Raw genomic sequence first — 72089 nt, forward strand, 5'->3', positions numbered from 1 at the left:
TCTTGGAAATGAGTCAGCAGAGGGTCAGTTGTCCTGCAATGTGGCAGGAAAGTCAGGAGAGAAGAAAAATCACGGAAAGAGTGGGTGCCCGACAGAGAGACCAACAGATTGAGACTGCATGGGCATGCAGCAGTTTGGGGGTGACAAGGAAGTTGGCAACATTGAGGGAAGTGTGCCAGGAAGGTGGAGGGGGAAACTCAGGAATGGAGTGCAGGGGCGGAAGGAAGCTCAGGAAAGGAGGCTTTAGGAGGTACAGGAATCACATCGGAGAGTCAGGAGGCAGACTTGTGGGGGAGGGGTAAACAGTTCAAGTAGAACTTCTTGTCAGAAGACATGATTACTGACATTTACATGTGGCCCCGGGTGAACTGCTGTAGAGTTGGCTCTGACTTTCAGCAACTCCAAAGGGCAGGGTTGAATCCCCAGCCAAGTCTGGAAAAAAAAAATCCCCATTTCCTTCCTATGAAGGCTGGTGGTCTCGAACTGCAAGCCTTGTGGTTGAAGTTTGACACTTTATAAATCCAACCCAGCTGGCAGCGATCCTCGGCTTTTACTCAAGTGGTAAAAGGTGAAGTCCAAAACGAAAGATATGTACTGGAAAAGATTCACGCTCCAGAGACAGGAGGCTTTTGTCTCCAGCCTGCTTACTGCAAAGGTGGGGTTCAGAGGTGTTATCCAAATGACAGCACCACAAATGTGAGGTTTCTGGGGTGGTTCACCTCAGTTCTTGCTTCCCACTGCTGAAATAATTCACGAGGCAGAAACGCTTTTGTAAATTCAAGTAACTTTTATGAGTGAAAAGGAAGTTTCAGGTATAACAGTCTCAAAAAGTACACGCTAGCCCTGGAGAGTGCACAGGATCATGAGAGGACTCCCCAAGAGTTCGAATAACTACGTGAAAAGAACACCGGGACAGAGGGCAAAACTACATGCGAAGAACCCCAAACAGGAAATCTCCAAGGCCCAGAGAATGCAGGCCCGGAGATGGCCGGCACATGCAGCAGAGATCCCCACCCTCCGCTTGTAGTGCACATAGCACACCTGAAAGAGAGGGTGGCCTGCAGGTAGCCTGTATTATTTATCCCCTCTAATCCCACCTGGCTGGTGGGATGGGGTTCAGTGTATTTTTGATTTTATCGATTAAGTTTAGGTGCACCTCTGTGATGTCATGTCGCTGGTGCCTACTCGGCGAGCCCAGCGGGACCTCCCACCTGGCCAAGGTGACTTGGGTCTGAGCATACTCAGTTCTGGATTTTTCCCATAGGTGTCTAATCCCATAGGTGCCCTTTCTTTCCAATCTCTTTATTTCTTTCCATTCCCACAGGTGCCCTTTCTTTCCAATCCCTTTATTGTGGCATGGACAGCTAATTTTCATTTAGCATAGGCATTCAGTAGAGACAACCCCCTTTGTCCTTAATCTGGCTACCTTTCGGAAGTATAGTTTTGAGTAGAAGATGTTGAACTCAATCTGGAATAGGTTCAATTTGATATGATAACGGTGCTCCTTATAGAATTGCATACTTTGCAGTTGAAAATAAAAATGTGAATCATTGAAAATAGTGGATCTAGAGGGTTCCACTTATTACAGCAGCAGTTGATAAAGGAATATTGATTAATTCATTCAAGGAACGTACTAAGGATGTTGTAAGTCAATGCAAGTGCCTATTTTCATCAGAGCAGATAGTTGTCTGTAGTGGTATGGTAGATAGTCCTGAAGTGCATCTGCTTAGATTTAAACTTGTTTAACTTTTATATCTTGTATAATCTTAGACAAATTGCTTCATCTCTCTATGTCTCAGAGAACTCACATATAGGGAGTTCATACTAATAGGATTTATTCCATAGGGTGTGTGATAGATATATAATTTCATGTCAACTTGAAGGTAAAAAAGTATAGCGGTGGAGTCTAGCCTGTCATCAAGTCACAGCCTGATGGTGCCTTCTTGCAGACATAAACTTCTAAGGAGGGTCCTGGAAACACCCCTCCCCCCCCCACCCCACTCTGTCTCTGACTTCACTTTCCTGTTGCTGCTTGAAGCTGAGAGCTGTGAGAGCCCTGTGATTTTTCAACTGCCATTGGATCCACATGACTTTGCACCCTGCAGCCTGTGATCTTCCTGCATTCTGCCTCATTGCATGTAGCTGTATGAGTCTGGAGAGGGATTTATGGATTAGTATCAGACTTATGGGCTAGTATTGGATGGACTTGATCTGGACTGGGCAGGGATGTTTACCGAATATACAATTACTTCTTGATAATAAGCTCTTTCTTATACATACATGAATGTCTCTAGATTTGTTTCTCTAGCCAATTCAGTCTAACACAGGGTTATTTTGAAATATTAATATGTGTAAATACTTAGAACATGGTCTGTCAGAGAGTAAACAGGTAATAAATGGTAGCAGCTGCAATGAAATTATACAAATTTCAGGAACCAGAATGCTCCTTAAAGGCCAGGATGACTAGATTTCATCTCACCTACTTTGGACATGCCAGCAGATGAAACAGGAAGGTGAAGCAGGAAGCTAAGCAACCCCAGGCTGGGTGGGTACATTCTAGTGGATCCAAGGTCTACAAGAACCTGACAGGGAACATACAGCTGCCAGAGTGAGCATGCCAGCCCCAGACATGAGAAACAATATAAAGTCAAGCAGGAAGGAGAGGGGCAAGAGAGCAGTTCTCCATAGCATATCTTATAAAAAGTCTAAACCCCTAAGTAGACGTCATTATGCATGGTCTGATTGAAAGTTTAGAGGCTGCCAAACCCTTCACTCAGGTGCATCAAGGTGACATAAAAATCTAACCATCACATCAAGGTGATTCAAAATCCCCCAAATCAGATGTTAGACATTGAAACATGATGTTGTTGTTAGGTGTTGTCAAGTCAGAGCCCACGAGTAGTGATGCTATGAACAACACAAGGAAGCATTGCCCGGTCTCGAGCCATCTGCACACTGCTATTGTGAGCCACAAAGTCACCCTCTTTTTCACTACCTTTCCACTATTCCACACATGGTGCTCTTTTCCAGGGACTTGTATCTCATGATAATGTGTCCAAACTACATGAGACAAAGTCTTGCTATCTTCGCTTCTAAAGAGCATTCTGGCTGTAAGTTTTGAAAGACAGATTTATTTGGTCTGTCGTCAGTCCACACTATTTCCAACATTCCCTGCGAGAAGGATATTTCTTCCTTATTCAATGTCCTATTTTCACACACATATGAGGCAATTGAAAATAGCATAGCTTGGGTGAGACTCATCTTAATCCTCAGATTGACATACTTGCTCTTCAACAATTTAAAGAGGTCTTGTACAGTAGAGTTGCTTAACACCATGCATGGTTTCATTTATTGACTGCTACTTCCAGGAGCATTGATTGTGGATATATGCAAGATGTAACTCTTGACAACTTCAATCATTTCTCCATTTATCATGATGTTATCCATTGACCCAGTTGTGAGGATTTTGGTTTTCTTTACATTGAATTGTAATCCACCTTGCAATTTCAGTGTTGCATCTTCATCAAGTGCATTCTCATTTTCACAAGCAAGAGTACGACATTTGAATACTGAATGTTGTCAATAGTCTTCCTCAATTCCTGATGCCAAATTCTTCTTCATAGAATCTAACCTCTTGGATTATTTGCTCAGCATACGGGTTGAATAAGTATGGTGAGGGGATACAACCCTGACACACACCTGCCCTGATTGTAAACCAGGCAGCATTCCTTTAGTTTGTTCCAATGACTGCCTCTTCATCCATGTACAGACTCCAGAGGAGTACAACAGGCTGTTTTGAAATTGCTTTTCTTCTCAATACCCTCCATAGTTGGTTATAATCCATGCATTGGACGAATGCTTTTCTATAGTCAATAAAACACAAGTAAACATCGTCTGGTATTCGGTGTTGTCAGCCCCACTCCATCTGACATCAGCAATGATATCACCTCTTCTAAATCCATCTTGACCTTCTGCCAGCTTCTTGTCAATGCATTACTGCAACCATTGTTGGATGATCTTCAGCAAAATTGTCCTGGCATGTGATTTGAACCACATTCTTCAATAATTAGCATTCTGTTAGGTCTTCTTTCTTTGGATTGGGTACAAATATGTATCTCTTGCAGTTATTTGGCCCGAGTAGTTGTCCTCTGAATTTCTTTACATAGACAAGCGAGTGTTTCCAGTGCATTCTCAGTTTATTGAACGTTCCACTTGGTACCCTTGGATTTCCTGGAGCCTTGTTTTTGCTGATGCCTTCAGTGCAACCTAGACTTTTTCCTTCAATACCGCTGGTTCTTGTTCATATAGTTCCTCTTGAAATAGGTGATGCCCCCTTGTCTATTTGCTACAGTGATTCTGTGCATTCCTTCAATCTTCTTTTGATACTTCCTGGATGGTTCAATATTTTACCAATAGACTCTTTAAATATTGCAGCACAAGGCTTGACTTTTTTACCTTTAGTTATTTCATTTTAGATTTGCTGAGTGCATTCCTCCTTTTTGGTTCTCTAACTCTAACTCATTGGACATTTCATTATAATACTTTACTTGATTTTTTTCGAGCTGCCTTTTGAAATGCTCTGTTAAGAAAATTTTGACTGAATCTTTTCTTCTATTTTCCTTTGCTACCTTATGATTAAGTGCAAGTTCAGAATCCCTTCTGACATCCACTTTGCTATTTCATGTCATTTTTAATAATATATTGATTTTTTTGAAATCAATAATGGCATCATACGTACAAATGTGCTTGACACGGTGAATGTATGTATGAATTGTGGTAAGAGCTGCACAAGCCCTCAATAAAATTATTTTTAAAAGAAAAAAAATATTGATTTTTAAAATATGATATCCTTGATCTCATCTCACAGCTCATCAACCTTCTATCATACTTCGTTTGCCTTCTAACCCCAGGAGCTCATCTCCAAGCCTTACATTTGATCATGTTCGGATGCTAGACAAGAGATTTTTAGTGTCTGATTATGTTCACTGCTATTTACAGGGTATTAAGTGTCTATTTCTTCAGAAATGGAGCGTCTACTCCTTTGTAGTCTATTTTTAGTCTGGTAGCCCTTCAGAAACATGTTCTACATGGATAACACTGTTGGTACTTTAAATATTGGTGACATAGCTCCTCAGATCACAGTAACATGCAACCTATCACAGTATGACAAATTGTTAGGCAAGCCATGGTGAAGCATGGTATATAGTATATATGATAGAGCTCAGTTTGATGAAAATATGGAATATTAACTTGAATCATACAAAAATATTTTTCATTGTTATTGATAATCTATAACACAATTCATTCAAGAATATTTATTCTTGATCCACAGTTCACACCCATTATTTTTATAAGACTTAATAGTGCTTATAAATACAAAAAAAGCAAAGGGTGGGTTTTTGAGAAAATCCAACTTCTGTCCTATGAACCTACTTAAAAAAGGCTTACTAGGCTGCACATTCTCTGTTAAGTGTTAACTGAAGTACCAAAGATAAATTTTCCCTTATGTCAATCAAAGAATATATCTTCCTTCTATTCTATGGCCTTTCATACCTCAATCTAAATAGCTTATAATTCACCCTTTTAAAAATTGAATGCAAGCAGCCATCTAGCTCAGAAGCAACAAAGCCCACACGGAAGAAGCACACCAGCTTGTGTGATCACAAGGTGTCGAAGGTATCAGGTATCAGGCATTAAAGAACAAAAAATCATATCATTGTAAATGAGGGTGAGTGTGCAGAGTGGAGACCCAAAGCCCATCTGTAGGAAATTGTACACCCCCTTATGAAGGGTGGCAGGGAGAAGACAAGCCAGTCAGGGTGCAGGGTAGCAATGATGAAACATACAACTTTCTTCTAGTTCTTTAATGCTTCCTGCCCCTCCCCACAATCATGATCCCAATTCTACCTTACAAATCTGGCTAGACCAGAGAAAGTAGACTGGTACAGATAGGAACTACAAACACAGGGAATCCAGGACAGATGACCCCTTCAGGACCAGTGCTGAGAGTAGCAATACCTGGAGGGTGATGGGAAGGTGGTGTGTAAAGGGGGAACTGATTACTAGGATCTACCTATAACCTCCTCCCTGGGGCTTGAACAACAGAAAAGTGGGTGAAGGGAGATGTTGGACAGTGCAAGATATGACAAAATAATAATAATTTATAAATTCTCAAGGGTTCATGAGGGAGGAGGGAGCAGGGAGGGAGGGGGGAAATGTGGAGCTGATATGAAGGGCTAAGTACAAAGCAAATGTTTTGTGAATGATGATGGCAACAAATGTACAAATGTGCTTGACACAGTGGGTGTATGTATGGATTGTGATAAGAATTGTACAAGGCCCCAATAAAATGTTTTTGTTTTTTTAATTTGAATGTTCTGCACCACAGTGCAGCAAATTATTTAATATGTCTCTTATAGCCACAGTCTTTGAAACTCCCCACAAATGACTTCTTGGGATCATGCAAATAAGGTGTTTGGGATTCTATTAATGTCATTGATCTATTTTGTTATTCTTTTAGGTTAAAAATGAGCCATTTCAGAAGGAAGGGAGCAAGCTCCCTGCCATCAAGAAAGAAGATTCGAGTAAAATTAGTCCCTAGGACCCTGTGTTCTGAAATACCTTATTTCCAGGAGATAGAGAACTATGATAGAGGACTATGAATCAGAGATGTGGTGGGCAACGCAGCAAGAACACAAAGCTAAGTGCTTAGCTTCCTGGCACAGGGAGCGAGTCAAACTGAATTCTTTTCATGCAAATGGTTCACTTGTGGTATGGGGTGCCTACAGGCTCTAAGTCATATGGGCTACATTTTCTGACCCACAGAGTTGGAGCTAGCACCTTTGGCTTGCCACCTATTAAAGAGTGGTGTTCACTCTGAGTATCGATCCAGAGTGCTAACAAGATTTTATAATACTTGATGGAGTAGGAAAGAGCCAAAAATCCATGTAGCTGAGAGACTAGAGACCAGTGAGAGCCATGACATGAGGATTTTCTCTGATACACCTAGTATCAACACTAGCTAATAGCATCACTAACTTGTCACATCATTGCCTCATAACATCATTAATTACTATTCTTTTACTGAACCTACAACTTTGAAAAGAGACCGAAGAACACACTTAGGTTCTTCTAATGTATGTTTGCTGATTTGGATCTCCCTTGAAACAAGGGAGTATAGATAGGTGCTCCTGATGGGAATAACTATATCCTGAGCAGATATCTGATCTTGAATTGTAACTTGTTCACATCCTTAATAATCAATGTAATTGTAAGTAGGCTCTGTGTGTTCCCTGTGGACATTGCAATGAATTATCAAACCTAACAGAGAAACAGAGTGCTGTGGGAGGGACAATTGATATCTGGATTTTTATAAAAGTGAAGGGTGGCGGCATGTCTGACCTCCACATCAGAGGAATGGGCATTGGGCTGATGAGTTTGCTTTTTATTACCTCTGTGCTATCAAAGGAGATCAGTTGCTGACTCCATGCTATTTTTAAACACACACACACAGACAACATTCAGTCTTTATTGAAGTTACTAAGTAATCAAAGGGATATTGTCTATGATATCTATTATATTTTGGTATATATATTTTAAGGACAATGCACTGAAGAATCACTCATAGTAATAAAGATATAAGCATCCTTTTAGGAATAAGAGAAATAAACATCAATTATCACAGAACATAAAAGAATCAGTTGCTGGATTTTTTTCCATATGAAAAATAAATGCATACTGATCATAAAAATTTTTAAATATAAAGAGGCACAGATAAAAGAAGTGCTCCAAACCACCAAAAATAAGGGTAGATATTAAATACATATTTCAAGATAATTTTAATGCTTGTGTGTCATGTTTTTGTTTGCTTTTTTTACAAATATTGCAGAAATGAACATGCTTTTATCTAACTAAATTAGTTCTCTATTCCTATATACCAAATTACCAAAATCTAACAGCTTAAAATAGCTTAATATTGTCAATCTCATAGATCTGTCAATCAGAAATGCAGGCCCAGAATGAGAGTCTTCTACTTAGGGTCTCACTAGGGTGACACCAAGGATTCAGGCTGCAATCTTACCAGAAGCTCAGAGTCACTAGGAAACTCATTGACGGAATCAATTTCCTTAACTATCACATTGAACTTCCGGCTTTCCTGTTGGTTATTGACCAGGGACCATTCTCAGCTCCTGAGGATCACCTACAGTTATTTGCCACAAGGTCTACTGAACAAGGTTTCACAAATTGGTCATTGGGAGCAAGAGTGAAAGGAAAATGATGGACATGTATTCCTGGGTGATCTTCCTGCTAGGTAGCCATGGGTTATCTGTGTCCTTCACCAGAGCTCCAGCTCCTGTTATGTAGTCCTCTTACCCATTGTTACAATTATTTTGTGTGCTCCCGCACCCCTGCTTATTTTCCTCTTTTCTGTTCCTGACCCCATGAAACAGGTCTATGTATATGTATGGATTGTGATAAGAGTTGTATGAGCCCCTAATAAAATGTTAAAAAAAAAAAAGAAACAGGTCTAATCTCATTCATTTCCTAGACCCTCCCCTTACCTTTATAAATAGTTCTTAAATTAAATTTGCTTAAATCTGTGACTCCTGCTGATCCCTAATCAATGCAATAACCTTTGGTTTTCTGTTGTGTGTACCTTCTCATTGATTTATAGGAATTATTTTCATATTCTAGATATCAATCCTTTTCCAGTTAAATATATAAAAAATAGTCAATGCATACAAATGCAACTTGCTTTGAGCTTTATTTATGGTATCTTCAGTGGCATATCATTTTTTCAATTATCACATTTAAAAGATCCTTTTTCTTTGGCATTTGTTTAAAAATTGTCTTCTACTCTAAATTTATCAAAATAATTTCCTACAACGATTTTCGAAATAATCTTGCTTTTCTACATCTTTATTATTGAATTTGGTAAAATTTGAATATTTTAGCTTTCTTTTGTTTTTCCTTTCAGCTACTGGATTAATCAAATGTCTGAGCATCACTAATTGAATAAAACAGCTATTTTCTGTCATCTCTGAGGCCCAGCTAAGCTCCTGCCCTTCATCTTAGATATCGCTTCACTTTTTAACCTTAATTAGACGGAACAGTATTTCTGTTTATTGTGATAAAAATCATCGTGACTCACATTGACTGTACAATATGCTATGGAAAGATCAGGAGGTAAAGTCAGAGATTCTCACCAATTAGTAATTATAAATAAGGTGGTCATATCCTTAGAAATGTACTTGAGACCAAAGAATTAGTTAAGCAAGGATAAAAAATTTGAGAATGGTAACTGTTAAAACGTGAATAAAGGAAAGCAGACCCAGAGCGTGGGTTTTAATGAAAAGGTTTTATTGGTGCTAACGACCTGCCTGGGTGTTTAGAATGGAATGAGAGTAAAGGGGCAGGGCGAGGGGAGACTGGAAAACAGTAGAGAGCAGCCGAGAGGAAGAAAGGGAGAGCCAGAGAGGAAGACAGAGGGACGGACTTGCAGCCGCAAGAGAAGGTGAAGAAGGTCAGAGGGAGCGAACAAAGGAATCCCATGTTAATAAAGTTTTGGGACAGGTTTAAATTACATCTAAAAGGAAACGCACTTCGCTCTGATTGGCTGTGGACCTGCAGAGTGGTGAAGAACTGGGGAGGTTCGGTGAGAAGTCTTGAGAAGCCCAGGAGCCACGTTACACTCGGTGGTGATGGAGAAGGGGTTAGCCACACTTGCCATGGCTGAGAACCATAGCGTCACTGCTGGGCCCTTTATCTCTGCGCTGTAATAAAATGGAATATGGGCAAAGATCTTTTTCTTCTGGTGCCATGGACAATGAACCACCTAAAATTGCCCTGTTCCAGCAGGGTCCAGCAAGCATCTTATGGGATTGGTATACTTTGCTGCAAGAAAAACTTTGAAAACAGATTAAAATGAGAAAGAAAACATATTAAAATGAGAGGTTCTAGGAAGGGCAGGGCCCATGGATTAACACGTCTTGTTTAACGTCTTGGGCATTATCTGGCATTATTAGCTGCTTTCCCATCTGCGATTTATTTACACTGCATTCATAGTCCCTGTCGGCTTAAAAAAACACAGAAAACAAACTAAGAACACTGTCTCTAGAGGAGTTTAAGCAAAATATGGTCAAGGCATGTACACAGTGTACAATGAGACAATGTGGTCCTGGGTGTAGTCTTTTCTATTATGATATTTCCAACAGCAAATCCAGAAGGCATCTTTACATAGGAAACTACATGCCGTATTTCATTCTTTTGGAAGAAGTATATAAAATCAGATTATTGATAGCAACAAAACTTACATTTTCACATGTTGTAAAACCATCTAGCAGAGGCAGGTTGGAAATATAAGCCAAATAAGCATGATTCGCCATTTGAGAGTAGTAACCTTGGCAAGTTTACAGCTATAAATGCAATTATGTGAGCTGCGGCATTGGTGTGTTCTTGTGAGAGTGGGTGGATCTCTACAGGCCTTCCCGGAGGTGTGGGGGTTAGGCTACAGGTTTAAGGCTTTGTAAGTATGAGAGGGCGATATGGTAATGGGGCACATTAGGACATTTCAAAAGATCTTTTAACCTGATGTTAATAAACTGATGATGCAAAGCGGCCAAAGGTGGAGTGACATCCACACACGGTGGGGTGGGGGAGTTGCAGTGAAAGAGGGCAGTTGGTAGGGAGATGGCAGGACATTAGAGCTATGTGGGGAGGAAGTGGAGGCAAGGACAGTGTCTGGTGCTGGTTAAAGAGAAGTAATAGGTTTGAAGCCTGAGAGGAATCTGTTAATTGCATAGATGTTTCTGTTTTGAGTTTAGTAAGACTATAAGGGGATGAGACAATATGGAATGATTAGCAGCCGGTGTGAGAAATGTACAGAATACAGGCCAGATGAAAGTGTTTCTGTAATGAGTGGCTGTGGTATTGCATCTGTGCCTCCTGGAATAGCGGTGGGTGTTCAAGGAGTTTGTTGTAGGTGTCTAAATAATCTAGACTATGTGGAAAGGCAAGAAATGGGCTTACCTGAGATGGCAGTGGCTACCCTGGGCATGAGTTGGGTGGTCTCTGTGGGCCTCAGACCCTGGACAGCACTGCCAGTTCTTATGCTGAGTGTAGGAGTCCTGACAGCTGGGTGCTATGAGCAGGTTGCTCCGGAGACATTACGGAAGACATCGGTCTTCCCACTTTCTGGCAGCACAGGCAATCCACTTCTTAAGTCCCCATTGGATTGCATTCTGGGCCCAGCTCTGGCAGAAAGCAGGGTCCAAGTGGTACAACCACTTATGCCCAGCGTTAACTGGCTCAGATATACCCATTAGGCTTTGAAGGGTACAGACTGCACACTTTTAAACTCGTTATTCATGTTGGGGGCGGTGAGACAAGGTGCCGATGAGGCAATTTAGGCAACCTACAGTGGAGAACTAACCGTGATAAATTCATGGAAAGTCTTCAAACAGCTATATAAATACTGTGCTACATTGTCCTTGGGGTTCAGGCATGAACTCTATTGCGTCTCTGGAATGCCACTGCTCAGGCGCTCTTCCTGCCTTTGGGAGACTGAGTACTTATAAGAATAATATAAATATTTTGCCAGGTGAGATTGTAAGACTGAGTGAGATTTTTAAACTTTTGGTATAAGTGTTTAAGTCAGAGACCAAAAGTTTCCAGATGTCATCCTGGAACAGATAAATAATAAAATAAGAAAGGAGTATACATTTTAACAGCCCCTCTGCACCCACAATTTCTGTGCCCATAACTTCATGGAGGGAAGAGAGGCACAGGATCTGAGAATTAGTCTTCCATTCAAAGCTTCTCCTATGCAGGGAAGAATTGGGCACAAATTGGTGAGAGGTGGAGATGGTGCCAGCAGCCGGGGAAAGGTCAGATTGCAGGCAGAGGGATCTGTGACATAGAAGGAGGAGTAAGGGGAGACATTGATGGTGTGGGGGAAGAGAAGTTACTTTAGAAGTTGTATGAGATAACAGGGAAGGGGGCATCGGACTGCAGCTTGAAGGTGGTTGGAGGAGATGCAGACAAGGCAGGAATGAGAGGAGTTTGGAACAAAGGATGAAGAAGTTTGTAAGGAGGAGGGAGGAGTGGGGGGAAAGGTGCTGAAGGAATTTGGGCAGAGCCCATGGGCATCTTGGCTTAGCATGGTCTGAAAGACAAAAGGAATTTTATTATTCAGAGGGAAATTTTGCCCTGGCTGGCAGGCATTGAGAAGAGATGAGGTAGCCTCCATGGAGATGAGGATGTGAGTGAGTAGAGACATTTCAGGGATACGTTTTGTTGGGACTTAGAATACAACCCAGGAAAAAAGATATGAGTGAGTATTTAAATTGATAAAGGGTATGCGTATTTAAGTTACCAAGAGGCTAACTTACTTCAGAGAGCATCCCCTGTACAGCATCCCTTGCTGAATGCTCCCCAAGCCTAAAGGCTAGAGAGCCCTTCTAGGTTTTCTGAGATGAGGGCAATTTAAGGCAGAGAAGCGCAAACAATGACCCTGAGACAAAGAATTTAAATATTCACACTCACCCAGCTTTTTTGCAGCAGTTTAATTTGTCGTCTGGCCAGATTTTCTATGATCAATTAGATCCCCAGCGGTGCCAGGTTGCAATCAGGGTATATCCCATGATCAAGGCTGAGGGAGTGAAAATTTAAGCTCCGAATAGGAACCCGTGGGGCTGGGAAGGGTGTCCAACTGCAGACAACCCTGGAGAGGGGAGCTTTGGATTTTACACATAGCCTCCTTTAGAATTGGAAGGTCTCTAACCACAGATGTAGGTGTTTAGGATGGAATGAGAGTAAAAGGGGCAGGTGAGGGGAGATTGGAAGAGAGAGTAGATTGAGAACAGCCAAAAGCAAGAAAGAGAGAGCTAGAGAGAGGGAGAGACAGGGACGGGCGTGTGGCCACACGAGAAGGTAAAGAAAGTCAGAGAGAGCAGAGGAATCCCGAAATAAAGTTTGGGGGCAATAAATTATTATGTCTAAAGTTTGGGGACAATAAATTATTATGTCTAAACGGAGCCTGTGCTTCCCCCCTGGTTGTCTGTGGCACCAGGAGAGTGGTAAAGAGAAGCAGGAAGGGTTTTGTGAGAAGTCTTGAGCAGGCGAGGTGCCACGTTATGTTAGGTGGGGGTGGAGAAAGGGTTAGAAAGGCAGGCGGTGGATGAGAACCACAGTGGCCCTCACTGCAGGAAGTAACCAAAGAGGAAGCTATGCTACTTAGTTTAGAAAAACCATCATTGTAAAAGGTAATAGAATTCAATGTGTGATCATGAGGTTGAATTGTTGAAAAAGGCAACCAAAGGGGGGAGGAGGGGGACCTGTAAGGATAAAATCCACATCCTGATATTATTGGAAATACTGGGAATCAAAAAGGCCTGGTGACTCTGAGGTGTTATAATATTGTGTTAGGCAGGATTCTCTAGAGAAACAAAACAAGGACACATGATTATAGATAGATAGATAGATAGATAGATAGATAGATAGATAGATAGATAGATAGATTTAGATAGCAGGAAGGAATATAACCACTAATTAGTCCACACAGCAGTACAGAGGGCTCAGTTCAACTCACTTTTGTGGAACAGTTAATACACAGAAGATTCTTCAACTTACGTGGGCTGCCACCAAGGTCAAGGAAGCAGACAACGGAGTCTGCCCTCACATAGACAGGCAAAGTCGGTGCAGGCAGCAGACAGCAGGATAGGTCAGCAACAGTCAGTAGCTCAGGATCTCAGGAGATTAGCAAAGCAGGCCCTGATGGGTCTCAAGAGGTACACATAGTAAAGTGATGTATGTATGTATGGTGACATAGGTCTCCAGGGAACCTCAGTGATGCACAGCAAGGTGACAAGATCCACAGGTTGGCTCAGCAGAGTGCTGGTCTGGTCACCAGGGAGAAGGAGAGGCCTGGAAAGTCATTTATCTCATTGTTCTCCAATAAAGATGAGACCTGAATTAAACTCCACTCAGATATTTCTAGAGAGGCCTAGTTGGCACAATAAGCCTATCACAGATACTAACCACAAGGCTGGCCGTTCAAACAGCTTTTGAGATCCCTTATTGGATTGCTATGGGTCAGAATCAAGTTGATGGCTGTGGTTTAATAAAATGTTAAAAATTGAAAGTCTTTTAAAAAATCTTGCTATCCTATCATCTAAGAAGAGACATGCCAGTTTCAAATTAATAAAGAGACTTAAAAACCCCCACATTTTTCTAACTGCTGACCCTTCAGTTTGCAGTCCTAAGTACTACCACTCTAATAAATCCACTAGGGATCTTGAAACTTATGTCAGCTTTTTAAAAAATCAGACAGTTAATGTTGTGAGCTTCTATGGAGCTACCCTCTGACTCGTGACAACCCCACAGACAATGGAACAAAACATTACTTGGGCCCATATTATCCCCTTGAAGAGTTATAGATATTACCATTAAAATAGACAGTTTTCATTGTCTGATTTTTCAAAAGAAGTTTGACAGGCCTTTCTTTGTAGTCTCTGTTAGTCTGGAAGCTCCAGTGAAGCCTGATCAGCATCATAGCAATACAAAAAGTCTTGATTGACAGATGATGATGTCAATAATTCTACTAGTGCGTCACCACTGTCTCCATGAGAAGATGAATATTAACCAAATGTTTTAAAATCTAAGCAATATATACTAAATATGAATGAAGAATACAATTAGAATGCAAAAATAAATAGCCACTCATTGCTAACAAGTTGATTTCAACTTACAGTGAGGCTATGCAACTGAGTTAGACCTGCTCCAGAGAGTTTCTGAGACCGTGCAACTTACAGAAGCAGATTGCCTCATCTTTTTCCCATGTAACCGTTGGAATCTGCTGGACATTTCAGTTAGCGGCCAAAAGTTTAATGCAATACACCAAATGGAGCCAGAGAACTCCTGAAAGGCAATGATGACAATACTTCCTCTCACGTTCTTTGGGCATCAGGAGAGACCAGTTCCTAGAGAAGAGAATCATCCTTGGTAAAGCGGAGGAGCAGCAATGAGGAGGAAGACCCTCTCGGCGATGGGTGAAGTGCCTGTCTTCCACAGTGGGTTCCAGCACAGGAACGAGGAGAGCACAGGCTGAGCCGTGCTTCATTCGATTGTGTAGATGGTCAGTGTGAGTCACAGCCGACACCACAGCGCCTGCTAACAACACTTACTGAGTGCATCGCTGCTTGTTTTACTGCACACTCTATTTTTGTTATTTCATTTAATATTGAGGCCTGAAAAGGGAAGAATTAAATACAGAGCCGACTGAGCCCCAAAACATATCTCTTAAACACTTTCCTTAAATACTTAAATTACTTTCATCTGTAATAAAAATGTCACAGAATATGGTAAATAAAATGTTTTGCTTAGTAAAAATTTCAGTAATTAAAACACATTTTCATAGTGCCTAGAACATGCACTGTTTAGTTCCACATCAAAACAATCTCTATCATTACCAAACTTATTTACAATGCTTTTTTTCATAGTACACCTCTATTGAACTTTTTTCTAATTAATTAAAAATCTCATCAGAAGATAACCTTTACTTTGACACAGCATCTTTCAAAATATGCTTTTGAAGCTCCATTTGTTATACATTCTAATATCAAATAAGCAAAGCTTAGAATAGAAATAAAGGGATTTCATTAATTAGCCAACAATGATTAATTAGACATGTAGTCCAAGTGAGATTTTGGTTCTCTTCACTCGTTTGGCTAGATGCCATGTTCTGTTTGCCTAATGAGAACTATGTCTTCTGTGAATTTTATGAAAATTTTAAAATCCTGGTATGTAGATACATACATTTTCTCTGATAACAGATGAAAATTTCAGTAACCATTTAGATTCTGCATAATATGGATAGTTATTCAAATTACAGCAAAAATAATGATATTGTAAATATAAATTGTGGTAATAAAAAGGTTCATTTAACTTTTAAAACACTACTTAATCCTTTTCTAAACTACATCTTAAGGTTACAGTGTATCTAGCCTAAATTAGCCACTTAGATATCGTTATAAATAATTAAATTTGATAAGCTTAAATGGGTAAATTTTACAGCATTTTCTTTTTCTTTTCAGAGCATCTTCTATTAGTCAGCCAAACAGTGCATAAAAACATCTTAAAGGAATATAATGGTATTCTCTTGATTTGATTTACAATAATTATTGCATACATGGTGAAATCATTAACTATACAAGCAATAATTGTTTAAATAACAGGAAGACTTTTTGCATAAAGATTGCTATAGATGTTGTTGGCAATTTAATCTAATAGTATTTAACATCATTTGTTTAATACCTTCCATGTCCTTCTTAAGCATTTAAGTTTCCCAAATGAATTTCCCTTTACATATTTAGGTTTCAGAAGAATTTTCTCTAGGTAGATGAAATGATTTTTTTTTCGAATGATATTTTAATCCACTTTTGCTTATTATCTATATTTTTTCACTATACTCACACGTTTTGTCTATTCTCTAAGGTGTTGGCAGATCACATTAAATCACAAACAGCCCCATAGAGTTCCCAAGGGCATACATTTTTAAGAAGTAAGCTCATCTCTTTCTCCTATGGAGTTGCTGAACAGTTTGGACTACGAACCTTTCATTTATCAGCTGAAGGCTCAATCTCTTCTCTACCAGGGCTCTCTCACAAACTTTAAGCACAACTACTTCCATTTAGCCCATTCCGACTCGCAACAGTTCTATAGGGCAGATTAGAACTACTCCTTAGGATTGCTAAAACTACAAATTGTCATAGGAGCAGGCAGTCTCGTTTTTACTGCATGGAGCAAAGGAAGAATTGAAACCACCAATCCTTCTAACTGCTCGATACTAAACCCACGGCACCGTCAGGACTCCCTCTCATATCTTTAGTTGGTAAACATATACTGTTCTCGCACTCCAGTTTTCCCTTTCATTTTCAAATATGTACAAATCTAAAATCTAGAGCCATTCATTAAGGTTGTAAAAAATATAAGCCCCAACAGTCATGCATTTGTGCTCACCCAGAAATGCTTGCCCCCTTTCACCTCTTCTGATGTGACTTTCCCTCCAGTGTCCCTCCATTCCTCTGATAGGGCTCTCTAGCTGGGGGAAGGGAGGGGGGCGTGCGGTACTTCATCAAAGCTTTTCTTGCACCAACTCCGTAGATAACACTCCCTCCTCCTCCCTTAACACTGTGATTCCAGCTGATGTGAGGAGCCCTCGAGATACCTACCTCGAGAGGATGGTGCGTGGTTCATTGGCACCAGTCAGGCTCTCTGCCAGGCTGTCTGACCACCTGGACCAGCAGACTGAATGCCCCGCAAGCCTTAGCTTGTTCCTGTCCTGTTGCTTGTTCCTACAGCAGTGGACTCACACAGCATTTGCCTTTTTGTGCTTGACTGACTTCACTCAGCATAATGTCTTACAGCTCTCTCCATGTAATAAGGTGTTTCTTGGTCCCATTGCTGGTTTTAAAGGATGTGTAGTGTCCCATTGTGTGTGTATATCAGAGTTGTTTTATCCAATCTTCTCTTGATGGGAGTTTCTGCCATTTCCAGCTTCTTGCTGTTGTGAACTATGCTGCAGTGAACATAGGGAAGCAAACGTCTGTTCGTGGTCTGTTTCTTATTTCTCGTAAAATATGTGCAGTAATGCTCCTGCTGGGTCCTATGGTATTTCGATTGCCATCTGTTTTAGGAATTGCCACACTGCTTTCCACAGGGGCTGTATGTGTTTGCAAGACCTCCAGCAGTGAATAATAGTTCCAATCTGACCACCCCTATCTTCAATATTTGTTGTTTTCAAATTTTAAATATGTGCTACTGTTATGGGTGTTAGATGGTGTCTCAAGGATGTTTTGATCTTATGCTTCAAAGGGGTTGCTCAATAAAAATCTTGTTTTGTTTTGTTTGTTAAATCACTTTATTAGGGGCTCATACAACTTTTCTCACAATCCATACATACATCCATTGTGTCATGTTTGTACATTTGTTGCCATCAACATTCTCAGAACATTTGCTTTCTACTTGAGCTCTTGTTATCAGCTCCTTATTTTGTCCCCTCCCCCCTTCCTGGGCCCTTGATAATTTAGGTTATTATTATTTTGCCAGATCTTACACTGTCCCTTCATGCACTTTTTTGTTGTCCGTGCCCCAGGGAGGGGGTTATACGTATCCTCCTGATCAGTCCCCCCCTTCTATTCCACCTTCCCCTTACCCTCCTGCTATCGCTACTCTCATTATTGATCCTGAGGGATTTAGCTGTCCTGGAATACCTGTGTTTCCAGTTCTTATCTGTACTAGTTCTTATCTGGTCTGGCTGGATTTGTAAGGTAGAATTGGGATCAGGATAGTGGGGGAGAGAGGGGGAAGAGGAAGCATTAAAGAACTAGAGGAAAGTTGTATGTTTCATCATGACTACACTGCACCCTGACTGGCTAATATCCTCCCCACAACTCTTCTGTAAGGGGATGTCCAGTTGCCTACAGTTGGGTTTGGGTCTCTACTCCACACTCTCTCTCATTCACAATGATATGGTTTTTTGTTCTTTGATGCCTGATACCTGATGGCATCGACACCTCATGATCACACAGGCTGTTCTGCTTCTTCCATGTGGGCTTTGTTGCTTCTGAACTAGATGGCCCCTTGTTTATCTTCAAGACTTTAAGATGCCAGATGGGATATATTTTGATAGCTGGGCACCATCAGCTTTCTTCACCACATTTGCTTATATACCCTCTTTGTCTTCAGCGATTTTGCCAAGCATCATGGAATGCCAGTTTAACAGAACAAAGTGTTCTTGCATTGAGGGAGTACTTAAGTAGAGGCCCAATATCCATCTGCTACCTTACTACTAAACCTATAAATATATGCACATAGATCTATTTCCCCATCATCATATATAAATATATTTACATATGTACATGCCTATATTTAGACCTCTATAAATGTCTTTTGCCTCCTAGTTCTTTCCTCTATTTCCTTTTAATTCCCTCTTGTTCCACAATCATGCTCAGCCCTCATTTGGGTTTCAGTAATTCCTCTAGGTTACATTACCCTTGATCAAGCCCTACCAGGCTTCCTACACCCTCCTCTCCATTGATTTTGGATCACTGTTTCTTTGTCCATGGGTTTGTTAATACCCACTTCCTTCCCCCCAACCTCCCACTGGAACCATTGGTCTTGTTGTGTTCTCCTCCCGATTATTTATCCCGCTTAGCTTATCTAGATAGACCTGCAAAGATAATAATATGCACAAAAAACAAGACAGAGTAAAACAAAGCAACAAAAGAAAACAAAACAATAAGCAAAAACCCAATGACAAAAAAAAAAAAAACCTCTCAATAGTTCAAGGTCTGTTTGTTGACTTTTAGGAGTGTTTCAGATCGAGTCTGATGGGGTTCCACATGTTGACCCCAAAGCCTATTTGTGGTATTCCCTCCAGACTTCCTTGCTCTTCTGTTGCACGCCCTTAATGTTTTGCCTTGGTGTGGTGGGGTCAAATGGGGCGCAATTTCCACACTGTGTCTCCAATGTTGTCCCCCATAGGACTATGGGTCAGTGAGGGATTTCTTGTCTCTAAGTGAGGCCCTATGGTCCTCTCTGTGCATTGGCTGCCTGAGCAGCGCTATCTTCCTCAAGGCTTGATGAGCCAGGATGTGCTCCTCTCTCTTTACTTCCCTCTTTATTTGCTCCTGTGTGCTGTGATCAGACATGTCTCTCTCCCTGAGCTATAGCTTCAGTGTTATCCTCTGAAGTAAATTCTTCTGTGGGGAGATGGGGTTGTCCACGTAGTTGGGATTGGTGCCAGCCCCTCAGACTTCTCTATTGGAACCCTGTTTCCTGCTGGTGTGTTACATTCACATTTTAGAGCACCGGGTCAAAATCTGGTCCCTCGTTCTCTGTAGAGATATAAACAATACCCTCCCCTTGGATGGGTTAGTACCCTCTTCCCCTGCTACCCATGTCTCTCCCCCGCCCCTCCTTTTTAGTTGATGACCACTTGGATACCTGGATTTTGTCTGGCCCCTGCTATACAACCTGGGCCTCACCTCAGGAATTTTTGTATACAGTAGCTTTATCCCTACATCCCTTTGCATTTTTTAAGCTTTCTGCAGCAGACACATTGTACTTGTCCTTTTGTGCTTGGCTAACTTCACTTAGCATAATTTCCTCCAGTTCTTCCCATAAAGCGATGTGCTTCATGCATTCATCACTGCTTTTAGGAATGCATAGTAATCCACTATATGTATGTACCACATTTTTTAATCCATTTGCCTATCAATGCAAATTTGGTTTATTTCCAACTCTTGCAATTGTGAACTGTGCTGCGATGAACAGTGGAGCACGGATGTCTGACTGTATTTTATTTCTTGCCTCATCTGGCTGTATACCCACTAGAGGGATTGCTAGGTCATATGGTAGTTCAATTTCCGTCTGTTTTAGATATTGCCAAATTGATTTTCCTAGTGGCTGTTTATACCTACAGTCCCACCAGCAGTGGATGAGAGTTCCTATCTCACCACAACCCCTCCAACACTTGTTGCTTTCTGATTTTTGAATTAGGCTATCTTTCAGGGTGCTAGCTGTTCTAATTTGCATTTCTTTTATGGCTAATGGTCAGGAACATTTTCTCATATGTTTGTTGGCCATTCAGATTTCGGCCGTTGTAAAACTTCTGTTCAGGTTCTTTGCTCCCCTCCTCAGTGGGCAATTCGTTTGTTTGTTTTTTTCCTTTTGGAAACTACCAGAGTATTATAGATCTTAGTAATAAGGCTTTTGTCTGATATGTCATTGCTAAAGATGTTTTCCTAGTCAATGGACAATCTTATTACTCTCTTAGTGATTTCTTTCGATGTACACATGTGTTTTATCTTCAGTATATTCCACTTGTCAATTTGTGATTCGTCTGACTTTGTGTCCTTCCCTATTTCTGATAGCCTATGTATTCCCTGTGCCAAAGTGCTCAGGTTTGTCCCAATTCCCTAGTAATGGCACTAATGGTTTGGGGTCTTACCTTGAGGTCTGTGATCCACTTTGAGTTTATTCTTGTGCATGGAGTGAGATAAGGGTCTTGCTTCATTTTTCTGCAGGTAGATACCCATTTTTATCAGCACCACTTGTTGAAGAGGTCATCTACTTCCCATTTGATATTTTGGGGGGGCCTTATCAAAGATCAGTTGTCTGTATGCTGATGATTCTACTTCTGGATTTTCAGTTCTTTTTCATTAGTTTGAGTCTCTGTTATTGTACCAACACCATGCAGTTTTGACAGCTGTGGCTATATAATTAACGTGCTAACGTCAGGTAAAGCAAGCCCTCCCAATGTGTCCTTCTTCTTGAGGAGTTCTCTGCTAATTCTGGGCTTCTTCCATCTCCAGATGAAGTTGGCAATCTGTTTTTCCATTTCTTTGAAGAAAGATGAGGGTAAATGTATCAAGAGTGCATTAACTTATATAGTGTCTTGGGCAGAACTGGCATCGTGACTATATTGAGTATTCCAACCCATGAGCATAGGATATTCTTCCATTTGTTGAGGTCGCTCTTCATTTCTTGTAATAATGTTCTGTAATTTTCCTCATATATACCTTTTGTTCTTTAGTCAGGTTTATCCCTACATATTTCAATTAGTGCTTGGCTATTTTGAAGGGCACCACCTTTTTGATCTCCTCTTCCCTGGTACTATCCAATGTATACAGCAGTCTGATAGACTTCTGTTTGTTGATCTTGTATCCTGCCGGTCTGCCATATTCCTCTATTGCTTCCAGTAGCCCCTTGTGGAGCTTTTGGGATTTTCCATATATAAATTCATATTATCTCCAAATAATGATAGTTTCACTTCTTCTTTCCCCAGCTGAATATCTTTGATGTATGTTCTTTGCCATATGCTGTTAGCTAAAACCTCCAGTATGATGTTAATTAAGAGTGGGGACAAGGGTCATCCTTGTCTGGTGCCCTTTTTCAGTGGGATTGTGTTCATCTTTTTTCCATTGACTATCACCTTGGCTGTTGGTTTTTCATATATAGCCTGTATTATCTTGAGGAATTTTCCTTCCATCCTCATCTTCTTCAGTGTGTTAAACAAGAATTGGTGTTGGATGTTGTCGAATGCTTTTTAATGCCTCTATCGATATTATCATGTGGTTTTTATAGTTTTTCATGTCAATGTGACAAATAATACTAGTGGTCTTTCGTATGTTGAACCATCCCTACATTCCTGGTATGAATCCCACTTGGTCATGGTTAATTATTTGTTTTATTCACTTTGAATTCTATTGGCCAGTATTTTGTTAAGGATTTTTGCATCGATGTTCATTAGGAATATTAGTCTGTAGTTCTCAATTTTTGTGGGACCCCTGCCCAATTTCAGTACCACAGTTATACTAGCTTTATAGAAGGAGTTCAGGAGTTTTCTGTCTTGTTCTACATACTGGAAGAGTATGTGTGGGATTGGTGCCTGTTATTCCCTCAATGCTTGGTAGAATTCTCCTGTGAAGCCATCTGGTCCAGGAGATATTTTGTTGGAAATGCCTTGATAACCTTGCCTATTTTTTTCTATTATTATGATAATGTTGAGATTATTGACTTCCATTGGGAATAGTCTAGGGAGGGATCATTTTTCCAAGAGTTTGTTCATGTCTTCCAAGTTGTTGAATTCATTGGAATACAGTCCTTTGTAGTACTGAGTAATTATCCTTTCGATTTCATTAGGGTCTCACTTAATGCTCCCGTTTCATCCCTAATCCTTGCTATTGAAATTTGTTCCCTTCTTTCTTTGCTTAATTTTGCCAGCGGTCTGTCGATTCTGTTTGTCCTTTCAAAAAACCAACTTTTAGCAGTATTATTTTTTTCCATAGTTTTCTTATCTTCTCTCTCCTGAATCTCAACCCTGGTTTTTATCATTTCTTTTTTTGAAATATTAGTAGGATTGTCCTGTTGACTCTGTTCTAGTTGCTGTAAAATTTGTGCCAGCATATCAACATAAGTCTCTCTTCCTTTTTCAGGTGTGCATGTATTGCTATGAAACTTCCTCTGATAACTGCCTTTGCTGTGTCCCATAAATTTTGGTAGGTCATGTTCTCATTCTGGTTGATTTTTAGAAATTTCCTAATTTCATTTCTGATCTGGACCAATACACAGTCTTTTTGCAATAGAGTTGTTTATCCTCCAATTGTTTACTCTTGTTTTCTTCATCTTCCTTTCATTGATTTCCAGCCTTTGGCACAGTGGTCAGAGAAAGAGGTCTGTATGATATCAATGTGCTTACATTTATGCAGATTCCCCTCATGCCCCACTATGTGGTCTGTCTCTGAATATGTGCCTTGTGGGATTGAAAAGAATATGAATTTTTCTTGTATTTGGATGAAGATCTCTGTAAATATCTATCAGGTCAAATTGTCTAATTGTGGTGTTTAGATCTTGAGCCTCCTTGTTGAGTTTATTTTCCTGGGATCTATCTTTCTCAACTATAATTGTTGAGCCTTTAGTTTATTTTTTCATCTTTTGGAGCATTTTGTTGACTTATTCTGTGTGTCTCTCATTTGACTTATGTTTAAAATGCTTGGTGGTCCTTTGTCTACTGTTTCCTGAGCATTATATGGTGTCCCTCCTTATTTCTTTTTATATTTTGCACATTTAGGTCAATTTTATTCGTGATTAAGATTGCAAACCCAGATTGTTATGAATTGTTGTTTGCTTGGTATGTTTTTCTCCAGCCTTTGATTCTCAGCCTATTTTTGTCTGTAGTTTTGAGATGTGTCTCCTGAAGACAGCAGATATATGGGTTGTGTTTTCTAAGCCAATCTGCTAGCCTCTGCCTTTTAATGCCTGAGATCAGTCCATTAATATTCAGGATTATTACCTCCATCTGTGGACTCTGTGATGCCATCTTTTACCTTTTGTGTTGGGTGTTTTCCATCCTCCCTTTCTTATCAGTGTGTGTGTTTCATTCTTGACTTCTATCCACCCTTAAGCCAATGTTATGTTGGGGCTGTTTTCTCTTTTTTTGCCCTTTGGGTGGGGTTGTTCTAAGTGGTCATCTCTAATTTGTCCTCGGTGAGCGCTGTTCTTCTGCCCATACTTGGTTGGCAAGGATCTTTTGTAGGGCTGGATTTCTCTTAACATATTCTTTGAGTATTTTCTATTACTTCTCCATCTATCTTGATAGATAATTTGGCTGGATAGAGTATTCCTGGGTTTGCATTATTTTCCTTCAGTTTTGGGAATATGTTACTCCACTCCTCTTCTTCATAGTGTCTGCTGAAAGGTCAGAACATATTATTATTTGGGAACCTTTATATGTGATTGTTTTTTTTTCCATAGCTGCTTTCATGTTTTTCTCCTTTTCCTCATAGTTGGTAGTTTAACTATTATGTGCCTTGAGGACTTCTTGGGATTCAGTCTAGGTGGTGCTCTTTCAGCCTCCTGAATGGTTGCCTGGTTTTCATTCATTAAGCTGGGGAAGTTTTCTCCAAGAATTATTTCACTTATTGTAGCAGATGACTTCTTTGTTGTGTCTTCCTCTGGTAATCTAATTATTCTGATGTTGTTCCTGTTCATAGACTCAGACACAGCTCTTAGGTTTTCTTAAGCTACTCTGATGATCATATTAGATTTCTGTTCATGTTTGTTAAGGTCTGTTTGGCTGTCCTCTTGGTCACTGATGCAGTTCTCTGCCTTCTCCAGTCAATTGGCGAAATTTGTGGGTCTGCTACTGTTTTTTGTTATCTCTTCCCTAAGCTTTTATATTTCCTTTGGTGTATGGACTTTATCTGCTCTGTTATTCCATCCTTTTTTTCTGTATCGTTTCCCTCATATCCTGTATGACTCCAAGCAGCATTCTGAAAATTTCTTTTTGTGACAGATCAATGTCTGCTTCTTCTATGCATGTCATTAGCTTCAGGACATCTTCTCCCATTGCATTTTGTTTCTCCTGTTTTTTTCGTTGAGGTCATTGGGGCTGATTGCTGTTTGTGTTTCATTGTTTTAGAGTAGCCAGTGCCTACTTCCAGGGAGCTGAAGATTACTACCTCTGTCTTGGAGACTTGAAGGGATTCTTCGAATTGCCTGCAACTAATTGTACTATGGAATTGGTCTACCACTTTATCCTCCTGTGGCTTCACTTTTTCCCTAGACAATCAATACTCTTTTTTGTGGAGGGCAAGTTAGATGACCCTCTCAGGGGATCCTGGTTGGTTGGTTGTGGGCCTGCAAGGATGTTACTGTAACTGGGTGATCTCACAAGAAGGCATGATGGTGTGGCAGCTTGGGGCAACATAGAGGGGTTGTGGAGTCCCTACTGCAAGGGGAGTGCCACAGAAGTCTGGTGGTTTGCCTGCTTTGTTGTAGAGCACATTGAATGGTGGATGGAATTTCCCTGGTTAGGTGGATCTCTGGAGAGGTTGAGCAGAGGTTCCTGAAGCTCAATGGAGCATTGACAAGTGTTTGGCGAGTAGCCTTAGTCCATGTGAGGCATTATGGAAGAAAGGAGGAAGTTCCCTCAGTCACGTGGAACCACAGAGGATGGATAGGAGCTCCCCAAGCCACACAGGCTGGATTTCCCCTGAAAGAGTTGGGTGGGATTTCCCCAGCCATGTGATAAGTGCTCAGAAGGCAGGCAGGTAGAATTTCTCCCTTAAGAAGTTGGGCGGGATATCCCTGTGGAGTGTGCTGAGCTTTCTCCCTCCTTGCGTTATTCTCCAGAGAGTGGATCTCTCCCAGATGGATGGAGGGCAGCCATCTCCCAGATGGATGGATCTCTCCCAGATGGATGCCCTAGGCTAAGTGGAGTGATCTGGAGGTTGGCAGTGGCCTGTGAGAGAAAAGGGAAGATAAAAAGAAGAGGAAAAAAAAAAAACCTAACCCCACTGAGACTCTGTGGGGATAGAGAGAGGAGAAGGAAACAAAAGTAACAATATAACTTACCCTCATATTGTTCCTGGAGGGGTGTAAACCCTGCCCAACTTGGTGGGAAGCTGTGGCTGTGTTGAGGTAAAGCCCCTGCACCAGCTCCAAATGATCCCAGTTCTGGCCACAGTGGTGGGGCTAAGGTCAAATGCTATCCGGCCTCCCCTGTAGTAAGCCAGAAGCCCCCAGCTCCTTAAAACCTAGTGGATCAGTGCCTACTTATATTTATGATGCTCGTACTGCAACCCAGCAGTGTGGAATTTCTGTCTTAGGAATTCTTTTGCCCTGATTTCTGTAGAGTCCCTCTGGTATGTCTTACTCAGTTGCCATCTTTCCAGAAGTCCCTCTCAGTAAGACTCTGTAGCAAATTAACAATGAGAGCTTGAAAGGGAACCAAGGCAGATTATAAAAAGCAAACCACCATAGGGTTTGGGGCTCACACTAAATCCTAGCTCCAATTTAAGAACAATTAGTTCTTACAACATAGCCCTGCTAGATACTCACACTCAGGAAGGGAACACAGAAGTTAATGGTGCTATAGCAAAATGTGGTGAAGAAATTAGATAAGCCTGGCTATCAGGTAAAATAACATCTGGGGTCTTAAAGGCTTGTCTCCAAACAAGCAGCCATCTAAATGAGATATAAATCAACTCCAGATGGAAGAAGCGCACCATCATCAGTCCCTGAAGGATGGTAAATTATATAATCCTAAATCAAAGGAGGGAATAATATCAGAGCCTAAATTGTAAGAACCTAGTTTACTGAAGCTATGGATGACAGTGTGAGCCAAAGATTCGTTTATGGCATCTACATAGGAAATAAGCTCCTGGTGATTTCCCTCTATGAATAATAAAAGGATGGGAGGAAAGTGGTTATGAAATAGATTGCCTTGAAGAGATGACTACAGAAGAACAAAATGATAAATCTGACTAGAATGGCTAAAATATTGCACATTAGGTCTGACTTAGTTTTCAACATTTTCTGTATTTTTGCTTTTGTTTGTTCATATTGGGGTTTATCTCACATGTGTGATGTCATTGGTGGTCACCCATTGAAGTTTTGTTTTTGTTGATCTGTTTTTCAGTATATGAAACCCAGGATTGATTAAACTAAAGGGACAACAAGTAAAATAAGGGTTGCTGGAGGTACAGTGATGGGATGGTGGCAAATGGGAAGTGATGTCAAGGAGTTCAGGAAGGATAAGAACGTGTTGGAACCAGCTGTGGTAGCAATTGATCAATACTACTTGATGTGATTGAACTATGGAATGATATGATATCTGTATTAACTCTTAAAAACTGTTTTGAAATATATATAATAAAACTTAAAAGATCATTATTTACACTATCTCCTAGAGTCAGTGTAAGGGTTATATGAGTTCATACCTATAAAGTGTTTATAACAATAATTGACACAGAACAAGCAACTATTGGGTGTTCAAATTTATGAGAGATGCTAATTACTCTAAGGATTTTTTTGGTTGAAATACACATTACCAAATTTCCTTAATAGTTGCTTTTATTTCTTTTCAGACCTCTTTAATGGGTCTTACAGCATTGCTTGCTAAAACTTGCATTTGAACACAACTAAATAACCTAGAAAAGTAAATTCAGAGAGGTTTTATTAAATTAAAGTCCTTTATTACCTAGCAGAACTAATTCAATATATTACTTAGCAAAACAATTAGTTTAAAGCTAATAAACATAGAAGTAGTAGTATGAGTTTGTGACTCTTAAGGTGAATTCATTTTCAAGAACTGGAATATACACTCAAAAGCAGATTAGGTACAGCTATACAGTAAAATGAAAGAGCATAGTGCTTTTGGCTCTCTGAATTCTAATAATCTTGGCTTCTGTAAAAAGATAATTGAATTTTTATCTAAATATTAAATATTCCTCACCAACTAACTGAAAGTAAAAACTCTTTTCTGGTTAAAACTTTAAATTATCAGGTATAGTCGAGAGTTAATGACTCAAAGGGCCACCATCAATTATATATTAAAATAACTTAAAGAGAATCTTGGTTACTTTAAAAAGTGTGTGTGTCAGAAATCTACATTTCAAAATCAAGAAATAATTGAAAAGTTGGTTCTAAATTAGAAATTATTAATTTCCAAAATCTCATGGAGATTTTCCAAAATATACTGTCTGTCAAGAGATTTATTCAGCTTTTGGTAATTCATATCATGAAAGACTGATTTTAAAATCTTAGAGGAGCTTAACTGGATTTAAAACTTTGAATATCCCACATATTTATATTTATAGATATATGCACATTCCATTATAAAATTCTTTGTACTATAATTTCTTATGTTAATTTCTATTCTTTAATTTATGAAAATACTGCAATGTTTTATTTTCCATTTCACCTATAAATTAAAATATAAAATATGAATGGGTTTTCTCTTAAAGTTTATCACAAAATTGAATTTTAAGTAGAAATACTTAGTATTCAAATGAAAAAGTGCTAATTATTAATAAAAAGTGAATTATTGGTTCATAAATTTATCGTCCAAAATAGGACACCAAAGTATGAGACTACATTAACTTCATAGAATAAGTTAGCCAATCTTTATATCACAATCATCTCTGTTTCCATCTTTACACTTAGGACATAATTCTTCATACTTAACTCACACTCCAGAATAATGACTCTCAGAAGATAACTGACCCAGGGGTGGGTAGACAGAAGAATACTGGACTTTCAACCCTCTCCAGCTATTGCAACTATCTATTTTCAAAATAAAAACATCTTTTAAAGATTTTAAAATCCTACTGATTTAGTCTTCCAGCATATACTTCTCAAAGATATTTTAATATATTCATATATGCAACTCTGCCAATGATTAATAAAATATAAGAGGGTTTTGAAAAGCTCATGAAATTAAAAGACAAAGGAACTGTTCTATATACTTTTTGAAGACTCCTTGTCTTTGGAACATATGAGTTGAGTAGTTAAAAGATATTTTTATTAGAATAAATAACTTAATTTTTGTAATATAAGCTAAAGACTATTGGGAAACAAAATGGTTCTTTTGTTTAGGCCTAGTTTTTCAAGTACTGTGTCAATCCATCATGTTGAGGATTGTCTTCTTTTTGACTACTGCTCTTCTGTACCAAGCATCGTGCCCTCTTCTAGGGACTGTTCTCTCCTGACAACATGTTCAAAGTATGTGAGATGAAGTCTTGCTATCCTTACTCCTAAAGAGCCTTAGGGTTATACTTCTTCCAAGAGTGATTTGCTTGTTCTTCTGGCAGTCCATGGTCCATTCTTTACTAGCATCACAATTCAAAGGAATCAACTCAACTTTTCTTTTATCTACCTTTTCTTACATGTGCATACAAAATCATTAAAAACACTATAGTTCAGATAAGGCCCAAAGTAACATCCTTCCTTTTCAACCCTTTAAAGAGATTTTGTACAACATATTTATCCAGTGCAATGCATTGTTTGATTTCTTGATTATTGTTCCCATAAACATTCTTCATGGGTCCAAGCAACACAAAATCTTTGGCAACTTCAACCTTTCTCACTTGATCAAGTTGCTATTTATTGGAATAGCGATTGGAAGAGGTCTTTTTAACATTGAGTTGTAATCTATACTGAAGGTTGCATTCATGAATCTTCATTAGCAAGTGCTTCCAATCCTCCTCCCTTTCAATAGTACAAATATAGTTACATTAAAATTTAATGCCCTATCCTTTTTCCTCCCTTTTGACCAATTTTAAATTTATTCTAGTTTTTATTATTTTCTACTTTATTTTCCATTGAGGTTTTTCTCTGTTTAATTTTGGGTTTTGCTTGTATTGTTGTTGTTGTGTATTTTCTTTATATGAACTCTAGCTTAGGCAAATCTAAAGAATCCTGAACTGGATTAAAAATTTTGTATGGTTTTGGTTTACGAGGTTGTGGGAAGTGAGCACTAGTAACAGTGAGCAGAAGAATGACAACAATTTTTCTAAAATTGATTGTGCTGATGGTTGCACGCCTCATTTTAATGTTACAATTCTAATAAAAGAGGAGATGGAGAAAGTATATAGAGTCACTATACTAAAAAGAATGGTCGACATTCAACCATTTTAAGAAGTAGTATAAGATCAAACTCAATGATATTGAAGGAAGAAATTAAAATTTCACTTAAGGCATTGGCCAAACATTCAAATAAGACTCCAGGAGCTGAAGGGATACCAACTGAAATGCATTCATAAACTGATATGCTTGAGGTGTTCTCTTGTCAATGTGAAAAAAAAATGGAACTTGCTGCCATTGAATTGATTCCAACTCACACCGGCCCTGTAGGTTTTCTGAGACTGTAAATCTTTATAGGAGTGGGAAAAGTACCATATTTCTCCTGTGGAGTGATTACTGTGTTTGCACTGCTTACCATGCATTTCAGAACCACCAGTCACTTAACCCACTGTATAATTGCTGACCCTGACTGAAAGCAAAGAATACCAGAAAAAAATGTTCACTGTGTAGAGACACTCAATTGTGTGGATAATAATAAATTATGGATAACATGATGAAGAGTAAATATCCCAGAACACTTTATTTGTGCAATAGATCATGTATATGCACCAAGAAGCAAACTTGGAACAGAGCAAGGCGATACATGTTTTAAAGTCAAGGATTGTGTGTGATCAGAGTGGAATCCTTTAAACATGCTTATTTAATCGAGTTGCTAAGCAAATAATTTGAGAGCGTGAACTAGAAGAAGAATACAGTGTCAGAATTGGAGGAAGACTCCTTAGAAATCTAAAATCTGAAGATGATATAGTCTTACTTGAAAGTGAAACACAGTAATGAAGATCAAAGACTGTAGGCTTCAGTATGGAATACATACAACTTAATGTGAAAAATACATAAAAATCCTCAAACAAATGTAGTAGATAATATCATGATAACCAGAGAAAAAAGCTTATGTATGAAAAGTTATTGAATTGAAATAAAATATGTTTGAGATTCTATTACCGAATATAGATTCTTTGACTATTTTCTAATGGTGGTTGTAAATCCCAAATGTAAACAACTCATTTTTTTTCAAAGCAAGTGTATAAAGAAATTACAAACTAATGGCTATCTAAATCTATTCTGACTATAGTGACCCTACTATATAAGCTTTCTGAGACTGCAAATATTATGTGAACAAACAGCTTTATATTTTTCTCTTTAGTTTGAACCACTGAATGTACAGTTAGTAGTCCTACTCTAAACCCCCAGTACTACCATGATGACCATAGAAATCAGAAGATTCTATATATATTTTAAAAAATACGTGGCAAAGAAAATGCCTTATAGTCACCAAATTATCTCATTTTCGTAAGCATATCATTCAGTTTTATTGTCCATTTCTCTCCTTAGCCTATCCCACCCTCTTGCAACTAGGGTTAGTCTTTTGGAGAATCATCATCAATACATTGTGAGACAAGATATGTCATTTTTTTAAGAGTGGCTGTGCCATCTCTGTGGTCTTGGTTTCAATCCAGGATTTTCGATATCCTCTCCAAGATAACAGAGATGCAAGAAAGGAGAGTCCTAAGTCGGAGCCCTGTGTCCTTGAGATACTATGGTTGCTCTCTGGCAGAGAGCTGTGCAGGACAGCGTCCTGCAATAAATGGTAACATTGACAGGCAGTAAACACTTGTTGTTTTAAGACTTTCATTTTCCTTTCTTGTAAGCATAGTTTAGACTGGCATAAAATGTAAATATCCCAAAATTAAATTAAATAACATTTGCAATATATTAACACAACTATGACTTTCAGCATACATTCCTTTATGTTTCAGTCACATTTGAAAATTACTATCTATAGTCTAATGTTATAATGTGTTCCAAATTGTTTATTTTATAAGCTATGCAATTATATGTTATCTTTTTAATTGAAAATAAAAACAGAGAACAAAATTGTAACAAAGTAATAATTACTGAAAAGTCTCTATGAGGATATGGTTTTCTAATCAGAAAAATATCATATTGGGTGATATTACTCTCATCACCCTTCCTTCACTGCCTTTTCAGTATCATCATAAATAATGACAGAATTTCCTAAGCAATCTCCATCTTCAACTGCAGTTCCCTCCTATTATGTAGGCTGATTCTCCCCACCGCGATTTACTTTTAACAAATGCTCCAGAAAAGTGAATTCTCCAGCAGGGATAACACCTAATCTAAATCTGAATCAAATATTCCAAAATCTAAAGTTAAATAAAAAATAGTGTAGATGTGAGATTGTCATAAATCAGAATCAACTAGAGAGTTCTAAAATTGTTTAAGGTTAACTGGTAGTCTATATTTATTTGTATGAAAAAATATTGGTGATTGTGTACAGAATTTTAATTTTTTCAATAATGTGACTTTTCAAATAAATTTTAAATACCTGAAACTTTTTTAAGTGTAGAAAATAAACAGTGCTTCAGTTTCAGTTGTATTTTTAAAAAAGTTTTATTTGGGCTCATACAACTCTTATCGCAATCCATATATATATATAAATTGTGTAAAGCACATCTGTACATTCATTGCCCTCATCATTTTCAAAGAATTTGCTCTCCACTTAAGCCTCTGCATCAGGTCCTCTTTTTTCCCCTCCTTCCCCACTCCCCCCTCCTTCATGAGCCCTTGATAACTTATAAATTATTATTTTGTCATATCTTGCCCTGTCCGACGTCTCCCTTCACCCCCTTTTCTGTTGTCCGTCCCCCAGGGAGGAGGTCACATATAGATCCTTATAATCAGTTCCCTCTTTCCACCCCACTCTCCCTCTACGCTCCCAGTATCACCCCTCACAGACCTGGTCCTGAACGCATCATCCGCCCGGATTCCCTTTGCCTCCAGCTCCTATCTGCACCAGTGTACATCCTCTGCTCTATCCAGATAGTGGGTGGGTGGCGGAGTAGGGGCGGGTGGGAAGAGGAAGCACTTAGGAACTAGCGGAAAGCTGTATTCTTCACTGGTGCTACATCACACCTTGACTGACTCATCTAGTTGTAGTATGTTTCTTATGAGGCTTGATCTCGTTCCATTTAAGTTAATTAATATGGTAATTATATAATATTAATTTGGAAGAGTATTTTTTCAGAAGAACTTAGTTTCCAAATGCAATTTTATTAATACTGTAGCCATGTAATTGTACCTCTATTTTAGTGCAAGGCAATTTTGTTTATCTTCATGTTTACGATGTTGCTTTTAGGTGCCACAGGGACCCTTTATACAACAGAACAAAACACTGTCCTGTTCTGGACCATCCTGGTAATTGTTTTTTTATGTTTAAACCCATCATTGAAGTCATGGTGTCAATTCCTCTCATTGAGAGCCTTCCTCTTGTTTTTGTTGCCTCTCCCCACCCCTACATTATCAAGCAGAATGTTTCTCTCCAGGAATTTGTCTCTTCTGACAACATGTACATAGTACTTAAGACTATTTTTGCCTCTAAGAAGGACTTTGGCCATACTTCTTCCAAGACAGATTGGTTTATTCTTTTAGAAGTCCATGTACTTTCAATATTCTTCTCCAATCCTACAATCGAAATGCATTGTTTCTTCTTCTTCTTCTTTATTTAATGTCCAATTTTCACATGCATATGAAGCAATTGAAAATATCATGGCTTGGGCCAGCACACCTCAGTCCTCAAAGTAACCTCACTGTTTTTAACACTCTAAAAGATCTTGTGCAGCAGATTTGCCCAATATAACCCATCATTTGAACTCTTGACTGCTGCTTCCATGAGCATTGATTGTGGATTCAAGCACGACAAAATCTTTGATAAGGTCATAATTTTCTCCATTTATTATGATGTTACCTATGGGTCCCCTTGTGAGGAATTTGGTCTTATTTGCATTAAGCTGTAATCAATACAGAAGGCTGCAAACCCTGAGAAGTCAATTAATTCAACAAAGTCCAGAGCTTTGAGCAATATTAATTCATTTGCAGTCTTTTCACTTCTCTGAGACAGGATAGCAATTGATTAAAAAAAAGATAAGCTAAATTAAACTTTAGCTTCAATGTAATTTGTGAATTCTGATCAACTTGTGACCCATCTAAATGTGCATCCCCACCTTGGGGATAAAATTCAAGTAGACAAACACATTATTAGGGTTCTTCCAAGAAAGGGTATCCAAATTTAGCTATAATGATTTTTTTTCATCTGAATTCAAGTAGAAAGTAATAGGGATCAGAGCAAGTCTGACTACTTCTGACTACCTGTATCTGGGAACTGCATGACAATTATCATGACAATAATCTGTACACATATGCACGTACATGTGTTCACCTGTACACTTAAAAGAATAGGTAGAGACCACACCATTCCCACTTAACATCTTGCAGGTGTCAGAACTAGCATGAAATGTGGTTATTCTCTTAATCCTTTATTTTCCATTTTAAAATTTTGTATTTATGTTTAATTTATATATACTTAATTTATTCTTTTAAAAATAGTGTTGTATGATTTTTTGTACAAATGAGTAGCATTATTCAGTCAGAGTCAAAATACTGGAGTTCCATCCACTGAAGAACATTTTGCAATCTTTGCTTTTGTAGTCAATGCCTCACCTACTCCAAATTCTAGCAACCACCTATATGTTCACTCTCATTGGTTTGGCAACCAATACCTAATAACCCCCCACGATGACACAACACAATGTAATCAAGCAAAGCAGTTGTAAGCCTACATTATAGGATAAGATTAGGGTGGAATGAATGCACCACCCTTACTCGGGTCATAGTCATGATGCAATTAATTGCCTAGAGTTGTGCCCTGCTTCAAATATAAATGCATCTGACTCAGTGAGCTCCATTCAGTCCTTCAGATATAAAACAATATCCTGCTATATTATCTGGTGATCCTGGGAGGAATCATCAGTGACCTGGCATCTGTTCTGCCTATCTTGAATTCATCACCTCTACAGCCACCACCTTGTATGTATGTATGTATATAAACCAAACTCACTGCCATCAAGTCAATGCTGGCTAATAGTGGCCCCACTGTGGGTGAGATAGTTAAGGTTTATTGTACTAACCTAGATGATACACACATGTGGGATTAATTGAAGGGCAGAGAGGTAAATGGCTCGGTGAGCCTTGCCTTTCTAGTTCTTGGGTCTCTTGCTTTCTGATGGTCGGACCAGGGTATGACTACCTTAGTCAGTTCCCTGCTTCAGTTGGCAAGGCTCACTTCCTGCAAGACTCCCCGAGGATAAGCCACATAGACGTACCTTGATGCAGCACTGGGTGCTGGAGCAGCCGTGTGGAGACCCCTTGCAGTGCTGAGATGCTTACACGCTTACTGATTTGGCTTTCCTCCTGCAGTCAGTGTCATTGCATGTGTTTTATGAGATTAAGCAGGACTTTGTAGATTGGTGTCAAATATATGGACTAATTTTGGATTTATTGACTTGGACATCACTGGGTGGGATGTTTTCTTAATGTACAATTTATTTAAAACTCTCTTTTATACATATGCGTTTCTGTGGATTTGTTTCCCTAATTTCCCCAGACAAACAAAGTGGGTTTCTGAGATTACAAATGATTGTTTTGAACTAACAAGCATATGGATAGCAACCCAATGCATATCCTCTATCCACCAGAGCTGCGTGTATGTGTGCGCACACAAGCATAAATATATAAGTATATATATATTAAATGAAGCTATTATAAATTACTCTATGGATTAATGAAATTTGAGGAAAGCGTTATACAGTCTATAACATGGTAAGGACAAAATAAAGGTTAATTAGGTATCATTATTATTGTTGCCCTTTTCCATATGAATAAAATGGTAACATTAAGCTGACCATAACAAATTGCATAAAAATTCATAGAATAAGATATAAATAGTAGTAGCAATAATTCTGTCTACATCTATTTTGGGCTTGGACTACTCACCATTTAATTTGGAAATATATATATATATATTTACATTAATAATTAAAAATGAATAATTCTTGGAGGACTGGGGAGTGGAGGACTATTTTCAATAAAATCAAACCAAACACACTACCATCTAGTCAATTTTGACTCATAACAATCTCACTGAACCATCCATATTATCTACTTTTATGTGAGTTGATTGGTACATGTTAGAGACATATATGTAAATATTAGAAGCAGTATTAAAGGAATTCCTGAAGAAGAATACTTAGTTTTCAAATAGTAAGAAGATTAAAAAGTTCTTTGAAATTTTGTGGCAGATAATAGCAAGAAGTAAGGAGTCAATAATGATCACAACATGGAAAATAAAAAGAAATGAGTCATTCATCTTAATCCATTATAATACCAGAAAGAAAAAAAATCATGCTCTAGGTAGGTTTTTAGCACTTTCATTGCATTTCAAATATGTTTATGGAAGACACATGCACTTGATTCATAGAGAGTGAAAAAATTAAAGCAATATGGGGCTCTATAAAACTTGAAGTTGTTATCCCTCCCCACCCCCTCTCAATGCAAAAGGCTTGTGTCTCTGCAATTAGCATGGGTAGTTGATTTACAGAAACAATCTATTGAAAGACTGTGTTGTTTTGTAAGGAAATCCTTTCACTAGAATGAGAAAACAGAAAATAATGATGACCAGAAGGGAAAATAATAACATAGATTTTCATAGCATGCTTTGATTGCAAGGAGGTCACCTACAAGTGATTTTGTTACTAAACCTCTTTTATTTCAAGATGATAAAAATCCACTAGACAAACATCTTGCTGAAAAAAATTGGATTATGTTATATAGATCAACTAAAAAATTAAAAGTTAGATGTTTCCCCCTTTTATATTCAGTAACTTTAGCTTTACTTTCATTTCAGAAGAAAAAGGAGAGTAGTTAATGCAACATCTTAGAGACAGACAGTTTCACAGATCTATCCCTTGTGGTCCTCTAATCCCACTCCTGTCTCTATTATTCAGGAAGAAACAAGACTACCTGTTTCACTGCAGCAAGCTGACAGCTCTCCTAACTGAGATTGTAAAGTCCTAATAGATTGTAAAGTCAGTCTTAAGTACATGAGACAAAGAATACAGCTGTATATCTTGTTTCTGAGAATCTTAATAATTAAACTTGAACGTGTGCTGTCCTTGAAGATTTTTCCTCTTTTAAATCTCTGAGTTTAGTTTGTTTAGATGAAGTTAAGTTCTTAAGAATGTGTATACTATTAGATTGCAGATTCCTTAAAGATAGAGATCGTTTACCTTGTTTATATTTTCTACATGGAAGCAGTTCCACCTACATGGCCAATATTCAACTAATATGCAAGGAAATGGAAAGGGAACTGAAATAAAGGAAAAGGTAACTTTCCTGCCACCAACTAATGACTCTATGAGTGCCAAAGCTGCATTTCCACTTGCTTCTGCTTAGGAAAAAATTTAAGTGACATTTAAACTATTACTCTCATGTCACATTATATATAATATTATATAAAATATGTAATGACTGAATTGCAATATCATTTCTGGAACTACTTTAGGATGTTTCACTCTCTGCCATTGATGCCACTATTCATAATAATATGATTTATTAAAACCACTTATTTTAATAAGGTAAAAAGGTTGAATTTATTTCTAAATATAAATGTCACACTTGCTAACATTAAGAGCTGTAACATAGCCTTCTTAAAAGTAACAGTGGACACTTCATTTGGGGTTATGATGTCATCTTTGGGAAATCTACTCATTGGATTCACTGTTCCTTAGTATTTGTTTACTTCGATGCCATCCATAAGGTTTTCAGTAGCTAATTCCTTTAAAACGGGCAACCTAATTTTTCCTTCATAGTTTGCTCCTAGTGTGGAAGCTCTGCTAAAATCTTTTAAGTTTGGGTGACCCTGCTGGTATTTGAAATATCATTGAAATAACACCCAGCGTCAGAGCAGCACACACGCCACCACAGTACGACAAACTGAGAGACAATCTGTTATAGAAGTACAGTCAGCATGCTTCTTAGAGAAATGGATGGCAAGAATATAGTCTCATGTTGTCAGGAGAGGCTATTCCAGGAGAAAGAGGGATAGGGAAAAAGAGGAAGACTCTGGACAAAGGGGATTGGCACTTGGGGATGCAACGATGGGTTCAAACGAAAGAACGATTGTGAGGGTGGCACAGGACCAGGCAACATTTCTCTCTATTGTACATCGGGTCACTATGAGTCAGAGACAACTTGAAAGTGCCTAGCAGCAACATCATTCAGTTAGACTTCATCTTTATCTTTCTATGAGTTCTAAATTCATCATCTCAGATAAGCATTAGGGAAATTCAATGTTTTCAATTTAAACACACTTTGAAAGCTTCAACCACAGTCTATAGTTCTAGTATGACAACAAAGGTAATAAAAGCATGCAAGAGTTCTTTCTTGCTTTTTCGTTTTGTATCACTCCACTCAGCCCTTCATGCCCGTGATGGTTCAAAGGGAATGAAACAAGAAGAAACAGTTGCCTTCTTCTTCTTTCGTTGTTTTGGTTACAGCCATGGTCCCTAGAACAGGAAAATCTATAGACCCAAACAGAAGGAATGTTTTTATTTTCTCACTCTACCCACAGCCAACTCTTTCCTTCATTGTTTCTGAATTTATTAATTCAATCGTAATTGATTACTAACCTCATAACCTCAGGAATCCCTGGTGGTGTATGGTTAAGCATTGGGCTACTAACTTCAAGATCACTAATTCAAACCCAACAGCCACTCTGCAGGAGAAAACCAAGTTTTCTTCCTGGTCAAGAATTCAGTGTGGCAAACCCACAGTTCTACCTCGTCCAAGAGGATTGCTATGAGCTGGAATCAATTTGATGGAATCAATAAGATTACCTTAAGTAAACTAGTAAATGTTAATCCTAGGATAGTAGAAAACATTTCAAAATCATTTTATTTTTTACTATATTTTTACTGAATATTATCTTGCTCTAGATAAACATTTTGGCAGATAATTAGGAATGTGTATAATACCATTATTTATGTTCATTTTCAGAAAATGTCTTCCTTATATCTACATTTTAAAATTAATACAGAGTCTAGAACTTTACACCTCAGTAAGTCTACTTAAGAAAAAATATTACACCATTATTTGAACTGCATACTTTCCAAAATCTGCTAGAGGAAAACTTTCTCATGGTTACCTTTTAAAAAGAAGTTGAGAACATTCCTTCTGGCTACCTGCTTAAAAATTATCATACTTTCATGTGCAGCTACTCTCTTTGAGTAAAGTTGGTATTGCTTTCTGAAATATGGTGTAAACCAGATCTTATTTATTCTAGAATCTGGTTATCTTCTTTCTTGAAAATTCATTTTGGAGACCAAAGGCTAAAATAAAGATAAGAAATCCAACACTTTCATTCAAAATCGCTTTTAGTCTCTAAATACATTATTGAAAAATAGTTTGGCTCCAGACCAAAACCTGTTTGTAAGTTTCAGGCCAGCCCTAGCTAATTACAGAAGCTTTGCCTGGAAAGACTCAAGAAAAATCTCTCTCTACACTAGACTTGGCTCACAGCCAGTAGACTACAGTGTCTGCAGAAGGTTGCAGTCAAGAACTCAGCCCCCTTGCCTGAACATGCCAGGAAGCATATTTCAATTTCTAGCTGAGACATCTTCATTTGAAGGCTTCTTTTATTTGGGCCCTTGTCTGCGACCTCTCTGAGATTCTTCTGTCAATATTACCTTCGTGTGAGCCTTGAAGACATTTTTCTCTGCCTCCAGTATTCAGTACTTTCCTACATCAAGTGTTTCCTCCTCTAGCTAATCCCTGACTCAACCGCAGGGCTGTAAAATGGCAAATAACTTTGTGTTGGGCTCACTTGGCTATGAGTCAATCTCCATGTTCAGAGTTGATACACTGGGCACTCACCCAGCTCTGTTTCGTGGGACAATAATGAAGCATGAAGGTAGCTAGCGCCTGCATCTGACCTCTTCCTTATACTCTCACAGAAAGCGATGAAAGGTTGGACTCTTACTTTCATTTTGTGTTTTCTCTTCCTGGACTGTTCCAACCCCTGGCAGCTCAGCTGTATCTGGCTTAGCTCAGTTCTTGGCACAGATTGATGTTGATTCCAAATTTAAGAATGCCATGAGTGCCATAGCTGGCCTACTCTGACTCCACAAAGGAGAAGAAGAATCACACTCAATATCAGCCCACGGCTGCTTAGTAAGAGGTGATAATCAGACATGCCGATACCCTCCAACCTTCTTTATCAATTCTGGCACCAACAATCCCTTTCACAGAACTCTCTGCTCTGCTGGGTTTTAGATCCATTTCCCTGGCCACATAGAACTCACAGATGATAATCATAAGAATAATTTATTAGCGAAATTAATAGTGTATGATTTGAGACCTGAAACTCTCAAGATACAGTTCTTCCATCAGGACTGCCTCAGGCCCACCCACAGGCCTGCTTCTCTCTAGTCCTCAGCCTTTCAGTCTTGAGGCTCTTTGATCCTGTCCTGCTCAGGCAAGGTTACAAAACTGTTTTAGCACTGCTGATAAATTCCCCACGGGCACTCCACTTCACCATAAGTTTTGTCCCCAAAGTTCTCATCTCTAACTCCATGGGTCAGCAAACCTGTCTTCCTTAATTAAGGGCCTAGATGCATCCACTCTACAAATTCCCCTTCCCCTTGAAGGCATTCAGCCTTAATAACTCCATGGGCTGGGGAGTCCACATCTCTATCTCAGAATCTGGCTCTCTGTTTGGCAGCTGTTGCCTTTCTGTCACATAACTGATGTCACAGCTAGATCAAGGAGTTGTCATCAGGTACAACTTGATTGACAGGTTTGACTTCACCCTTAGCCAGAAATGTCTACATGACATAATCCTTAGCTATTGCATTAGTCTGGGTACTTTAGAAAAAAAAATCCACGGAAACTCATGTATAAGAGAGATTTTTATATAAAGGGTAAGTGCACATCAAGAAAACATCTCAACCCAGTGCTGCCCAAGCCCACAAGTCCAACATTAGCCCATATATCTGACACCAATCCACAAAGTCCTCCTCGTATCATAAAACACACACCATGATCCCGACTGCAGGAGGAAAGCTGAATCAGTGAATGTGTAAGCATCTCAGTGCTGGCTGGGGTCTCCACACGGCTGCTCCAGCAGCAAAGGCTGCATCAGGGTAGGTCCATGTGGCTTCTCTTCAGGGATGTCTTTCAGGAAGTGAGTCGTGCAAGCTTAAGCAGGGAACTGGCTAAGGCAGCAGCACCCTGGTGCAACCATCACAAAGCAAGAGACCTGAGAACTCGAAAGGCGAGGTTCACTGAGCCATTTATCCCTCTGCCCTTCAATTTATCCCACATGTTTTTATCGGCCAGGTGGCACAATAAATGAACTAACTCAGCTATCATAGTACCTGAGACAAAGTTTCCTATCCCTGCCTATAAGGAGCATTCTGGTTGTACTTCTCCTGAGACAGATGTTTGTTCTTTTGGCAGTCTTTGGTGCTTGCTGTCAATACTTGTCTCCACAGTGTAGTTCAAATGCATTTTCTTCAGTCACCCTTTGTCAATGTCGGTCTTTCACAGTCACAGGCATAGAGTTCTGAATTTGTAGTATATCACACTAGAAATTCCAGCTAAAGGGGCCAGATTAGTTGACTGTATCCCCATGTGCTTAATTCCTAGTTCTTCTTTCTTGATGGTAGTGAGAGCTCCTGCTCCTGCTTATGCAATGGCTTACTTTAAACCCAGCAGACTATCGGACTGACCAATCCCCTCATTAGATTTCCATATGCCTTATTTTCATGGTTCTACCCAGTCAGGGCTGGTGGTTACAAAGATATGGCTAAAAATGTCATATCAGGTAAATCCCTGCATCATATCAACCCATAGAAACCCCAGGTGACAGACGAGAACAGTCCCTTAATGTAATCTTAATAAATTAATACACCACGTTTTTCTTCCACAAAGCTGGTGCCTGAATTTGAAGCACTAATATTTTGGTTAGAAATAAGAGCTTAACTATTGTGCCACCAGGATGTATACATTCTGATATTTGAGGAAGGGGCATACTCATAAAAACTGAAAGGTACTGATTTTGTGATTTTTCGTCAGCCCTCCTGGCAGAGTAAGTTACTCACAGGGCTTCAAATTGCAAGGCCAACAATTTGAACTGACCAGCCAATCTGGCATAAAGATTGAAGTTATCAAGGATTTTATCTTGCTTGGATCCAGTCAATACTCATGAAAACACCGGTTGAAAGGTTAAACACATTACATTGCGTAAACACGCTGCAAAACCAAACTCACCACCACTGAGTCAATTCTGCCTATAGCAACCCTGTAGGCAGGACTATAACTCTTTACAGAAGTAGTAAGCCTCACCTTTCTCCCACACAGAAGTTTTGAACTGCCCATTTTGTGTTTTGTAGCCCAATGCACACCCACTAGGGTTCCTAAAATGCTGGCATAATGATAAGCTCTTGGAGAACAGGTCCCAGGTTGTCAAGCCTAACATCTACGACTTTATCAAGCAATAGTTAGTGCTCAATTATTTAAGAGTATTGATAACTTGATAGCCTATGGCTGTCAGACCTACTCAAACTCACAGAGACCTTATAGAATGAATGAAACCATGGGATTTCTGGGGCTATAAATCTTTACATAAACAGGCGTCAGCATCTTTTTCCTGTGGAGTTTGAACCTCTGGAATTTTGTATAGTAGCTGAGTACTTGGAACTACTGCACCAGCAGGGCTCCTAGGCAATTTATTAAAATAAGCAACCACATTGCCATGTAATCAATTCTGCCTTGTTTCACCCAGTAGGGCAGAGTGGGAGTGCTCCGTAGATGGACTACAGAGCAGGAGGAGGCAAGGCTGTGGTCTTCCCTGTGGGAGCGGACTCCCTCATTTTTCTCATGGACTAATGGGTGGGTGCAAGCTGTAGGGTTTCAGTCAAGGGCCCTGCCTGATGCTGAGCTGATTGTGCAACCAGGGCCCAGGGACAACTTGAACCCCAAACCACATAATCAAATTGCCTCTGACTCACAGAGACACTGCATGGGGTATACAAGCCTGTAAATCGTCGCAGAATCACACAGCTTCCTCTTTCTCCTGTGAAACCAGGCGTCAGTTTGAATGACCAAAATTGCAGCTAGCAGCTCAACATCAAACTCAAGGTACCATCAGGACTCCTTTCTGTTGACATATACTTTATGGGAAATGTTCATTCAGTTCAAAATACCAATAAATGGAGCCCTGGTGGTGTAGTGGCTACACACTGGGCTTCTAACCTCAAGGTCAGCAGTTAGAAACCACCAGCAGCTCTTTGATAGAAAGATGAGGCTTTCTATTCCTGTAAAGAGTTAGTCTCAGAAACCCATAGAGCCAGTCTACCCTATAATATAGAGTTGCTATGTGTTGGCACGGACTCACTGGCAATGAGTTGTTTTTTCTTTCTTTCTTTCTTCTTGTTTTGGTGTGGGGTGGGGGTGGGGGGACACAACAGAAGCTAGAACTAATACTACTAACGTTTGTACTCACCATTGCTTTACCTTAGATCCACTGCAATATTGTCAATAAGGGAGATACTTCAGTATGATCAAATGTAACCCCATATTCTAATGGCTCTAGTCTCAGGTCCTTAGGCTAGCCACGCTCTCCGTGCAGATGGCGGAAAGATCGTATTTTACAAAGAAAGAAGCCACTTACTCTTTTGAAGGCTAATTTTTATTCCACATTTTTATTTGGAAGATCGTTCTTTTGGGGACATGAGATTAGCATTGTCATGACTACTAGATATCTTTAACCAAACTAGTAATGAGAATGAGATAAAGAATTCTGATTGTAACTCTTCTCAAGATAGCTAGCTCCCTGGAGTTCTGTTCCTTCCTGTTTATTTTGGCAAAAATGATCTGATTGCTTTTTGGTACTAAAGGATGTGACAGAATGGCTCCTTTCTCCAAATACATATAAAAAGGACTGTTTAAATGAAAACCCCAAAGGAGCAAAACCATTTCCTTCAAAAACATTGCTCCTAATATTATTTCTAGTTTTCATTGGGCTCATAGAGAGCCCTGCTGTGTTTCATGTTGAGCTCTCTCCATCCACCATTGTCGTCTGCAGGGGAGAATATGAGAGCGCATGCTGTCTAAGCTGTTAGTTCACAATTCCTTTAATGTTGTCCTCATGAGTGTCTGCATACTGAAAACCACAGATGAAAATACCTGAACTCTTGACAGACTATTTTAATTTCAAAAGGTTTGTTATGTGATCATCTAGAATATAAGCATACATAAAATAAATGTAAAAGCTTGGAACCAACAGCGATTGAGTAGGTGGTGCATGGTTGTTTTCTGGAACCACTCACTTCATGCAAAAGATAAAGGAATCCCATTTTGGAATCAGGAGTTCTCGGTTGAATTCCTACCTCCCACACTCACTAGGAGGTCAGCTCCAGCAAGTGTCTTAGCCTCTTTGAGCTCCTATTTCCACTCCTTTAAAATAGTGTTTAATAATGCATCCCTTCTTTCTTCATAAATTCAAATCAATTCATGTATGTTATATGCAAACATTAATGTAATTCTAAGGCAATTATCATTAATGAAATCTACTAGGTTCAGCACTGGAAGATTAAGTACCAGTAAAAATCTCATGCTGACTTATAATGAACCCTTAATCACTATTTCTGTGATTACTGTGTGGTTCTAGCTTTGTGCCCAGGTACAGTAATACGATGGGAGAAGGATGTGGCAATCTGCTTCTGTGAAGATTCACAGCCTTGGAAAACCCAGTGAGGGAGATACTCTCATGAATCAGCATCAGCTTAGCGACAATTAAAAAAAAAAGATTTTGCCAAGTGGAACCACTATCTGTTGGTATAGTGGTTCCATGTTGGTTACTAACCACAAAGTCAGCAGTTCGAACCCACCAGTCCCCCCATGGGGAACAGACAAGGATTTCTACTCTTGTACATATTGAGAGCCTCAGAACCCCAAAGGCTCGGTTCTATTCAGGCCTATAGGATCACGATTAGTCAGAGTGGACTACAGAGCAGTGAGTATGATATTTCATGAGACCACACACAAGAGTGTGGGATCGATTCTGAGAAGACACATACCCTCACCTCATTAAAGAGTCAGTAATAGCATATATTTACCACATAAATGCAATGGACTTTGCAGGAATCTCTTATTCAAGAGAGGTTTTAAGAATAATATGAATGTAAATATTACTAGTAAAATTAAGATGTTCATAGTAAGGTTGATTGCAAAATGATGATAATATTTTAATATAAATAACGTAAACATTATGGTAGGTACATAATTTTGTGTTAGTTTGAAGTATAGGTGTGGAGTCTAATCTGCCAGTCAGGTCACAGCCTGCTGGTACCTCCTTGTGGGCCTGACCTCCTCATGACGAAGGTCCTGGGAACCTCCCCTTCTCTCTCTGACTTCACCTTCATGCTTTGCTAGCCATGAAAACTTGAACAAGCTCTGGAGTTGTGTCGACTACCATTGGATCCACAAGACTTATAATTCACTGGCCTGTGATCTCATTGTGTGTGCTTCATGAGTATGAAGAGGGATTTTTGGACTAGAATTGGATTTAGGGACTGGTATCAGACTTATGGACTTGAGTTGGACTGGACTAGGATATTTTCTATATAAACAATTACTTCTTGATATAAAGCTCTTTTTACACATCTATGAATGTCCTTGTATTTGATTCTCTGGTCAACCAGGCCTACATATGTACATATATACAAATCTTTCTGATATCAGGAAATTCTTCTCTCGGGATTCCTGCTCCTTGTCATCTTCTTTCAAGTACACAAAATCCCTATAATCCATCCCAGGAAAATGTAGCTCAAAATTTCATTTCCTAGAAATAATAAAAGAGGAACTCAACAGCTGTTCAATTTTTTCTGAGTTAATTCCTCAAAAGTATTCCTTTATTCTGACTCTTAGAGCTTATTACAATACCACCCTTCCCCTGAAACAGTGTATCTTCTTCAGCACATAATATACATAGGAGAATCCAATGCAACTGAAAAACAAGGAAATGAAAAACATTTGACGGATGCAAAAGATGGATATGTTCGTCGCAGCGTCTCACAGAGTCCCTCATCAAAAGGGAACATCTGTTTCCTCTCATTATGATCCTCTTTTGCAACTTCAAATGGCCATATGACGGTATTGCCCTCAATTGAAAATGAATGTGTTCAGGAAAAGTTCTGCAATACTCCTTACAAGAGTAACAAACCCAACCAAACTCACAGCCACTACACCAGGCCTGACTCATAAGCACCAGAGCTAACAGCCTCTTTGGGCTTCCGAGGATGTAAATCTTTAAAGGAGCGCACAGCCTCATCTTTCTGTCAGAGAGCAGCTGTTGGTTCAAACTTGCTGATTTGGGGGTTGGTAACCCAACACAAAATCCACTATATTTTCACTCAAAGTCGTTGCTATCGAATCAAGGCTGACTCATAGTGATCCCCTGTGGGTTTTGGAGACTGTCACTGTTCACAAGAGTAAAATGCCCAGTCTTTCTGCTGACCTGCTGGTGGTTTCAAACTGCTGACCAGGAGGATCACAGACCGAGGCATAACCATTACACCAACAGGGTTCCTGTACTATATCATCAGGAGTTCATCAAAGTTCTGATAGTTAAGAAATAATTATAAAATTATAGTAAAAAACTAACTGAAGTACGATTTAGAAAAGGATAAACATTACCAACCAATCAAGATTTAAATGTAAAAAGTAAAAAACATTTAAATGTACATCAACAATTCATATAGTATATGTGATTTTTACAATCATTTTTACATTCTTAGCCAGTATTTGGATGGTTACAGAAACCTGTTGGTATACTGTGTTAAATGTTGGAGTGCTAATGAAAAGTTTGGGGGTTTCAACCCCCTGGCTGATCCATGGGAGAAAAATGAGGCAATATGTTTCAATAGAACAATTCAATCTTGCTCTAAGCAGTGGTTCTCAACCTGTGGGTTGTGACCCTTTTGGGGGTCGAATGACCCTTTCATAGGGGTTGCCCGATTCAAAACAGTAGCAAAATTGCAGTTATGAAGTAGAACCAAAAACAATTTAATGGTTGGGGGTCACCACAACATGAGGAACTATATTAAAGGGTCACAGGAATGGGACCATGATCTGGATAGGAAAGCTTGCAAGATTGGTTCAAGGTTTCTGATCAAGGCAGTCAGGCCCCAGTATCTCAAATTCTATACAGGTCACACCCACACATATTTCTAGAGGCTGCGCTGCCTCTCACAGGAGTGATAGTAATCCACATTCAGATGCACTCTGCTTGAGGGTGAAACTATTCACATAGCCAGTTAATGTTTAAAAAGAATCCAATGGAGGATGAATCTACATGGAGACTCAGGGGTGGATTTAGGGCTCTCACTGTAAACTGTAGCCTTCTGCAAACTTAGTGCATAGAATTCAAGCTCTAGTACACTGTCAATTCAGTTTAAAGGGATTCCATTAAAGATTTCAGTATAGAACACACTGCCAAGTCAGCAAGAGATCATTGTTGGGGTACTGTTGTCACTCCTGAGTCACAGTGATCCTATAGGACAGAATAGAACCACACCAAAGTTGTGATCTTCACAGAGTCAGACTGCCTGATCTTTCTGCTGTGGAGAAATAATGGAGTCGAACAACCATCCTTTTGATTAGGGCTTTAATGAATGCACTATAAGGACTCCTTAACAGAAGATCAATAGAGCAAACCAATTCATTATCATTGAGTTGATTTCAACTGATAGTGGCCCTAGAGTAGAACAGCCACGGTGGGTTTCTGAGACGGTAACTCTTTACAGGAACCCAGAAACTCGCCGAAAGCCTCTGCTTTCCCCTGCAAAGCTCCGAGTTTCAAATCGCCAGTCTTGCAATTCGTCACCTTGTGTGTAACCACTCACCACCAGGGTTCCAAAACCACTGCCATTTAAGTCAGTTTCTACTCTTCTTTAATGGAGTGGCTGTTAGATTTGAACCACTGACCTTGAGGTTAGCATCCCAACATTATTCTGCAATGTCACCAAGACTCTTCTTAAAGAAGAATGTTGTTGTTAGATGCCATCGAGTCTGTTCTGACCCCTAGTGACCCCTTGCCCAACAGAATGAAACACTGCAAGGCCCTGAGCCATCCTTACAATTGTTCCTACACCTGAGCCCATTGCTGCAGCCAAGGTTCCAATCCATCTCATTTAAAGACTTCCTCTTTTTTGCTGCCATTCCACTGTACCAGGTATGATGTCCTTCTCCGGAGACTGGTCTTTCATGACAGTATGTCCAAAGGATGTAAAATGAAGTAAGGAGCACTCTGACTGTCCTTCTTTCTGGACAGATTTGTTTGTAGAATAGACAACAGAAATCACTCCTTTTTTTAAAAAAAATTCTAGCCAAATTCCAGAAAATCAAACTCACTGCCATCAGATTGATTCCAACTCAGAGAAATCCTATAGAAAGGAGTGGAATTGACCCTATGAGTTTCCAAGGTTGTAACTGTTCATGGGATTAGAAAGTTTCATGCTGTACTTGAACTGCTGAGCTTGCTATTAAGATTTGCAGTTAACAGGCCTACATGCAAGCTACTATACCACCAGGATTGTTGTCAGAACATATTAAATCATAATCTTAATCTCACAACTTCCTCACTATACCTCATTGCACCGCTCTCTGAATTTTACCTAATGCCTTCCATATAGGCCCATAGTTTTTTTAATTAAAATTTTTTTTTAATTTTTAAAAAACATTTTATTAGGGGCTCATCCAACTCTTATCACAATCCACACATATACATACATCAATTGTATAAAGCACATCTGTACATTCTTTGCCCTAATCATTTTTTTTCTTTTCTTTTTTTACATTTTATTAGGGGCTCATACAATTCTTATCACAATCCATACATCCATTGTGTCAAGAACATATGTACATTTGCTGCCATCATCATTTTCAAAACATTTGCCTTCTACTTGAGCCCTTAATATCTGCTGTGCATTTCCCCCTACCTCATGAACCCTACATCATTCATAAATTATTAATATTTTGTCATATGTTACACTGTCCAACATCTCCCCATGCCTTCTTCTCTGCTGTCCATCTCCCAGGGAGGAGGCTATATGTAGATTCTTGTAATCAGTTCCCCCTTTCTACCCCATATTCCCTCCACCCTCCAGGCATCGCCACTCTCACCACTGGTCTTAAAGGAGTCATCTGTCCTGGATTTCCTGTGTTTTCAGTTGCTATCTGTACTAATGTACATCCTCTGTTCTGGCTAGATTTGTAAGGTAGAATTGAGATCATGATAGTGGGGGGAGGAAGCATTTAAAAACTAGAGGAAAGTTATATGTTTCGTCGTTGCTACCCTGTACCCTGACTGGCTCATCTCCTCCACAATCCTTCATTAAGGGGTGTCCAGTTGGCTACTGATTGACTTGGAGTCTCCACTCTGCACTCACCCACATTTAAAATTATATGATTTTTTGTTCCTTGATGCTTGATACCTGATCCCTTCAACAGCTCGTGGTCACATAGGCTGGTGCGTTTCTTCCATGTAGGCTTTGTTGCTTCTGAACTAGATGGCCACTTGCTTATCTTGGAGCCTTAAGACCCCAGATGCTTTATTTTATGACATCCAGGCACCATCAGCTTTCTTCACCACATTTACTTATGCACACATTACTCTTCAGTGATCGTACCAGGGAGGTGGCCACCCACTGATATAATTTTTAGTTCTTTGATGTCTGATAACTGGTCCCTTCTACACCTCGTGGTCAGACAGGCTGGTGTGCTTCTTCCATATGGGCTTTGATACTTCTCAGCTAGATGGCTGCTTGTTTATCTTCAAGCCTTTAACACCCCAGACACTATATCTTTTGATAGCAGAGCATGATTAGCTTTCTTCACCCCATTTGCTTATGCCCACATTTTTCTTCAGCGATCATGTCAGAAAGATGTGCATCCTGGAATGCCAATTTAATAGAACAACGTGTTCTTGCATTGAGTAAGTGCTTGAATGGAGGCCCAATATCTAACTTCTGCCTTAATACTAAACCTATAAATATATGTACATAGATCTCTTTCCCCACACTCTTATATAAATATATTTACATATGTATATTCCAGTCTTTAGACCTCTGAAAATACCCTTTGTCACCAAATTCTTTCCTCTATTTCCTTTTAATTTTCTCTTGTTCCACTGTCATGCTCAGCCTTCATTTGGGTTTCAGTAATTTCTCTCAGTTACCTTGCCCTTGCTGAATCCCCACCAGGCCTCTTGCAACCTCCTTGCCACTGATTTTGGATCACTTGTTGCTCCCTTGTCCCTGGGTTGGTCAGTACCACCTTTTTACACCCTCCTCCCCCTCTCCCGTGTCTGCGCAGAACCAATTGTCCCATTGTTTTCTCCTCCGGAATATTCATCCAGTCTATCTTATCTTGATAGATCTGTAGAGATAATAATATACACCAAAAATCAAGCCATAGCAACATAGGCGATGAGTCAGAACACGGCGATGACAACAAAAAAAGGAAACCAATTACCCATAGAAGAATAAATTAATTAAAAGAAAAACATTTAAAAGGAAAGAAAAACCTGTAAATAGATCAAGGTCTGAATTTTGATCTCTAGGCGTATCCTTCAGTCAAGTCCAATGGGACACCATGATTTGGCCCCAGAATCTGTCCTTTGTACTCCCTCAGGGACTCCCTGCTCTGCTCCCATGGTTGCTCTGCCTCATGCTTTTAGTGGTTTGCCTCGGTGTCACAGGGTCAGTCTGGGCAAGTTCCAACCCTGAGTCTCCAGCGTTGTCCCCCTTAGGGCCCTGAGCCATCAAGGGATGGCCTGTCTCTGTCCATTGACTGTTGAGAGTAGGGATATCGTCCTCTAGGTCTGATGGGCCAGGATGTGCTCCACTCTCTTCCTCCCCCTTCATTTGATCCCATTTGCTCTGATCAGTCATGCCCCTTTCCCCTAGCTGCAGCTCCAGTGCCATCCTCTCAAGTAAATTCTTCTGGAGTGAGGTGCAGTTGTCCACATGCTGTGTTTGTGTGTGTGGCTTCATTCTTGCCTTCTTTTCCCTCTGAGGCCATATTACCTTTGTAATTGTTATCCACACGCTGGTTACTTAGTGGAGTTGGCCTATATGGTGGTCTCCAGCTGTGTTTGGTGGATGTTGGTCTTCTGACCATAGTGAGTTGTCAAGGATTTTCCATAGGGTTGAGTGTATTATGGCATATTCGTTAAGATTTGCCTTGTCCTCAAAGACTCTTACCTTAATGTCTATCTTGATAGTTTGGCAGGGTAGAGGATTTCCTTTTGGATTTCAGAATATGTTACTCCATTCTCTCCTCTTTATGGTTTTTGTTGGTAGGTCTTAGCAAATTCTTGCCTGAGCACCAGTGTATGTGACTACCTTTTGTTCTCTTGCTACTCTTAAAATTCTCTTTTTCCTCAAAGTTGGATAATTTAACTATTATATGCTTTGCTGAGCTCTTCCTCGGGTTTAGTTTAATTGGTGTGCTCTCTACTTTCTGTATGAATGTCTGCTTTTCAATCATTAATGTGGGGACTTTGTTTCCTGTAATTCCATCACTAATTAGTTGTTGTCTTCTTTATTGTGTCTTGTTCTGGTAGAACAATTATTCCAATATTATTCTTCTTCATAGAATCCAACATTTATCTCAGGTTTTATTCCCCCTCTTTGATTATGTTGTTTGATTGTCTTTCCCATTTGTTGAAGTCTACCTGATTGTCTTCAAGATCACTGGTATGATTATCAGCCTCTTCTAGTCTGTTTGTGAGATCCATGCTTTTTTATTTTGCTTCTGTTACCTCATTCATTGACTCCTGTATTTCTTCTGGTGCTTGGACTTCATACCCTTTACATTGGACTTCATCCTTCTATCATTGAGTCCTTATTCTGCATTGCTTCCCTCGCCTGTATTACTTCAAGCAGGCTTCTGAAGAATTTTTTTTTGTGCCAGTTCCACGTCCGATTCTTCTATGAGTGTTGTTGGCTCTGCTGCTGTGTTTGATATTTCTTGTGTTTTTGTTGTTGTTGAGGTTGTTTCAGCATGTTGCTATTTGCAAGTCTTTTTGAAAGAACTGGGTTCCATTTTTCTGGGAGACTAAGGGGCCCTGAACTCTTTCTCTGTGTGGTTGGTAAGAGTGTTTTTGAGGGCTGCCTGTGGCCCACTAATGTGGTGGGTTGGACTGCTATGGAGGCAGTGTCTCACAGCACCTCAGTGGCTGATGGCTGTGGTGGGGCTTCGGAAACTGGAGTGAAGGTAGTGACTGTAGGTATGCCCCTTGGCTGAGTAGGGGAAAGCCTGCAACTTGGCTACAGATCTGGTCTGTGCTGTCAGGCCATGGTTTGGAGCATTTCAAAGATGGTAGGGCTTGTTGGCCTTTTCCATTTTGTTATGTTAAAAACCCAAGCTGTGCTCTGGAGTTTAGCTTTGGCTACCTTGTTATTGTGTGCTAATGGCCATAGTTCTGTAGGCTTACACTTAAAGTTACAGAGGACCTCAATTTGGAATTGAAAGGCTTTTACAAAGAAAAACACGTTTCCTGTTTTTATACTGGGCTTGTGGGGTGCCCTGGTTTTAGGTCTGTGCCATGCTATCCCCCAGGAGAGGGAGGTCCAGATTAGCAGATGGCTTTGGAGCTGACTGTATCTGAATTTGCCCCTGACTGCCAACCTGTTTCTCCCCACTCTATGTGTTGTGCTCCATGACACTGTATTCTGTCACCTGTAAATGTCCCAGTGACTCTTCAATTGCTGCAAATATCGTCTAATTATCCATCGTTATTCATGGGGCAGGCATGGACCTGGGGAGAGGGGGAAGGGGATGGCCAATGTAGTTACTCAACTCCTTGCTGGGGAGGGCAGTCGCAAAGCTCTAGACTGCAGGTGGAGGGGAGCTAGCAGCAAAGAGAACTCGGAATGAGGTCCTTTGGCTAGCTCTCAGAGGCTTTCTGTGAGCCTGGGATTATGATCACTTTTAGGCAGAAGTCTGGGGAAATTACTGCTTGCTGCAGGAGTAGGATGCAGGAAGGGGTGACAGACACAGTGAACTTAGAGCCTGCAGGCAGACACAGTGAACTTAGAGTCTGCAGGCAGACACAGTGAACTTAGAGCCTGCAGGCAGACACAGTGAACTTATAGTTTTTGGTTAGCTCTTGAATTGCCCCATAGGTTAAAATCAAATGGGTGGTGGTGGTGTCTGAACTGGACACTAATTCTCTAAGTCTATTTTTAGCACCCAGCGTCCCAGCCTTGACCTCCTTACCTCTTAATTTTCTGGTCTGGCAGCAGGAGTGATGAGCAAGTGATTCTACCTGGATGTCATCTTGATTCCTCCCAATTTTATTTTGAAAACATCTAAGTATATCATCTAAATATATTTCAAATTAATTTTGTATTGTTACAAAATAAGTGTGCACTATTTGATCATATGGATAAGAAATCATTGTGCAAATAATTCCAGTATGTCACCATAATGAATAGTGTTGGCAATTTAATTTATAATAATGATAATCTTATTAAGATTAATTTTGAGACTTAAATTTGTTTCAATTGTATGCAATTCAATAGTTCAGTCATATCAAAAAGAGTCTGGCAGCAGGAGAGTCAGGTGGGTGATTCTACCTGGATGCCTTCTTGATGCTTCCTCCTGAATGACAACTTTCATAATTTTAAACCATGCAATATTCCCTAGTTCTGTTTTCTCAACTGTGTCTTGATCCATGTGTAATTTCTGCATGAGCACAATCAAGTGGAATTCCCATTCTTCACAAGAGTATTTATAGATTATTCTGCTCCACACAGTCAAATGCCTTGCCATAACCAATAAAAATTACTAAACATCTTTATTCCATTGTCTTCTTTGAAGCAAGATCCATCTGACATCAGCAGCGATAACTCTTGTTCTATGTTCTCTTTCGAATCAAGCCAGAACCTCTGGAAGTTCTCTGTCAATGTACTCTTTGAACATTTTTTTATTATCTTCAGCAAAATTTTGCTTACATGTTATATCAGTGATATTGTCCTATAGTATGAGCATTCTGTTGGGTCACCTTTCTTTGGAATGGGAACAATATGGATCTTTTCCAGTTTCTGGGCCACGTAGCTCTGTTCTAAAATTTCCTGGCATAGAAGAGTGAGGGCTTCCAGTGATTCTTCAGCTTGTTTGAACATTTCAATTGGTAGTTAATCAATTCCTGAAGCTTTGCTTTTGGTTAATGCATTCAGTGCAGCTCGAATGTCTTCTATCAGCACTATTGGCTCTTGCCATTTGCTATCTCCTGAAAAGGTGGACTGTGGACTAATTATTTTTGGTACAGTGAGTGGGCACTTTTTCTATCTTCTTTTGATGCTTCCAGAATCTTATATATTTTTTTCACAGAATCTTTCATAATTGTCACTTGAAGCTTGACTTTGTTTCTTGAATTCTTTCAGTCTAAGATATGTTGATCATGCCCTTTCCTTTTGGCTTTCTCATTCTATGCCTTTGGATTGTTTGTTATGATATTTTACTTTGTCTTCTCAAGCTGCCCTTTAACATTTTTCTATTTAGCTCTTTGACTTCATCATTTCTTCCATTTGCGTTGACTACTCTGCGACTAAAGCAAGCTTCCAAGTGTCTTCTGACTTCCACTCTGATCCTTTCTTTCTTTTCTGTCTTTCAAATTGCCTTTTGCTTTTAGGGTCTCCCACATTTCATTGAATCTTCTAGCATTAGTGTTCAATGCAAGAAGTCTGTTCTTGAGATGCCACTCAGGTGGCGTAGACTGAAAGTTGTATATTGGTTCCCATGTGTTTATTTCAATTTTCTTCAGCTTTCAGCTGAACTTATAGATAAGCAATTGATGATCTGTTCCACCCATTCCAGAGTCCATCCCTGGCCTGGTTTTAGCTGCTGAAATTGAGCTTCTCCATTGTTTCTTACTACATATATATATCGCATTTTATATCTTTGATTTCCATTTGGGAAAGCCCAGGTATACAGTGGCCTTTTGTGCTATTGAAAAATATATTCTTAATGAATAAGTCATTGGGCCAATAAAATTTTAACATGCGATCTGCTTCATTGCTTTCACCAAGTTCATAATTTCCAAATACTGTTCCTTCTTTTTTGTTTCCATTTTTTTGCATTCCAATTGTCAATAATAATCAATGCAGCTAGATTGCATATTTGAGGAATTTCAGTTTGATGTCTTTGGTAGAATCTTGAATTTTCTCATAGCTAAATTTGTATGATTTGTGCATAAATTTGAATAATAATTATAATTGTGTTGATTGGATTTCCTTGAAAATGGATAGACATAATCCTATAACAGTTGGGATTGTAGTACATATTGGATTTCTCAATGCCCTTTTTGTCAGTGCCACATCATTCTGCTTGATTATGTTATTCCTGGCATAGTAAATTATATGTTTTTTCTGATTTAAAATGGCCAATTCCAGTCAATTTCAACTAATTATTCCCTGGAAAATTGATCTTTGAATAGTCCATTTCATTATTGTTGACTTCAAATTCTCCTAGATTCATACATCAAATATTCCAAGGAGTACCATATAATTGATTCCTGGAATTATGGTCCTTGTAAAGAATATTGAATCTGCCAAGAAGAAAGAAAAATTTGTCTTAGAAGTACAACCAAAATGTCATTTAAAGGTAGGAGAGCTAGACATCATTTCATGCACTTTTAATATATTGCCAGGAGGTCCCAGGACTTGGAAGCTACATTCTTGGTAAATGAAATGGTGAGTGATATAGAAGACCCCCAACAACATAGATTGCCACACTGTTCACACCAATAGGCTCAAAATAGTGACAATTACAAGAAACGATCCATCCAAGATTGAGCAAAGCTTCATGTTTTGCAATGGTAATAGAATATAATTGCTACTAGGTTTTCATTTCATACATACCTGAGTATATTCCAACCAAATCATTCTGAGCATTTGCACACTGTGATTTGGAGATAGCTGCACACAAATTCTCTGAGTGATACACTTCTCTTAATCTCACAAATTTCCTTAAAACCAACTGAATGGAATTTGTGCTATGGGGGGGAGATAATGATTTGGGGGTCAATAACAGCTGTTCAACAAAACTGAAATGGACATCTTTCTAATTCATTGGAGCTTTACACCAAGTTTGTAGGAATGTTATGCTGTCCCACATAAAATATTCTAAAACTTATTGTGTTGATTTTATTGAACTACTGAACTGTATGATATATAAATTATATGCTAATAAAATTGTTTAAAAACAAAATAGGTAGAATAACTTGAATAAAATGGGTTATGCATAATGTTAGAGGTAGGTTCTAACTGTGGCCAAAGATAGACCTTACTTGCATACAGAAATTCTCTATTTGTTGACACTTGTAAACTGATTTTACTGTTTATTTAAAACAACTCATCATGTCGTTGATGTTCTGTTAAGTACCATTTAGTCAGTTCCAAACCCATATCAGCCTAACGTACAGGAGAACAGAACACTGCCTGGTCCTAACAATTGCTCATATTCTTGAGCCCCTTGTTATGGTCATTGTGCCAATCTCTCTGGTTGAAGGTCTTCCTCTTTTTTTGCTTTCCATTTACCAAGCATGATGTCTTTCTCCAGGGACCGGTCTCTCCTGACAACATATCCAAAGTTTGTAAGATGACATCTTAGCATCATGTCTCTAAGAAGCAATCTGTCCATCCTTCTTCCAAGACAGAATAGTTTTTCCTTTAGTGGTCCAGGGTACTTTCAAATTTTTCTGCAGCACCACAATTTTAATGCACCAGTTCTTCTTTGGTCTTCTCTATTCAACATCCAACTTTCACATGTATGTGAGACAATTGAGAACATTGTGGCTTGGGTCAGGCACACCTTAGTTCTCAAATAATGCCATTGCCTTTCAAGACCCCGAAGAGTTCTTGTGCAGACTTACTCAATGAAACTAATCTTTGATCTCTTGATGGCTGCTTCCATGAGTATTGGTTGTGGATCCACGTGAGATGAAATCCTGAAAACTTCAACTTTTCTCCATTAGTCAAGTTGCAAGGATTTTGGTTTTCCTTACATCGAGTTGTCATCCATACTGAAAGCTATTATCCCTTATCTTCATCATCAGATACTTCAAGTCTTCCTTGCTTTTAGCAAGCAAGATTGTGTCATCTGCATATCACAGATTGTAAATAAGCCTTCCTACAATCCTGATGCCACTTTCTTCTTCATATATGCCACTTCTCTGATGACTTGCTCAGGATACAGATAGAATACGTATCATGAGAGGATACAACACTGATGCACACCATTCCTGGTTTTAAACCACATAGTGCTGTTTGTTCTGTTCTCACAGTTGCTTCTTGATCCATGTGCTAGTTCTGCATAAGTGCAATGAAGTGTCTGGATTCATCATTGTTCTCAAGATTATGCATAGTTTTTTTTATGATCCACACAGTCAAATGCCTCGACATAGTCAATAAAACACACGTAAAGATCTTTCTGGTGTTCTCTCCTTTCACTCCAGACCCATTTGACATTAGCATTGATATCTTTTGTTCCATCCTCTTCCGAACCTTGCCTGAATGTCTTGCACTACAGCAACGTTCAAGCCACCACAGTACATCCAAGTGAAAGATAAGGGGTGGAAGTCATTGTACTTTATATATATACATCAAAAGACTAAATAACATATTTCATATGAAACTAATCAAAATATTCTTTCAATTTTTGATGTCTCTCTATAATAGGTTAGCCTTTTTGTATCAGCATGGTTTGAGGAGCTCAATTTATTTGCAATTACTTTGTACTGTAGCCAGAAAGGTATCATAAATGAGTGAACTCTTGGCCATACAATCTCACATGGCACATTAATATTTTGGGTTTATATTTACATTAATCAAAATTAAATATTTTGATTACTATAAGGTCTGATGTTTTAATGTTAATAGTTTTTATATTCTTGAGGAAAATGAAAACAACTGGGCAAGCAAAAGGTATTCTTCAAGACCTAAAATATCCTGATATCTATCAACTTTATTGGGGGAAGGGAAGCAAAAGTATAAGCAGAAATGAATTCATATGCAATAATTTTTAGTGTGCCAGGAATTGTGCCTAGAAGACTATTTATTTAGTCTGTAAACAAACAACAAAATGGATCAAATTAAGTCATTTTATTCAAAATTTTTTTACAGAGGTTATATTTTATGTTCAAAGTCACAAGCTTAGACTGTTAGCCTGCGTTATCTGAGAAATAAAACCATGGAGAGTTGTATGCGTTTGACTATAGAAAGAGATATATATCAAGAAATAGCTCACACAGTTGTAGAAGTGGGTAAGTCCAGCTGGGAGCTTTTCTTGACTCCTGTTGCTGCAGAGCCTAAGGAACAGGAAGTAGAAAGATGAAGCATGAAGACCCCAGACTGGTGGATGTAGATCTGAAAATTCCAAGGCTGGCTGAATGAATCTATGGTTGACAGGCAGCTGAGAGCTCCTGGAATCAGCAGGCAATATAAGAGGAGGTCAAACAATCAGATGCAGAATCCAGATCCAGCAGAAGTGAACTCATTTCTGCACAGGGTGAATCTGTAATAAGAACTGCCCTCAGATATATCAAAGTGTGAACAGACTGAGATAACACACATTCCACCCTATTCATGCCACAGCTGCTTGGCTTCTTCATGGAAGCCACCATGAAGGTGACCACATTATTTTAGATCACATCATTGGAGAATTCTTGCCCACCCAAGTTGACACAAAACAACAATCATACTTTGTAGTTAGGTCTATCAAGATGTCAACACAGTTCTGTATAATACTCTGTCATCAAAGAATTTTTAAAATGGGGTTTAGTTCAAAACTGTGGAATTGGAATTTAGAATAAATTTGATTAGAAACATGTGGGAGAAATTTATGTATTCAAACCTGGATTCAAAGAGTGGGAATAATGAGATGAAGGGACTATTGAATGAAGTATTTTAGAGCTGATGAGAAAATGAGAAAAACACAAGGGTTCCTGAGATTGACAAAACAGGGCAGTTGATTAGGTGATATCAGGTTAGAGAGATTGGGTGATCTGAATTAAGGAAGGGTTCTATAATACAAAGTGCTTCATTTAATGACATATAAGATGGAATCAAGGATAGCATGTCTTCATTTGGACATAATTTCCGGAGAGACCAGTCCAGAGAAGTACATCGTGCTTGGTAAAGTAGAAGAGCAGCCAAAGAGGAAGGGTCTTGGACAAACACGGATGGACTTGGTGGCTATAACAGCTGCTCGGGCATAACCACCCTAATGAGGAATGTTGTGCTTAGGGTCACTGTTGCTCAGAACGGCTTGAGGACATCTAGCAATATAGACACATGGCTGCATGGATTGGAGTAATCCCGTGTAGAAAGTAAACTTTCAAATTGAGAAAAGAAAGCTGATGCAAATTAGAAGGCTTTCAATTGAATGAGAATATCAGTTAAAACACTTTGCTCAATAAAACTGCAATGAAGGGTATGTTTCCGTGTTCATGTTTGTTTCCAGAGGGGCCCTGGTAGTAGTGGCTGTTCCTCACTGGACTGCTAACCACAAGGACAGCATTTCGAAACCACCAGTCACTCTTCCAAGAAATATGGAGCTCTCTACTCCCCAAAGAGCTACTGCCTCAACAAGTCACAGGGGTGCTTCCGCCTTGTCCTATAGGTCACAATATGAGTTGTCATTGACTACCTGGCAGTGACTTTATTTTGTTTCAGCACGACTTCACATCATGTGTATTCATAATTATGTTTTAATCTTACTCTACTATTTAACATAAACTGAGTATTCATTATATGTTAGAAATTGTTTTGTTTTGGGTTTACAGGAATGAATGAAAAATGTCCTGCCTATTGGACATCCCTTACGGAAGGGTTGTGGGGAGGAGACAGCTAGTCAGAGTGCAGTGTAGCAATGATAAAACACAACTTTCCTCTAGTACCTAAATGCTTCCTGCCACCCCCTCCCACCTCCACCTACTCGATCCCAATTCTACCTTACAAATCTGGCTAGACCAGAGGACATACATTGGTACAGATAAGAACTATAAACACAGGGAATCCAGGACAGATGATCCCTTCAGGACCAGCGGTGAGAGTGGCGATACCGGGAGGGTAGAGGGAGGATGGGGTGGAAAAGGGGAACCCATTACAAGGATCTACATATAACCTCCTCCCTGGAGTATGAACAACAGAAAAGGAGACGTCTAACAGAGAAAGATATGGCAAAATAATAGTTTATAAATTATCAAGGGTTCATGAGGGAGGGGGGAGTGAGGAGGGAGGGGGAAAATGAGGAACTGATGTCAGGGGCTTATATGGAGAGCAAATGTTTTGAGAATGATGAGGGCAATGAATATACAAATGTGCTTTACACAATTGATGGTTGTATGGATTGTGATGAGTTGTATAAGCCCCTAAAAATGGTTTTAAAAATGTCCTTCCTTCCCAAAACATGTTCTAGTAGCTGATTTATTCAACAAACACAAAAACACAAACATTGCGTTTTTCATTATCTATATTTTAAAAAATATATAGTTATATAGTTTATCAATATGGTTTATTGCTTACAACCTACAGGTTTGTGCATTACTTTTTTATGTTTATACATATTGGTAACATTTTTAGATGCCTCTTTAATCAACAGGGGAGTTTTTTTAATGAGTGCATAAAAATATCATTCAGATTGTAATTTTAATAACATTTACCTGCTTTAAAATATATTTTCTGTTACATGTAAAAGTTCCACAATATATTAGGTTGACATTTAAAATTTTTACACAAATTATTTCATGACATTGGTTTCAATTTTCACAGTGTGTCATCATTCTCATTTCCTTTCAGTCTGTTGTTGAAAATTGATTTAGATCCACTTTGCCTCCTTGCTTTTGAGTGAATATTGACAATTTCACCTCAGAAAGGTGATTATTTAAGGCATCATTTAATCACAAGTGATATAATTTATTAGCCAATCTATTTGGCTAAAAAGTGACCTCCAAGAGTAACTTCAGTGTTAAGTTCAAAGATATTTTAGGATGATAGTTTCAGGAGTTTCTCTCATCTCTATCAGAAGGTCTTAAGTCTCTTAATTTTATTCTCCATTTGTCTCAAATTTTATTGAGGCACTTCTATCAGAAAAATGCCCATTGTGGTAAATAGTGGTCACCAGGCACCACCTGGATCCTCTGATCTCTACCTGGAAGAGGGCATGGTTACTGTGCCCATTAATCTTGTGGATTCGTCTGTTCTTTGAATCAATGGGATTTTTTGCTGTTTTTTTGAAACTATGTCTTTTGAGGCAGAGCCTCATTGTTTTATTGTTCCAGTACACTACAGTGCCATTTTGGGAATTTCCTAGATGCCCTTTAGCTCACTGATTTTCCTCCTCATGATGTCTCCATCCCAATATTATGGGTTATGTAAGTGTTAACTTTGAATAACTTAAATACTTAATTGAACACTCTTTTATTAAAGTAATTCTAATATTATCTATATAAATATTCTTTAGGTATTTCACTTAATTCAGATTTGGTGCTTTGGAGTAGACTCCCACTAGAAATGAACTCTTTCATAATGTGAGGAATGGGAAATCTCAAGAGATTCCCCTATCATTTAAATTGTTGTTATATTCTAACATTTATCCATATTGCTCAAAGAGCACTTGTGTTTAATTTTTGTTTGGATTGAATGATAAAAAACACATAATATTACCACACAGTATCTTTTCTGTATTTACGATTATTTCCATCATTCAAGAAATGAAATAGCTGTCAAGAGAATCCAATTTATCATATTGAATTCCATGTAAAAGTTCAGATGATTTGTTAGAATGCATGGAAAATAAATATGAATCTTGAAATTTAAATTAATTATTGTGTTTCTAACTGGAATTATTTTCTTTTTAAGGGGAATATTTGTGACTTTTATCTAAGAGGGATTACAAAAGTTCATGAAAAATTGAAGTAAAGAGTAATGGCATTTCCCATGGACTTTTTGACACCCCCTAGTATTACCAATTTACCTATCAAGCCCCCTAGTATATACAATCTAGAAGCCTCCCAGTATTATATAGTTATATGTATAATAATAAACCAAAACAAAAACATAATTATTCACTTATGGTTTATTGCATTTAAATTCTAAATCATTTCACTGTAGATTTATTCATCCAAATCTGCAGGTTACACCCTTCACTTATGTCTTGTTTTATTTATTTTCCATTAAGCTATAGCAATACATATAGCAAGACAAGACTGAAGTTCTATCATTGAATGTGAATGTAGCTTTAATTGGGAATTCGCTTGATTAGCAACAGAGGATCAGTATGTTGACCAGAAAAATTATCATTGATCATAAATATTTACCCCTTCCTCAAACACTATTTCATAATCCCTTATAAAGTAAATACCATCTGAACAATTATACCTAAGTAGAAATATAACTTTTCACAATAAACTTTAACTTCTCCCTTTTCCAATTCCCTAGAACATCCATATAATTGTGATGGGATTATTTGTAAGTGGATGAACATCCTCTGTTCACTAGGGGTCCTGTTTCACTTCTAAATTTTGAAGATTTTAAAAGCTGTATTGATCTAAATGCACTTTCTCCAGCCCATGCTTCTTTTTCTGTAAACTTTACTGCCTCTTAATTGCTCTCGAATTGATAGCCACTATAAGTAACCCCACTGTGGTCAATTATAAGGCAGTAGAAAATACAACAGTTGGGGCTATCCTATAATATAATTTTTGATATAACTTAAAACTACGAAGACTTCTGAGACTATCTAATAAATGTGGATTTTACTTTGTATACAAAATGAAAGCCTGCTATAACATTCCAACAATTCATAAAGACTATTATATTAAGACAAATGAGTGTTAAAAGGTATTTGGAAGGCAGAAAGGGAAAGTGCAGTATATTATTTACTTTACTAAAGGGAAATGACATCACTAGAGGAAGTGTAGGGTATAAACTACATCAGATGATACTACCAGAAAAATAATACAGAATAACTGTCTATCATGTTTCATTGTTCATTGTATCAGCAGAAATTAATTATTTCTATAGAATTATATTTGTGGTTAATTGTAGCTACAAAAGGATTTTACAGGAGCCCAGTTTACTCATACGCCTAGGAGGCTGAAACTTGACATTCACATAGGTTTTGGATCTTCTAATGTACTCCAGTAGGAGCTATCAGTGTTACTACATTACAGTGTCATGTCAGATCACCTGGTTTCATCTGTGCACTCCTTCCAGACTGATTGTTTTCATTCCTCCTGTTTATTTCATCACATTTTATGGTGTCTTATATATAATATTGTGACAATTATTCCAAATGAACATAACAGATTTTTAAAGAATTAGGTAGAAAATAAAGACAAAGAAGAAAAACATTTAAGTTTTCATTTATTACCAATAATGTTATAGCTAACAATTTTTCTTATCACTGTAGAAAAATGTTCAAATAATTTTATTTTAAATATTCATACAATCAGTAATATTGTATTCAAGAAGTTTGCAAATATATTTCATCATGTTAGATTATGATTAAAATTCATAATAAATATTGTTAAGATTTTGCACTGTCAGGTATTGAGGACGTCCCAAAGACAAGTAGATAACAATCTTAACCTAGACTGGCAGCCTTGAGTGACATATCAGAAGAAAGTAGTAACAATCTACTTCTCAAAATCAGGCACTTGAAAACTCTATAGCATACAGTTCCACTTTGGCAAATGCAGGGCTGCCATGAGTCAAAGTCAACTCAAAAACAACAGCTAGGTAGAGTAGAGAGAGCTCGTCTTATCTCTTGTGGTATTCTAATGAACAAGTATCTCTCTGCCATTGAGTTGATTCTGACTCATAGTGACAAACTACGGGATATCCAAGACTGTAAATCTTGAAGGGAGCAGACAGCTTCGACTTTCACCCATTGACTAACAGGTGAGTTTGAACTACTGATGTTGTGGTTAGCAGACTGATGCCTCTGCTATAGTGCCACCTTTGTGGTATGAGGGGCTTTAAATGCTCTGTAACCTTAGAAATCTCCCTTATAATTTATAAAAAAATCCCTAGCTAAACTTTTGCAGTTCCTATTAACATAAATTCTCAGCAATATATAACAGGTCATTACATTATCTTAAGGTAACCTACAACAAACTACTCATGAGAGGTTACGAGAATTAATTCCTCTGAGGTAGGGAGAGAATTAGTTTTTCACCAACTGAGAGCAAATAGTCACATGACTGCACTGTCTTTATTCATTTCATGAACTTTTTCTTTTGCCAAACTTCATCTAACAGTACCTGAGTGTTACCAGAATAAAGGATAAGAAGACAAGTAGAACTGATGACCAAGTACATAGTTTCATTTGCTATTAAGAAGGCCGAAACAGGGAAAAAACCTGCAGAGGCCCTTGAAATAAACTTGGAATTTTCCATCGTCTTTGGATATGATTTAGAATGAAGAAAAGACTCCACCTGATTATAAACTTGACAAACTAGAGAGGGTTACTTCGTTATTCAGCTTGCATAGACAGAATAATCCCTAACTCCAGAGGGATTAGTCACTGAAAACTTTATAAATAACAGTGGAACATTGACAGACACAGTATTTGAAAGATACGTCTGTCCAGTTAGAAAGAACTCAACTACGACTGGGTAAGAGCTGCCTCCTTTAAGTAGAGGTGGCCTGAATGAGGTGGATGGAGTAAAACTTTCAAGCCTTTCCTTTGCTGATGGAAAATGATTCAAAATGAAAGAGAAAGCTGCAAGTATCTACTAATAATCTGAACTTGGAATGTGTAAACTATGAATCCAGGAAAATCAGAAGTCATTGAGAATGAAATAGAACACAAAAAGATTGGTAACAGTATTAGTGATGCAAAATGGACTGTATTGGTCCATTTTAGTTGAATACTCACATACTCTACTATGTCAGATGACAAATTCAAGAGGAATGGGGTTCCATTCATTATCAATGATAACATTTCAAAGGATATCCTGAAGCACAATGCTGTCTGTAGTAGAATAATATCTATGAGAAAGATCAAATAAGGTAATTATTATTCAAAATAATAGCCAAACACTAACACTAGTGATAAAAAAAACCCCTGAAGAATTCAACCAATCTTTTCAGTCTGGATTTGAGCGTGCACAAAATTGAGGTAATTATTCATAATTATTGACAATGGGAATTTGAAATTTGGAAACCAAGAAAAGAACAGTAGTTGAAAATATGGTCTTAGTGATGGAAACAAGGCTGGGGCGCACATCAGTGGATTTTTGGAGACCAATGACTTCTTTATTGCAAATGCCATTTTTACAACAACATAAATGGTGCCTAAACATGTGAACCTCCCAGAAAGAATTCACAGAAACCATCTGAATTAGATTTTTGGAAACATACATTATCATCAGCCAAAACCAGACCATAAAATCTGTATATGAAAAATCAGATTGAAGCTGAAGAAAATTAAAACAAGTTCACAAAAGCCAAAATATGGCCTTGAGCTTATTCCAGTTGTATTTAGAGAATACCTCAAGAATAGATTTGATGCATTAAAGAATGATGAAAGAAGACCTGAGGAACTGTGGGATGACATCAAGAATATTATAAATGAAGAAAATTATGTGTCGTTAAAAAAAAGGAAAGAAAATGCTAAAGTGATGCCAGAAGAAACTCTGAAGCCTGTTTTTAAATGTGAAGAAGATAAAGAAAATAGTAAAAAGAAGTTTTAACTTGGAAGAATAAAATATTCTACAGGAAAATATTGAGAAATCCAGGAAGCATCAAAAGAAGATGAAAGAACTACACAATCATTGTACCAAAAATAATAGGTCAACATTTAACGATTGACGTAGTAGTAAATGATCCAGAACCAATGGCATTGAAGGAAGAAGTCCAAGGCTCATTGGAAACATTAGCAAAAAACAAAGTCTCCAAAATTTAGAGAATTGAAATGTCCCAATATATTTGTGAAGCACTGGGAACATCCACTTGTTTATGACAAGCATTGGGAGAATGTCCTTTAGACACTGTGGTTATAAGGAGTCCATTCTTCATTTTGTAAGAACAAGAGCCCTTGGACACATCCGAGCAGTTGCAATATTGCGGCACACGTCTCACATTCTTTGGACATGTCATTGTTAGGAGACACTAGTCCTTAGAGAAGGACATCATGCTTGGTAAAGTAGAGGTCAGGTGTGGTAGTTATATAATCATTTGTCCATTTGAGTGGATTAAGAGTGAAGGGTGGAGCCTAGCCTGTCAATCAGGTGGTAGCCCAGTGAAGCCTCTGTGGGCACATGGCGTTCTCCTGAGAATTCTGAGAACTCCTGTATTCCTCCTTGGAGGGAGGAGACACTGTTCTCTCGACTTACTCCCTGCGAGACATCCTTGTGGAGAAGACACATGGAGAGAAGCTGATGGAACCAGACCTCTGAAGCCGTAGAAGCCACGTCGAGATCCCTGCTAGTGTTGAGATGCTTACAATGCCACTGGATCCACGAGAATTCCCACCAACTGACCTGTGATCTTCCTGCATGTGTTTCGTGAGTCTAAAGAGGACTTTATAGACTGATATTGGACATATAGGCTAATGTCCGACTTATGGACTTGATCTGGACTGGGCTGGGATGTTTTCTCAATATTCAATTGCTCTTGTATATAAAGCTCTTTCTTACATACATATGAGTGTCTATAAATTTGTTTCTCGAGTCTACCTGGACTAACACATGAGGGTTGAAGAAGAGTCAAGATAAGGTGGATTAACAACAAAGAGCTCAAACATGAAAACACTTGTGAGGATGACCCACGACCGGGCAATGTATCCTATTGTACATGAAGTCTCTATGCAATTAGACTAGATAACACCTGAAATCAACATTTTCTTATTTGTTTCTGTATTTCCCTTAATTCACTAATCTATATTTACCAATCAATATACACTTGAATTATAACACTATCAATTTGAAAGTAACTCAAATTGATTGTGTTATATTTTTTCAGCTGAATATGGAGATTTCAGTGGTGTTGACACTAACTGGCTATATGAAATTGACAGTGTAATTATACATTAGGCAAGGAGCACAATTGGTGATGGTTTTGCTGGTTTAAAGTATATCAAAAGGTAAATACTACTTTACATTAAATGCTTGTCAAAACTATTTGGCACAAATATCTATTTTAAATTATTATTTATTTATTTCCAACTATAACCTATTACAGAGAAGCCCTGGAGGCATAGCAGGTTCACCGTCCAATTGGTGACTGCAGGGCCAGCAGGTGGAAACCAGCAGCCCCTTAGCGAGGGAAAGATGAGGCGTTTTGCTTCTCAAAGGGTTCTAGTCCTATAGAGTTGTGGTGCGTTGGAATCAATTTCATGACAGAGGGTTTGTTTTGTACTTTTTTTTCAAACACATCACCAGAGATACGGATAGCTTCATTTGCTTTTAAAAGACTCATCAAGTAACAGCTGTATAGACCCTGAAAGAAAACTGGAGCAATTTGAACAGGCATTTCAATATATTGTTTTAGCAGAAATTCATTGATGTATACCACATATACTTGTGTATAAGCCGAGATTTTCAGCACATTTTTAATGCAATTTTTTGTGGTAAAATTAGGTGCCTCAACTGGTATTTGGATCGGCTTTTACTCGAGTATTATATAGTATATCTTCCATTGCTCTTATGATTTTGTTGTGCTATGCTGCATATTAATATGATACTGGGACGTAGTTCACAAGTGTTTCAAATTCAAGGAGAGTCACCTATGGAGAATAGGTTTCAACACAGTATTCAGACTAAAGAACATCCTTGGATGGAGAAATAAACTACACACTTTCGGGGGATTAGATGCTGAGCATCTTATGAATATCAGTAGAACATTGGTAGACATGGGTTGGGAGATGGGCCTTTCTGACTGGAAGGCATTTAAAGTATAACTGAGGAAAAGCTGCCCCTTCAAAGCCGAGACATTCTTACCGAAGGGCATACCGTTTTCAGCATCTTCATTTGGTGAAGGGGTATGACTCAACCTGAGAAAAAGCAGGTGAACTATCCACTAATACTATAAATGGATGAATATGAATCTAGAAAATGAAAATTTGTCAAAAATAAAAAGGAACACATAAATATCAAAATTCAAGGTATTAATGAGTGAATTGAATTGATATTTGACACTAGGAGTATAATGCTGTGTGATAGGATAATATATATGTCTTCAAGGAAGTCCAGGTACTTTAACTATTTCTAAAATTGACCCCTCCAACACTAAAGCTACCTTCACAAACCTACTTACACTGAGTCTGTGGTAATGCCTGGAGCCTCTATACAGGGTTGATGAAGAGATGCTCTTACAGGAACAGGCAGCTTTGTATTTCTCTCCTGCAGCTTTGCTTGGTTTTGACAACAAAACTTGTCATAAGCCATTCAACATTTACTTTCTGAGAAGGTTTAGTGAGATGGACACCCCTCCTTTGGAAGTATAGAGACCTTGACAGTGATTATGGGGAGAAATAACAGCTTCACATTTAGATGTGTGTCTATTAAAGGTTGCTATGACTGTGGGGCAATACCTTTGTACTTAATTAAAAAGCTGGTGGTAAAATTCCATTATAATTTAATTCCATTTCCACCAGCTTCTTGAAGCTCCCTGGTGTGTGTGTGTGTGTGTGTGTGTGTGTGTGTGTGTGTGTGTGTGTGTGTAGGTTTTAAAAGTTTATGGAAAGGTCCATTATTTATTAATTGTATTTTTACATGAACTTTTTGAAGCCCCATGATATGTATGAGTGTGTTGTGTGTGTGTAAAATTTAAATCTTCCATTTATTAAAGAATTCCCTCCTAGAGGAAAATAATTCATTGATTTATTCAGCACAAGAGAACATTTTAAATTGGAAGGAATAGGATGTAGCCAGCAGACAATTACCTTCTAATGGGTAGCATGGTAACTCTTCTCTGCTGCTGCAAGTTAATGTTGTTAAATGTGGAACAGGATTTTCAGCTGGATCATAAGATGAGAATCAAACACTGACTGAATCAATAAACATTTTTCCTTACTAAATAAGAAATAGTATCTAGTTTTACTTTGACTTGGAGGAGAGAATAACTAACTTTTTCAAAAAAGTTTGGAAATAAGTCATTGCGAAGGTCAGGCTATTAGCAACAACAACAACAAACTACATAGGCCTAAATAATATATAAAATGTAATCTTATTAAAATTACTAATATATATATATATATATATTTATTGAATAATGATAAAATGATTGAATTTTAATTATGATAACAAAACTTTTCTTATTAATATTTTTACCATTATAAGGAACCACTATAGGTATGCATAAAATATTATATGATTCTGGGTGAGAGTTGGACTTCCAATTGTTCAGTTGCAATTTGTAACTCCCACCAAATGATTTCATGGGACCATCCAAATAGAATATGTGTAACACTAGTAGAGTAGACTGGCCAATTTTTGTTACCATCCTCCCACCACCTACCCCATCTTTGAAGTAGTTGCAGAGAAAGAAACCCCAAGAATCATAGGAGAACATTTGCTGTTCAAGATCTCTGTCTGAAAATGATGGAGGCCACTGAGATCAGATGCATCAGAAACTTGTCACACAGTCTCAGAGGAGTGGCAGTGAGACAATAGGGACTTTCTCCTCATCTGACATAAGAGTTTGCGACTGTGGGATGGAGCTAGAGGCGGGCTTCTTCCTTGGCTCATAAAGGTAAAGGCCAACAGACCATGTAGCTGGGACAACAAAGAAAGACGGCTTTTGGCTGAAGAGACCAATTCTTGTTTTGTGGTAACCTATTGGCTTCCCTGATAATAAACTCCCTTAATTTTGAGCATTGTATGTGAATTCTGTGTAACATTGCAGCATATTATTAAACCCAGTATAGATGTAGAGTGGTGTTGAGAAATGGTTGGTGTCAGAATAGGCAATGAAGAATGCAACAGAGAAGTATGTCTGATTCTTGCCTAGAAACAATGGAGAAACCAGAAGAGATCAGCTATATCTACTTCTATGATATGTATTGTACACTGCTTTATCAAGAAAGAAAACATTTGGGCATTCTCAGAGGGATGTAAAGAGAGAGATGTGGATCTAGAAGTAATATCAAATAATTTAAAGACAAGTCCCCCAAACAGAAGACAGAGGTCAATATGGAGGATGTATTGTTTTTCCCAGTTTCTTGAATGACAAGCTGACCAAACTGTGGAAGCACATACTAATCTCTGCCCCCCAAAATTGTAAGATGGTTAACTGGTCAACTGACTGAAAGGGATCCATATTTGTGTCTATTCCAAAGGGAGGTGAGCTAGTGGTATGAATCACAGCCAACTTAACGGCACCTAACAATAGTAACAACACCTCGATGGTAGTCAATTAAACGTGAAGCATCTCTTCTTCATTGTGGTCCAACTGCTTCCTGGTTGTATGCAAATCAGGTCCATCTTTGGGGATGTGATTTGATAATACCTTGTTTCTGAATATTGAGAATAAATGCCTTAGATTTTCTTTAGCAGCTAGAAGTCTTTATTAGATAAAGTCTTATCTCAAAAATGGACACATTCTTCCAGTAATTTGCTTCCCTTTCTTTACATAATGAAAAAGTTTTTTCTTAATTAAAAAATCCATAATGCAATAGGACATAAGAGTTTAGATACATTAAGAATTAAAGAGGAAACAAGTAAAATATGTGTATAGTTAAAATCATTTCTGTGGAATGATAGATCTTGAGCTAACAATCAGAAAAGAGACAAAACCCAAAGCCATATATCTTTTAAAAGAGAAGCGTGGCTTTATTGCTTAATCTTTACATAATTAAGAAGTTAGAAATCAGCAGATAAATGAAAGAGTGTCCAGAGGATTGATGAAAGTAAATAATAGATGTGAAAATGGCCTTTTCCAGAATTAAGTAGCTAAGGGGCCCAGCTAATAGTCTCATATTATTTAAGTTGCTGATGGACTATGATATTAAATAAATGATTACTTCTATCCAATAAATAACAAACTAAAAGCTAAAATTTTAAATTGTACTAGAAGAAATTTGTGTTAGTCACAAAAATTATTTTGTCTTACATAAATTTAAAAACACTAGAATAATTAAGTAAGTTTACTTTTCAATTGCTTAGATATTTGCTAGAAGGACAGATTAAAATATATGACATTTGGTTATAAGAAAGAGTCAGGGTTAGTGCTTTACTAATTTTTAAAATATATGTGATCTGCAATTATATCCATAGCTATGTAAAAATGTATGCTTATTTAGAAATGTATCATTTCTTTTAATGCACTGATTATAAATAATTTTGAGAATGTCACTTATTTTTCTCCTGTCACATTTTAGGAGAAAGTATATTGAAAGTGTAGAAAATAGAATATAGAAGAAAATAAATCTGTTTCAGGAAAACTTTTAATGTGTTCTACTCTGGCACATGCCTTCAGAGAATAATGTAAATTATTTTCTGCTTATAAAAGAGAGGAGAAAGGCTTAACTTGAAGCAACAAAATTATAGTTAAATTTAAAAGCCCTTTTGTTTGTTGCTCTGCACACACACAAAAATTTATGATCCTTGCTCTCATCAATATTCTTAGTTTATCTTCTAAGTACCCCAGAGAAAGAAAAACAAACATAATATAATGTTGAAAACTTTTAGTTTTAATATCAGCCTCAAATGTGTTCCAAACAAGCCATAATTCCAGTGCCTTTTGGTGAAATAGAAACTCAAAACTAAAATTATGTGCACCAAAGTTAGAAAAGACCTACTAGTTTATATTCCCACAAGTACTATAGTAACCACATGCTTTACTGAAAGATAAAAGACTAACAAAAAGAAGTGGCAGGAGGCTATTGAAGAGATCTCTGTTCTCTCTCAGTGCATGTGTGGGAGAATCAGAAGTGAAGTTGGGAGGCCAGAGTAAAGGGCAGACATTTCTCAGTCATCTGCTCACCTTGCGCCTGAGGCAAGCTCATTGACACGGATGGCAGAACCAGCCCTGGGATTCATCTCTGCTCCCTGTTTGCAGGCACCAAACATTAGATCATGATATAAGAGTCTCCATTAGAAGAGTTTTCACTGAAAATGCAAGGTGAAAAACATTAGGTATAAAATGGAAAGAAGTTTTAGAAGATTGATTATTGATGTCCATGCGGATGTTTGCGGCAGAGAGTGGGGAAACAAATGGGAAACAAATGAT

Source organism: Tenrec ecaudatus, chromosome 14 (genome assembly GCF_050624435.1).
Source record: "Tenrec ecaudatus isolate mTenEca1 chromosome 14, mTenEca1.hap1, whole genome shotgun sequence".
In the NCBI taxonomy this organism is placed as follows: Eukaryota; Metazoa; Chordata; class Mammalia; order Afrosoricida; family Tenrecidae; genus Tenrec; species Tenrec ecaudatus.